Source organism: Budorcas taxicolor, chromosome 7, assembly GCF_023091745.1.
Source record: "Budorcas taxicolor isolate Tak-1 chromosome 7, Takin1.1, whole genome shotgun sequence".
Lineage (NCBI taxonomy): Eukaryota > Metazoa > Chordata > Mammalia > Artiodactyla > Bovidae > Budorcas > Budorcas taxicolor.
This window is the reverse complement of record NC_068916.1, coordinates 61,569,359-61,630,306: the sequence shown is the minus strand read 5'-3', so window position 1 is coordinate 61,630,306 and position 60,948 is coordinate 61,569,359. Positions and strand designations below refer to the sequence as shown.

At 52.9% G+C, this 60,948-nt stretch overlaps 1 protein-coding gene across 6 annotated transcripts; it reads right to left on the bottom strand.

Moving 5' to 3' along the window:
• Positions 1-1,020: 1,020 nt before the first annotated feature.
• SYNPO (synaptopodin) lies at positions 1,021-39,609 on the bottom strand. Of its 6 annotated transcripts, none has more exons than XM_052643423.1 (3): positions 39,198-39,609; positions 6,991-9,338; positions 1,021-1,747 (listed from the first exon to the last, which is right to left on the bottom strand). In XM_052643423.1, the coding sequence occupies exons 1-3, from the start codon at positions 39,592-39,594 to the stop codon at positions 1,121-1,123; spliced, it is 3,372 nt and encodes a 1,123-aa protein (XP_052499383.1). In that variant the 5' UTR covers positions 39,595-39,609; the 3' UTR covers positions 1,021-1,120. The 6 variants fall into 6 exon arrangements, 1 of the variants encoding a protein (XP_052499383.1); XR_008199702.1 differs by lacking the exons at positions 1,021-1,747; positions 39,198-39,609 and adding exons at positions 11,370-11,637; positions 28,483-28,553 and having other exon boundaries at positions 9,200-9,338; XR_008199701.1 differs by lacking the exons at positions 1,021-1,747; positions 39,198-39,609 and adding an exon at positions 30,902-31,057 and having other exon boundaries at positions 9,199-9,338.
• Positions 39,610-60,948: the final 21,339 nt, after the last annotated feature.

Sequence of the window (60,948 nt, the reverse complement as noted above, 5' to 3'; positions counted from 1 at the left end):
GCACAGGCAGACTCTGGTCTAACCCCTAGCTCACCTACCCAAACTCATCTGCCCAGCCAGTCCCCCACTACTACTCACTCTCCCTTCCTTCCTAATACTATGGAAAGCGTTTCAGGACTGGAAGAGCCCTCAGAGGTCGTCTGGGCCAATTCATTCCCTACTTGCATCTTTGCCATGGCTTGCGTACTGCCCATAACAGCTCTTTGCTTCCCTCTTTCCAAGTGGGCAACCTCAAACTCAGGGCTATCAAGTAAAGCCAAAGGATAACAGATAGCTCCAGGTCAAACTGTTTTCTCTCTAGCTGAGCTCTGAGCCCAGAGTCTGCCATGAAAGGGCCCAGAAGGGACAGATGAGTTGCAGACACCTATAGCATTCCTGGAGGCCCAAGTCCTGGGCCTGGGGGAAATATTGCCTTACAACTCTCTTCTCTGGCTACAGATGTCCCAGGCAGTCTGAACTGGGATGGAGAAAACATGAGAGGGATCTGAGAGGAGGAATCTTCCTGCTTCTTCTCTCCAGAGAGGCCAGCCGGACACCTTGAGCTGGCCTGGGAGACCCTATCTAAAGGTCATCATGGTAAAAATAGAGCCTGTCTGGGAAGAGATGGAAAACAGCTGCTCCCTGGGACTTGATGCCAGGGAGGCGGATGGTCAAGCCAGGACTTGGACAGGCAACTCGGGCATAGGATCCTCGGAACACACCCCCTCATTTGCTAGGCTCTAGAGATCAGAGCCAGAAAGGTGGGAGCGGAGTATGGAATCCTGCAGTGCAGCAAGTTCAGGGGCCACACATACAATGCCCTGCCTGTGTGTACTAATAGAAGGGGGAATTTAGAGGCTTGAGATTGCCTTGGCCAAAGCTCTGTTAAACAGACGGAAAAGCTGAAGAGCATTGGAAAGGTCTTTCCACAATGACTGGATGATAGAGCAAGGGCTAGAACCCAAACTTGGATCATCACCCCACCCCCAAGCCCAGAGCTCTCTCCCGCTGACCCCTGATCTCTGGGGCTGTCAAAGTAGCCAGACCTCTTGGGGACATGGTGCTGGGATCTCCCAAGCCCGATGACACTTTTGCCCGCTCGGCCCTCCCAGGGCAGGGATGGGGTGCGGGCGGGGAAGGCTTAGGTGGTGCAGGAGGCCTCGGTGGGGAGGCTGCCACGCTTGAGCCTCAGGCTGCCGTTCCACCCGCGGGGACAGATGTTGTAGCCGAGGATGCCGGGTGATTTAGCCCCGGAGTCCTCGGAGTCGAGGGACACATCGGAGTCCGTGGGCGAGCGGCGGTAGGGGAAGGGCCTAGGTGGTGCAGGCAACGGGCTCCGCGGGATGGGAGCGAACGTGGCCCCGGGGGCCGCGGCTGGACCCGCACGGGCAGGCTGCGGCGAGCGCATGCGTGGCGGCGGCGGCGGCGGCGGCGCCCTCGGTGGGGAGAAGGGCCGGAGGCTCTCAGCGCCCGCTGGCCGCGGGGAGGCGCTCTTGCGCCGGGCCGCGTTGATGATGTTTCGAGCCAGAAGCGCCTGCAGCTGGCGGCTGGGGGGCCGCACCTCCGTCTCAGATCGCAGCGGGGATACCGAGCGCTCGCTCCACGAGGGGGACATGGGCGGCGGCGGCGGCAGCGGCGGGGGGCTGCTCATGCTGCCCCCACGGCCCGGCTCCCAGGGCCCCGGGCTCACCCAGCCGTCCAGACTGCTGGGGGGCCGGGATGCGCCGGGCGTCCAGGGTGGGGAGGTGGGCAGGCTCTCCCGGCGGTCCTGGGGAGAGAGCAGAGAGGTTGGGGGCAGGTGTTAGTGCTGGCCTCCTCTATACCGGGGTTTTGGACTGAAGTTAGTAGTGTCTGCAGTAAAATGCAGGTGCCTCAACTTTCATCTTTCAGATGCTTGAAAGAGCCCATGCTGCTTGCCCCTGTGCGTCACAGAGAGCCGGGTGGTTTAAGATCGCTCACTTTGGAGATAGACCCCTTTGTTTAATGAATGAACTGCGTCAAATTGCTCCAGCAACAGAAGCAACTGGAAGCCTCTGGGCTTCAGTTTCCTCCTCTGTGAAATGGGAGTATAATGTCAGCCTGTACCCTAGAGGGTTGTTGTGAGCAGTAAATGGGATAACTTATGTAAAAGAATATCACAGTATGAGAAGATTTGCTTGAACAGGTTAAGTGTGCAACAGATGTTAGTTACCATAAAGACACACTGAAAGGATATACATGAAACTAACCAGAGTGGGTCTCTGTTGGGAAGTAGGGTGAACTGGGCAGGGTACACAGTCACAGGGGTGGGAATAAGACTTTTAATGTATTGCTTTTTATATAAGTTTAAGGTTTTGAACCATATGGATATACTATCTATTAAAAAAATTAAAACCAAAAGTATTGATCATTATTACTAAGACTGGACTTGGGGAAAGGCCTTCTCACTCCCAATCCCCCTGTTGTGTTGGCATGGTCACCTCCTAGTAGCTCCTTGGATCCTTGATCATGTACGTTCCCGCTGACAGATAAAACATAAAAGGAAGTTGGGTCTTTGCTCCGTTCCTTGGACCTCTTGCCAGCATGGGGTAGGGGAGAGTGGATTTGGTGAGGCCAAGTTGGTGGCCCTCTTTGAAGTTATAAAGCGCTGGTCTGCTCTGCACAATCATCCCTGCTTCCTACCTCCTTAGGGACTTTCCAGTCTACAAAGTTTGTTCTCATCCTTCCTCTCTCATCAGATCCTCACAACAGCCTGGTGAGGTAGCCAGTGTTATCACAAGCCATTTTACAGCGATGAAAATGAAGTTCAGAGGTGTAAATAGCTATCTGGTATGTTCTGCCCCACCAGGAAATGTATGTGTGACTGACTGCTGCTCAAAGGCTGCAGGCAGGCTTAAGTAGTTTGAACTGGTTTGAGAGTACAGATCTTGGGGACCCATGTCCAGCATGTATCTGCTAAATTAGGGGTCCCTGACCTCCGAGTCATGGACTGGTACTGGTCTGTGGCCTGTTAGGAAGTAGGCCACACAGCAGATGAGTGGCCAGCGAGCCAGTCTCATCTGTATTTACAGTCACCCCCTGCCCCCCACTGCTTGCATTACCCCCTGAGATCTGCCTCCTGTCAGATCAGCAGAAGCATTAGATTCTCATAAGAGCATGAACCCTACTGCCCTTGAATCATCACAAAGCCATATCCCACTCCCACCCCTTCCCACCTGGTGGAAAAATTGTCAACCATAAAACCAGTCCTTGGTATCAAAAAGGTTGAGGATTACTGTACTAAACCATCCATCTGTTTAGCAAATCAGATTCCAGCAAAAGTCAGTCCAATCAGTCTGCAATCCAATCCAAATTAACCAGCAGTCATCTCTGAGTCCAGAACTAGCTGGTCTGTTCAGTGTCTCCTGCCCAATCAAAATCTAGAACCACTCATAAGCTCCATTCTCTCATCCAATCAGTAAACTTTCACAGCCTAACCAGTCAACCTCTCATCTAGTCAGAATCTCATTTCTCTCAATCAAAAAGAAGTGATAAATTATTTGTCTTCTCCAAACAATGCAGCAGCTACTAGATGGGCCCAGACTCAGAAATGGAGACTTTTAACCTAAAGAGGAATGTATCACAGTCTAAAGAGTTTTCATGGGATTGGTAATGTTAGGGACCTCCTGGGGACATCCAAGGCTCCAATCATCAAGTAGGAAAATTAAAGCTCAGCATGGGCTCCACCCTTTACTCCAGGGTCACAGTTGTGTATATATGAGCCAGAAACGGAGCGAGCTGCTGTCTGTGAGCCATCTCAGGAATCTTTCAATCAGCTGGGCTGTGGGAAGTGGGGCCAAGAGTTCATGATCCAAGCCTATCAACAAGCACTAAGGCAGAGGAACCAGGGCTTTCAGCCAGGAGAAGAGCAGGCTGAGGCAGGAGGAGCTATGATAACTGTCTGACATCTCTAAGGACTGCCTTTGCCTTTGGTGGCTTCAAGGGAAAGGCTAGGGCCAGTAAGTGGAAGGAGTAACAGAACTTACTTCTTAGAATATGTGGGTTGGAATGCTGGGGGCAGTGGCGAGCAACTTCTCATCTTTTGGCATTGGGCCAAGGCCTGACCGCATCAGAACTGCCCTGTCCTGGGTACTGATTGTGTGTCTGTGTGTGTGTGTGTGTCTGTGTGTGTGTGTCTGTGTCTGTGTGTCCCCATGTGCACCCTGGATGGGGGGAGTGCATAATACAGAGATGCTGCAGGGAATCAGAATTATTCACTTTCTGAAAAAGATCTCAATTCATCATATACCTCAGAGCTTCCTGGAAATGCACATGGGTGAAAATTCAGAAAGGAGCACCCACTTAACCCAGCACCAGCCCCAAAGCAGGGCATGTGTGTGAGGTGGGCATGAGTGGAGCAAAGAGGACTATCAGAGACCAAAGACAGCCAGCTAGCCCACAGCTTCTGTAATCCTCTCCTTGTGTGGAAGGGGAGCCTGGAGCCTGGGGGTCACACAAGGAGTCAGGTGCAGATCTGAGGCTGGAACCCATTTTTTCTGACTCCCGATGGCAGTTTGTTCAGCTCCATGAGGGGAAGAAACTTATTGTATGCAGTGATGACTGGGAAGCTCCCAGATTTAGATAATGGGAGAGTGGGATGCTGAGGGAAACTAAGGGGGAAAAAAGTGTATATGCTGTGGCTAAAGGCACTTATAAAGAATTCAAATAAATCTGGACCATAAGGGGCGTGGGTTTTTCCCATCTACAGACTTTTTGGCCAAACTCCAAAGGAAGGAGAAAACAGAATGTGTCTTCCAAGGGATTCTGGTTCCCTGAGTGCTGACCCGGGGAAGAGAGAAGGCAGCCCTTACTTCCACGCCAGCACACATCTGTACCCACAGCAGATCCAGACACTCAGCAGACGCAGGCAGCACGCGGACTCTCACCACAGGCTCACACACAGTAACTGGACAGTCCCACCCCACTTCCCAGGCCAGAATCGGGGAGGAGGGTGGGGGCCCAGACCACCAGCCAGTGAGCGTGGAAGAAAAGAAGAAGCGAGACAGATTTGAGGCAGAGTGTATTGAGAACAGGAGAGGAAACAAAGTTGAGGGCAGAGCTCAGACAGCCTGGCCGAAGGAACTGCAGGATGGAGGATGGGCTCTTCCTTTGCTGGCCCTTGGGGGTCGAAGGGAGCAGGGGTCCGGAGCATGGCCTTCACTCTGTCCTGGGAGGGGCTTGGCATGAAGGAGCTGAGCTCACTCCTGACTCCCCCACGCATGCCCCCATGTTCCGGGCAGAATGAACTCACTGGGAAGGCACCCCCGGTTCCCATGGAGACGAGCCGAGAGCTCACGAAAACTGCAGGCTCAGCCCAGCACAGGCACCGCCTCCACCACCCCTTGATCCGCTGGGGAGCCCAGAAATAGGGCTAGGAAAGAGAGGGTGGGTGGTGCTCAGCCCCCGGTCTTGGGAGGCTTCCATCTGAATTCTGCCTCTTGCGTCTATATTCTCTCGCCCCCACAGAATGTGGTTTTGGGGGGCTGCAGCACATCAAAGGTGTCAGAGATGGGAAGGATCTCAGGCTACCTGACTCAAAACCTTCACAGTATGAAGGCGGAAACCGAGACCCAAAGATACACATGGAGGCCATACTTTAGAATCCAGATCTCCTAAGTCCCAGCCTTTTCCTCCAGACTTCAAGGTCTCCTCTGTCCCCTCCCCGGGCTGCCGTGCTCCTGCCCCAGTCCTTGCTGTGCTCCCACGGTCTGTCTCCAGGCAATCCTGAACCTGAGCCTGAACTTCCGATTTCCTGGCCTCTCCAGCCACACCCTCCTCGGACGCTCTTACAGACATCTACTTCCCATCTGTCCTAGGACACCTTTGTGCTAATTTCCTTCCCCTCTCTTCCCAGGGGACTCTCTTGTCACTTACAGGACCTTTCTCCCAAAGTACCAGCCTGTCCTGTCCTCTCATTCCTCACAGACTGTCATCGTGTTTATGAGAAAGCTGAGGCCCAGGAAGGGAAAGGGATTTAACCAAAGTCACACAGCAAATGGGGGGCTGAGATGCCTCTCTCCTTGAGGCCCCTTTCTGTGGCACGTAGATGGTTTCTTTCAGCCATGCAGATCTGGGCTGAGGGTGAAACCAAAACAGCCAATGGATCTATTTCTAGGAACCTATCTCCCAGCTGCACACCCACCTCTGCAAAGCCTTCTCCTGGGCTCGCTCTCGGGGATCCCCGGGGACCTCCCACACCCCAGAACAGTGAGGGCAAGCCAGGTGGAACCAGGACTGAGGTCTGGGATGAACTGCATAAGCTGTCTAGAAAGCAGAGCCAGATGTTTGAAAAGGGCATGAAGGCAGCTGAGCAGAGGGGCAGGAAGAAAAGCATCAGCCAGCAGTGGTGGGCTGAGTCCTCATCCAGCAGAACCCGGGAGAGGAGATAGTGTGGAGGCCGAGGCAGAGGTCTCTGAAGCAGCGGAGAGCAAACAGTGTCCGGAAGGCAGAGGTGGAAGAGACAGACCCGTGCAGGTGAGAATCCAGCAACAGCCAGAAAGAGGCCGAAGCCAGGCCCATGGTGAGGACAGCCCCCTGGGGCGGCAGGCCCTGGGCTGGACAGTCCCACCACAGGGGCAAGCTCTGTGTGCTGCAGAAGCCCCTGTTAGGGCCCCTCTAGGCCTTTCCTCAGCAAGACGCTGGCAGCCCTACAGCTCACAAAGGCCAGGTGAAGAAGCCCCCAGTCTCACTGGGGCCGGCCAAGTGGTCCTCTCTCTGTGACCCTTCTCCCCACTGGTAGCAGACTTCAGATCTCTCAGACGTGGAGTCCAGCCACCTTGTGGGAGGGAAGGGGCAGTGATAGCTCGGAGAGGGGAGGTGACTTGCCCAAACGGCACAAACCTAGCTGGTGGCAGTGTCAGCCCTGAGTCCCCGTACTCCTGACTCAGCCCTGTGCCACTTTCTGCTCTCCGTCCGGTCCCCGGACAGGGGCTCGGACAGGCAGTGGGATCCCTGCGGGGTCCATTACTTGAAGCAGAAGGATGGCTTCCACACCTGAGCCTCGATCCCCACATTCCGGGTGGAGAAGGAGGGCCTGGGGGCTTGCTTGGCTCGGGGAGACCATGCCCTGGAGGGTGACACAGGCGAGATATCACTGCTGTAGGTGGGGCTCACTGTGGTGGGCTGGAGGCCATCCTGGCCAGTGGTGGTGTAGGAGCGGGAGGGCCGAGGCAGGGCAGGTGACGGTGGGAGAGCCGCCTTGGGCAGGCTGGGCACCAGGTCCAGGGAGCTGGGCTTGGCGGGCGAGGCGGCTCTAGGCGAGGCCTTGGCAGGTTCTTTGATGGGTGAGAGGACGAAAAGGGAGGGCCGCAGTTGGTAGGGCGGCTGCTTGGTGGGCTCTGGACGCAGGACCCCATTCTCAGGCAGGTATCCATGGAAGAGCGAGGCAGGCGGGGTCCGAGCCGGGCTCCGGGAGGCCACTCGGAAGGTGCCGCCAGGTGCATTGGTGGAGTACTTCCAGGAAGAAGGCAGGGACATGGTGGGTGACGGGCAGCGGGCTAGCTCAGTGTGGCCCGAAGACTCGATGACGTACTTCTCCATCCGGGACTGGCGGCGGGCGTAGAGCTCAGCCCCCTTCCCCGAGGCCTCCGAGAGGTTCTGGTTGGGTTTGGGCTTCGGCTTGGCCTGGATGCGCGGTGACTTGAGGCAGGAGGCCCACTCGGGGACGGTCTCCTCAGCATCGGCGGGGCTGGCCCTGTCCCGGGGTGCGGGCTCCTGCTGGAAGTTGGAGGCCTCGGCCCCAAGGGCGAAGGGCTCCTCCTCCAGGCCCGCCTCCCCCTGGTCCCTCTGCCTGCGCTTCTCATCAGCCGTCTGTACCAGGTCCAGCAGATCTGGATTCGGGGTCACCTTGGGCTTCTCCACGAAGGTGAACATGGATTTCCGGCTGCCCCTGCGGGCCATCGATTCCTCCAAAATGCCCGTCTTGCTGGCAGGGACTGCCTGGCCCTTTAGATGAGAAGGCTTGGGGTCAGAGCTGGGGTACAGGGCAGAATAAGATGGGGGAGACCTAACCCCGGAAGTCAGGGGGGCTGTGGACAAGGTCTCAGCATAGGTCGGTGGTGGGGTAAAGTTTCCCAGGGGTCGTCTCTCCAAGGCGGGGCTTCGCTGTGCCACGGGCCTCCTCTCCAGCATGGGGCTGTGGGACATTACGTGTCTCTGTGGCCGGGGGCTCCTGTCTGCCACACTGGGGGGCTGGGGGACGGGGGCCTTCTCCCCACGATGTCGTCTCTCTACCATGGGGCTTCGCTCCATCTGACCGGTGCTGCCCGGCGCCTGGATCCCAAAGGGCCTGGCCGTCCTATTGACCACGGATGGAGGCTTGGCCAGTGTGAGGTGGACCTCGCTGTACAGTTTGGTGGGCGTGGTGGTGGTTGTCCGCCCAGACATCTCTTGCTCTGTGGACACCACTGGGGCTCCAAGCTGGACATCAATGAGCAGGGAGCTGGACATGAAATCTGGGCCCAGGGGCCTGGAGCTGGAGATGGGAGTAACTTCTCTAGAGAAGGTGCTGGTGGTGGTAGGTGGAGCTGATACCTTATCAATTAGGAGCGTGCTGGATCTCACCTCCACGGCTGGCTCCTGGGGTTGCCCACCAGCACACGGGGTGCTGGGTTTGAAATCCGGCACCGCATCATTTGGAGGAAGCTGCACCTCGGAAGAATTCTGTTGGACGCTGGGGAGAGGCAGGCTCTGTGGCGTGATGGCTGCCGATAGGTTCTGATTGACATCTGTGGCTGGCAGGTTGTGGTTGCCATTAGAAGCTGGCGTGACAAGTGTGGTGCCGGCTGAGGGAAGGTTTTGGTTGGCATCTGTGGCCGGGCTGTGGACCTCCTCCGGAGGTGGGGTTGGGGGACTTTGCTGGGCTTCTCTGTTCTGGGACAGGTGGAGCCCGTTGGCCGTCAGCAGGGCTGCATTCTCCTTTAGATAGACCACCAGTGGCACCTCCTCCTCCTCGCTGGCCATCTTCTCCAGGTGCCGGAGCAGGCCGGCTTCCTCCGAGCAGCCCTCCATGCTGTGACTGGGGACCCCTGTGTCAGCGCTCTGGCAGGCGGGGTTTCTCGGAGGGCCTGGCTCCGGGAGCGAGGTGGGACTCAGGCGGAGCCCCGGGGCATGGCCTGTGGGGCTGGCGGGGGGCACTCTGAGGGGCTCCTGGCTAGACTTCGGCCCCCTCTGGCCGTGGCTCTCCAAGGTGAACTCGTTCACCCTCTGCCGCCGCCTGTTGAAGAGCTGGACCCCGCGGGAGTTGGAGCTGGGAGGGGTGGTCAGCTGGGCTGCGATCTGCTGGCTCCTTGCCTTGGCCTCGTTTAGATCCTTCTCGGTGAGGCTAGTACTCCGGCCCAGCGCTGCGGGAGAGACAGGGGGCCAGTTAGCACATGGGATTGCGGAGCCACAGCGGTACACAGACAGACAGATGGTCACCCGTGCTCCCCAACTACAGGTGACCTTTTCCTCTGGAATTTGATCTTTACTCACCGTTTCCTAGAACCTCCTCTCCTCATAAAGATCCCTGACCCAACCACCATGGCCCAACTCAAATGCCACCACCCGTGTAAAACCTTCCTGGATTACCCTTTCAGTATTCACCAACCCCTTGCTTGGATTCCCCCTGAAGGTTGTTGACAAGGCACTTTCCCAGACTCAGCAAGAACACCTCACCCCAGCAGTCACGGCCCTACTACATCCTGGACGCATCTTATGCCACCCTTCTCTCTCACTGGGCTCTGCCCAGGCTGACGTTCTGGTCCTTGAAAATGACAGGTTTGTTCCTGCCCAGGGCCTTTGCACTTGCAGTTCCCTCTACTTGGAATGATCTTTTCCCGGGGGGCATTCCGTGTTCCTTCTTATCACTCAGGACTCACCTCTCTGCGGGGGGGCGGAGGTCTCCCTCTATAATCAGCCTTACCCTTTCCTAACCCATCTCTTTGTTTTCTTCATAGCAATCAACACAATTCAGTATTATCTTCTTTATAAGTTTCCTTGTCTATTATCCATCTCCCTGCCTAGAACACAAGCGCTAAGGGGAAAATGACCTTTCTTGACTTGTTCATCCCTTAACCCTGGCCCCTAGAATAGTGCCTGGCAAAAAGTGAGCACTCAGTAAGCATTACTATCTGCATGAATGAACTGGCAGGACATCTCTGCATCTCTTAGGGCCCTTTATACTTTCAGAGTATAATCATCTGTTAATACTAATGTTTTCCCTTTTTAGAATAGGTGATATATTTACATGGACTAAAAAAACTTAAAAACATTAAAAAGTATATGGTGATAAAAAATTTCTTCTACCTCCGAGTGCTCCACATCACAAATCAGGTAGCAACCGTTAATGGTTTCTTCTAAGTCCTTGAAAATTTTCTTCCCATTTTCATTTAAACAGTCATTTAAAAATTCTCACACTTTAATGTTAAAAAAGTAATAAATTGAGCTAATTTCAGCAGTGACTATACTAGAACAGCACATTACCTCATCTTATCCTCACAAGAACCCTAGAAACCCCTATTTTACAGAAATGGAAAATGAGGTCCAGAGACTTGTAAGTAACTCACCCAAGATCACACAGCAAAGGGTGGCAAGGCTGGAGTCAGAACCAGCTCTATATGGGCCATAGCACACGCTCAAGCTGCCTGCTTGCCCCAGACGCCCCTTTTGGGAATTACAGGGGACAGAGTCGGTGGAAGTCAGGGTTCAGTCTGGGGCCTGAGGTCAGGGATCAGGTGGGGTCAGGCCCTATTAATCTGTAAATTCACCACAGGGCACCATTCCTCTTTCTATCGCCGGTGCCCAGCTGGCACACAGTCAATGTTCACTCTGTGTTTATTGAGTAAGGAATGAAGAAATGGACACATGAACAAATGGACCTGTGCACAGATGGATGGCACAGGCTGTGGCCAGGGCTAGCAGCTCAGTTGGCGGCTGGGAAAATTGCTCCCTTTGTCACCCCTCCCCACCGAGGAAGCTAATTAGTTCTTGAGGAATCTGATCTTGCCCTCCCTCCTACCTTGCCCTCATTAGCACTGGCCGTGACATGCTGAGTGGGTCTCCCGGGACAGTTTTCCTAGGCATCTTGCCAGCAAGGCGCAGAATTCATGGACTCTCAGAACTGGAAGGGCTCTTACAAAGGAGCTTTTTCACTATCACCCCCATTTTATAGATGAAGAAATCAAGGTCTGGAGATGACTCAAAGTGGAGCTCACACCAGGGGAGGCCCACACACAGCACAGTGACTGCCAACAGCCAATTCAAGGGGCCACAGGCTCTCTGGCCCCAACCTCCTCCTTCCCTCCTCCCATCACCACCTGGCTCCCCACCACACACACCTGTGCCCACCTGTGCAGAACAGCTACAACACAGCCTGCCCCATGTGCCCCTGATACCTGTTTTGCTCGTGGTAGGGCTCCTCTCCTGCCTGGATCATCCCATCGATAAAAGGTGACAGCTTTGAAGGTTGAGCCAGGCTGCTTCCCGGCGGGGAAATTAGGTAGGGGCAAGCCAGCCACACAGGAGGAGTTGCTCAGCTCACGCGATGTCCCTCTCCTTTGCTCTGCTTAGAAACCAGACCTCCCAGGCCAAATCCAGGCTCTGCTATTTGCTAGCTGTGTGACCTTAGCAAGTGACTGCTCCTCTCGGAGCCAGTTTCCTTAACTGAGAAGAAGGCAATAAAAGCACTGACATTAGGGTTTGGAGGCTACGATGAGGTCACAGATGCCAGGGGGGTCATTGTCTTTCAGCCCAAGTAGACAGGACAGAGGCCTCATGCTTCCCTGGAATGGAGCTGGCAGTTGGTGACCGCACGTGACTCCCTGGAAGGGGTCAGAGCTGCTTCTAGCAAAGGAGATTCATTCCACAGATCATAGTCCTGAGGGGATATGACTCTCTAGCGGTCACACAGCAGGGGATTCCAGAGTGATCAGCAGGCAGGGATCACTGCCCCAAGTCACAGAACCTCAGAATCTCAGGGATGGCTGTCACCGTGTCCAGCGCCCCACACAATTCCTGCACCCCTGCAACCACGTCCCTGAGTGTCTAAGCCTTACACACTCAACTGACAGGGTGCTCACTACCCTAAGGATGCGCCTTCTACTAATTAACATTCTTCAGCCCCAAAGTCACTCCTTATATTAACTCCCACCTCTTGGCATGACTCTGCCCCCCACCGCCACACAGATAAAGAGCTTTCTCTTTCCAACTTACAGCCCTGCAGAGACTTCAGCCACAAGTCCCATACCACAGGGCACGGTAAGGATAAACATCCCTGGGCCCACCAGCAGCTCTTATGACACAGCTGCAGCCATCAGAGCGCATACTGATTGGGCTCTTACTGTGTACCCAGACATGGACTTCACACATACTATCCTATTTAATTCCCAAAACAAATCTATGAAGCACAAATTACTATCGTTCACTTAAAAAACCAAAACATTTTATTTATTTGCTTTTGGCTGTGCTGGATCTTTGTTGCTGCGTGAGCTTCTCTCTAGCTGTGGGGAGTGGGGGCTGCTCTCTAGCTGTGGCATTTGGGCTCAGCAGCTGTGGCTCCCAGGCTCTAGAGCATAGACTTGGTGGTTGTAGCGCGTGTAGCTCCTCAGCATGTGGGATCTTCCCAGATCAGGGATCAAACCTATGTCTCCTACCCTGGCAGGCAGATTCTTTACCACTGAGCCACCAGGGAAGCCCTGTGATTCACTTTTTAGTGATGAGAAAACCAAGGCTAAGAGATAATGCCCAAGGTCACAGAGCCAGAAAGCAGGGGCGGGGCGGGCTCACCCCTGGCTCTTCAGGACTCCAGGGGGCACCAGTCTTTCCAGCCAGCAGCTTCCACAGTGCCAAGCTCCTAGACAGGGCCTCAGTGTGCGTATAATTCAGATCTTCCAAAGCCTCTGTGCTTCTGTTTTGTTTTTCTCTTCGCTTCTCTGTTTCAGTCCTATCCCAGGGCTGGTTCTCAGGGTCACAGGGCTAGAAAATGTTCCAGTGTCAGAGCATGAAGGGCCCTCAGGGATAAGCTGGCCTGGGAGGCTTTAGAGAGGGAGAGGGTCAAAGAGAAGGCCATGGGCCAGGACCTGGTCTGCTGACCTCCAGCCAGCCTGGGACCCTCCCCCACACTACTGTTCCCAGACCAGAGGAACCCAGCAGAAAAGGCCAGGGGGTGAGACAGCCCTGTCTCCGAGGGAGCTCCCGTACCCCCATCCCAGCCCGCAGTGACTCCATGGAAAAGGAATTTGGCAGGAGGCTTGGACCAGACCCAGCCAGCAATCCAGACAACTTTTGCCACCCTGCACAAACAAAGCTGAGAGAATGAGGGGCTGGGCCAACTATAAGCACCTCAGATCCCCCTAGTGCAGGGCATCAGGGGCGGCAGCTCCACCCCAAATTCCCCAGACTAGGGAACTGCCACCCCTGGTGATGCCCCAGCCAGCTGGGTTCAAGATTGTGGTCCCCAGTGTCAGAGACACAAGAGATGCCTGTGGCCCACAGGGGGCAGCCCCCTTGCTGAGCCCCCAATCTTCTTGCACCTGTAAAAGTCGTAACACCCCCCTCTTCTCCCAGCCTCTTCGGTGGTGGTCCTTGAAAGACCCACCCTGGACAATGGATAAGGGGGTTCTGAAGACAGGCCTTTAGGAGATGAAGGGATGAGGGCAGACTCAAGGAAGAGCTGCCCTGGGGTCTGGAGATCTGGGTCCAACAGGGTTGAATCCCTAAGTGGGGAAGGGGAATGAGAAGCCCTGAGTACACCCCTTAGAGTGAAGATCGCAGTGGCTGCTATAATTACTGAGCCCTCAACGGCCCACTATAACGTGCTGTGCCGTGCACTTTATACCCATCATCTCATTTGATCCTCCCAACAATCCCAAGGAATAAGTACTATTATTCTTCCCAGTTTGCAAATGAAACTAGAGCTCAGAGAAACCTGCCCAGGGTCATATGACTTGTACATAGCAGAGCTGGGATTCAAAACTCCCAAGCCCGGTTGCTGAATCTCATTTCTTAACCACCTTGCCTTCCGGACCCTGACTCTGGTGGGAGGAGTATGGATAGAGACTCTAGTGCTCCCCAGTGCTAATCTGCGGGCCCCTCTGTTCCCACAACTGGTAATCGGCACCCACCATGGTGTTCTCTCCTCTGCATATGCAGCTGCCTAGAGCGGCTGATGCTTTCTTCCCCTTCTTCCTCTCAGCAGAAGAGCTGATAAACTCATTGTTACTAAGGGGAAAATGACTGCTAGGACATAAAAACCTAGTGGAGTGGAAAGAGCACTGTGGGGAGTCAGGAGACCTGAACTCGAGTTGTGCCCAGGCGGCGATAAGCCCTTTCTCTCACCCCATCACTTCTGTTGGCAGCTGTCTGTTCTGCTGACCATCAGGCCTCTTGACCGAGGATCCAAAGGAGGGAGGCGGGGCAGGGGAACGGAGGCCAGAGCAGAAGGTCAGGACAGGGAGAGAATTCAAGGAAATGCTTCTTCACACGGCTGCCGTCAATGGGAGTGCCCGGGCCCCGAGCAGGGTGGAGAGGGTCGGGGAGCCAGAGGTAGGAAGAGAGACTGGCTGGAGACAGCCCATTGTGGCTGCCTGGAAGTCTTGGCAATGGGACAGGTAAACAGGCTGGGTAAACTGCCCCCCTGTGGGGTCAGGAAGGAACCAATGGCTGGCCGCTGCACAACTTCGGCCTCAGCTGGGGGCAGGAAGATGAACTGGGACTGAGTAATGGCCTGGCTACCTTGCCAGCCCCTGCCCCACATCCTCCCTACTGAAAGGAGGAAATGACACAGGCTCCTTTCCCTGGGGAGTTCTCCATCCATGCCAAAGTCCTGGTGAGCATAACCTGACTGAGTCCTGGCAGACTGCCAGGTCTCTTCTCAGAGGCGAATAATTCATACTAAGGTGAGAAGGACTGCCAGAACGGGAGATGATAGGAATGAAAGTGGAGAGCCCCAGACCTAGCTCCAGCCTTGCCATCAACAGGCTGCCAGAAGTCATTGCATGCCTCTCCCTTAATGCCCGGGGGGGACCTGAGACCAGAGAAGGGTGCCCTGTGCCCTGAGTCATACACCCCAAGCCACCGAGGCTCGCTGTACTCACTCTGGCAGGGTCCTCCCTGCTGCCCTGCGCCCCGCTGGATGCCGAGCCGGCCTCGATTCTGAAAGCCTCCTGGAAAGGCAGCCCATCGACTAGCTGACAAAGAGGAAAATCCTACATTGACGGCAACGCAGAGGAGCTGGATGTGACTTCTCTCCTCCACAGATGACTCAGCCTAGCTCTTTATCAGGAAAACCGATTTTGCAACAGCCTTTTAAATGGCCTCTCCGCCTCCAGTCTCTCCCCCGCCAATCTACCCGCCCCGTGCTGCCGGATTCATCTTTCTCCCTCCTGACTCCACTGTGTCGGGCCTCTCTCCTCCTCTCCAGGACATGGGGCATCAAGCACCCAGGCCTCATCCCGGCAGTCAGGGCTTGCCCAAGAGCTTGCTCACTGCTCCCTGCGTCCTCAGCAAGGGTCAGAGGGGATCCAAAGGCATGTGTTTCCCTCACCTGCCCTGTGAGTTCCAGCCTCTGCTATGGGTCTGCACAGACCCCTCCACCCAGAACACTGCTCTGTCTCCTGTCCTTTCTATAGGTTCAGTCCTCGGATCATCCAGGTTTTATCTGCACCACTTAACAACCTCATATTTTGCATATTATTCATTTGAGTGAGAGTTCTCCTCCAGGGCATGCTCACCACATGCCCCATGCTAGGCCTTTCCTTCATTTACAGCGGCCAGGAGGACAGTGGTCCCCTCAGCTCTGCATTAGAGAAGAAATGGACTCAGGAGTGAAGTGACTTGCTCAAGGTGGCATGGTTAGTCAGAGGCAGAGGTGGGATTTGAACCTAGGGTTGCCCAGCACCCAGCCCAGGACCCATCACATGGGCCATGCTGCCTCTTCCCAATGTCTTGCTTTGCAGCAGTCAGGGTCTGGGTCTGATTTCCCCCAGAGAGAGCAAGAGCCTAGGGGCAAGGGTCTCAGCTGCTTCTGCCTTGTCCCTCGCACATTTCTTGGGGGCTTGTAGAAATGATGAAGTCGATGAGGATGCCATAGCCAAGTGAGTTGCTCCAAACGCTGCCAAGCCAAAGGTGTAGCATGTGTGCTCTCATTGAATCCTCACGGCAACTCATAAAGGAGGCCCCCTTACAGCTGTTTTAGGGATGAGAAAAACAAGACCAGAGAATCGGCGAACTCACCCCAGGTCTCCCATCCAGCCAGGGACAGGCAGAGTGGAGCTGGAGCCGGGAGTCTGACTGATTCCACACCCAGGCCCCTCCTTCTGAAGAGCTCTGCCCACAAAGCACACTCTCCCCACCTACTGTCCCAGGCCCAGCCCAACTGCTGCTTCCTCCAGGAAGTTCCCATCAATCCATCCAGACTCCTAGATCAATGCTCCTGCCCTGCTCCACCTGGCCCAGGGCCCTCCAAGAGAAGGGGGTTTAGAGGAAACAAACAGACTGAGAAAGCCAAGGAACCAAGGCCCAAAGAGAAAGAGGCTGGGACTGGTCCAACTCCTGTATCTCCTGCTGGCAGGGGGTTGGGATCAGGCAGCACAGGATGAGTGGGCCAAGTCGAGGGCCCCCAGGTCAGATTGGCATGGGCCTTGGTGAGCAGCTAACCCGGTAGGCCACAGGCGCTGATCACTGCTGGCTGACGCTGTGTGGTTCTCCTCTGCTGAAGGCCAGGAGCCACCACCTTCCTCCACCTACTCTACTAGCTAGTAGAGGCAAGCTCAGCCCCAGATGCACAGCAAACTGGAAAGGGTTGGTTCCCAGGGGGCCAAGCTCAGACCCAGGCTGCCCCTCCCATTCGAGCCCTGCTGAGCCAGGTCTGCCCCCACCCCCAAGCCCTCTCCTTGCAGCAGCCTCCATCTTCCCAGCTCAGAAAGCCTTGAGTGTACAGAAAGGACTACCACACCCTACCCTTCAAGAGAAAACATTTGATCCAGGAGACAAAAAAGTGGTGAGCGAGGGCAGAGGAGAGAGAACTCCCCCCCAACCTGTGCCTCTCCCACGAGTAGAGCGGGGTCTAGTCTATCTCAGGGTCCCCAGCACCCAGCCCCGGTGTACCAAGTTGCTTCAGTGTGTCCAACTCTGTGTGGCCCCATGTACTGAAGCCCTCCAGGCTCCTCTGTCCATGGATTCTCCAGGCAAGAATACTGGAGTGGGTTGCCATGCCCTCTTTCAAGGGATCTTCCCAACCCAGGGATCGAACCCACATCTCTTGCATCTGCCTGCATTGGCAGGAGGGTTCTTTACCACTTATGCCACCTGGAAAGCCCAGATATAGCCTTTTCTCTTGGTTCTGTGGCAGCCTGCGGCCAGAGCTGTTCCCATCCTCTCCAGACTCAGCAGAGGTCATCACCCAGGAGGGCTCCCACGATCCAAATCCACCTCCCATTTTACTCCACCAGGCTAATCCCAGGAGATGAATTCTAGATTTGTCTAGGACTCAGATTCCTTGAGATCCTAGATCCCAGATCTAGAGAGTGGTTTCTGGAGGAAGCAGGGAAAGGAAAGAGGGAGGTAGTAACAAGCCTGTGGGTAAAAAGGGAGATGAAACTCAAATGGCAGTATTAGATCCAAGAGGCAAAATATTCCATTGAGTGCCAGGAGAATATAGAATCTAAAAGACGAATGAGGATGAAGCAACCTGGGAAGTCTTCCTGGAGGAGGTGGCATATGCCCTATTTCTGAAAAGATTGAGTTGTGGAAGCATTCCAAGCAATGGGGCAGCCTCGTGGAGGCTGGAAAGCTCAAGACAATCCCTACCTGACTTCCCCTCTACTCATAACCCCAGTCAAGACAGCTGGAGAGGAAAGCACCTCTGACAAGGGGATACACCCAACTCATTAGGCTTGCCCAGAGGCTGATGGTGACTGGGATGGTCCAGGTTGAGTTCCAGGGAGCTATGTACATGAGCAGGCTCATGCTCGGAGCCCAGAAGCACCATGGTATCTTCCCTGGGCCTCCGGGTGGGTTACATAACCGCCCCACTGCTGGGGCCACAGATTCAGCCGGGACCCTCCTCCGCCTCCACCTCCCCAGCCATCTGTCTGTGCTGCTTCCCTCTCATACAGGAGGCCACCGCACTGCCGAAAGCAAGGCCAGCGCCCTGTGGTAAATTCCCCACATTCCTTCCTCACAGAAAAATAAATAACGAGAAGAAAAAACTCTGGAGGAATGATAATGACGGCCCCAGCATGCAGCAGTCCCAGCTCGCTGCCCTGCCCGCCCTGTAGAGCAGAGCCCATCCTGGGGATGAGGGTGGGCACGCTGCTGCTTCTCCCTAGGAGGCATCCTCACTGCAGGCCCTGGGATAGACAGCTCACCTGCCTGCAGCTCCCCTAGCCCTGTCAACTCACTTTGGTCTCAGATTCACTCATATCTGCTGAGGAAGGTGCTAAGAATCTTAAGTGGTCTACCCTCTCACTGCTGTATCTATCCAGCCTGCCCGCCCTCCCTTAGACAGCCCTCCTTTACCAAATCCAACCAGAGGTGCAGCCTGTTCCCTTCCCATGTCCTGCTCAACAGAGCATCCTGTGAGGGTTGCCTTTAGTACGTCACTTCAGCTCTGGGTCTCAGCTTCCTTATCAGGAAACTACAGCTGATTATATCTGCTTTGCAGAGTCACTGCTGAGCAATTGAAATGCAGAAATTATTTCTATAACATGAAAACACTGTACACACCTGAGGGAGATTTAAATTTAGCCTTTGCACAAACCTGCTGCTGCTGCTGCTAAGTCGCTTCAGTCGTGTCCGACTTTGTGGACCCCATAGACGGCAGCCCACCAGGCTCCCCCGTCCCTGAGGGGGATCTAAATTCAGCCTTTGCACAAACCTACCTCTGTATAACTCTCCCAGGCTAGGCTGCTGTGTCTCCTTCCCCCTTCCGGCTGTCTCTGGGTCTGGTCTCCCTCTTCTGTTCACCATCAGGCACAGTGCAACATTTCCCTCCCCCGGACACCCCTCCCACTCCAGCATCTTCTCAGCAAGGGTGCTCTAGTGTCAACCTCTAGCTAACATGCTGTGGCAGGGGAGAATCAGGTTTGAATCCCAGGTCTGTTTCTTGCTGGATTTGGGTGCCCAGGCCCCCTGAGAGTGGCCCCCAGACCCAAGATTCCTGGGAGGGAAGGTGTGGCCGAGGCTCCCACCACTCAGTATGTAGTCCTGCAGCCCTGAGTGGGCAGAAGGCCACCAGTACCTCCCATGCCATTCGCCAGTTACTGGGCGTACCCGGCTCCCCTCCAGCCAGAGGAGAGGCTGAACCATCCAGCCCCACCCTCCCCTTGTCCCTCACACTGCAAAAGGAAAGCAGACTGGAGATCAGAAAATTTGGTTCTAGTGTCTGTTCCGTCACAGTATGGACGAGATGTTGGACTAGTTCCTGATCCTCTTTGAGCTTCATTTTGTTCATGCATTTCAGAGAAGACATCAGACTTCTCTGATTCCCGATTCCCGGTGAAGTTACCCCCTTCACTGGGAAAGCAGTGATCCCCAGAGTGTGGTACCTCCATACCTTGAGTGGGAGCCCTGATACTCAACATCTTACTAGTTATGCAAATTTCACACGTGTATTGGAAAAGGAGTATAATAAACACATCAAAGGTATATTACTGCTTAGGCGGAGGTAAAAGTGGATATCTCAGTAACAAAAGTTAGACAACTTAAAGGAAACAAGTAAGTACAGGTGGTGCATGAACTCATTCATTCAACTGATACTTATTGCTCACCAGCTAAGGGTCAGGCACTGTTCATAGCTATGAAGAGAAACAGACAAATCCCTGCTTGCATTCTAGCAGGGGAGCCAAATAATAAACGTATGAGTAACTGTACAACTAAGTCACATGTTAAATTCTATAGAGAAGAATAAGGCAGGGGAGGGAGATACACAGATGGCATGGGGTGGAGAGTGCTGTGCAAAGGTACGTAAGGTAATCGAAGTAGACGTCACTGGAAGTCACGTCTGAGCGAAGTAGCGAAGAAGGTGAGGGAACGAGGCTTGTGCATGTCGGGGGAGAACAGGCAGAGGGAACTGCTGGGGCTAAGGTCCAGACGCAGGCTCACACCCTGCAGGTTTGAGGATGGTGCACGAAACGTGGAGGTGGAACATGAATAAGGAAACCATTTTCTCAAGTGGCCTTTCTACCTCTGCCCTGCAGGGTCTCGGGGACCCCCCTGCATTGCAACTATTTGTGTGCACACACACACCCCGCAACACTCACGCTCTCAGTGCCTCCTTGATGCTGGCGAGAGCCTAGCCGGCAACAGCATATCCTCCTCCACACACACGCATGCACCCACAGAGGTGGCAGAGCCTACACACCAGTGTGTGCACACAGAACAACCACACGCATGCACGTGGAGACACACAGGCACTCAGGAGACACAGACACAACAGGTACACCTTGTGGGCAGACACACGTGTCTCCCTCTTGCCAGCCTGCCCTGTCTCCAGGTAACCAAGTCACCAGACCACCCTTGCCTGGAGGGCACATGACCTGATGTGTGGTTTCAAATTCCCTTCTCTGCATCTCTGCACCTCAGTCACGGTTTCCCATTTCCAGGTCAACATTAAAATCGGCCACATGATGCTCAAATGTCCTAAGGGATCGTGTTGCTGTGGAAAATGTCCCCCTTTCTATCCCTTCAGCAATTAAATGGAAAAGCCATGTAAAATGCCTAGCACAGCACTGTAAACGGTATCAGCACCTCTGGCATCATTGCTCATCAAAGTCATCTGCATCCCTGGCTTCATCCCTTTAAGGTGCTCAGGGGCAGCTGATGAGTAGGAGGATAGGGCCAGACCAGGAACTTCAGGCCTCAGTTTTAGTCTCAATCTGGTCTCCAATTCACTGTAAAGCCTCAGGCAAGTCCTTTCACCTCTCTGGCCCAGATCAGAAACCTACATGTGCTGCAGAATTTCTTGGGGTGGGGGGTGTATGTGTCCAAAATGCCGATTCCTGGGCTGTGCCCCAGAGCCAGGACCACAGACTATTCATGCCAACAGTCTCCCTGAGGGGTTCTGAAGTACTGCCAGGTTGGGGACTCAATGGACTTTAGAGCTAATGATTTTATCTTATTTTTTAATTAAAGAAACATTTTGGCTATAGCATGAGGGATCTTAATTCCCCAATCAGGGACTGAACCCGAACCCCCTTCAGTGGAAGTATGAAGTCTTAATTACTGGACCACCAGGGAAGTCCCTAGAGCTCATGATTTTATAAAAATGTTTATAAGTAAATTAACAAATAGGAAAATGCTTGGAACAGAGTCTGGCAAATAGACCCCATGTCAACAGAAAATACATTTAAGAAAATATATTTATATAAATAATTCTATGTAGTAATTATCGTTTAACCTGCACACACTTTTATAGCTTTCCTAGCAGCTTCACATCAGCAGAGAAAGAAGTAGAGCAGAGATTGTGATGCTGTTTTACAGACCAGAAAACTGAGGCAGAGAAAGTTTGGAATCTCACAGAACACAGGTCTTTGGCTCCCAGCCAGTGTCCTTGTCACCTCATCCCATAAGGAGTTGCATTCCAGCCCACAGTGGGCATTGTGTACACAGCAAACACAGTCCTTCCACCCCAGGTGCTTCTCCAGTCACTCAGGATTCACTGACAATGGGACAACCTCAGCCAGTTAATCTCCTTCCAGCTGAAACACCCTTCTCACCAGGTAGTGCAGGGGTTTCCCAAAGCCCTAATGCTCTGTGCTACCATTTGATCTGGAATGGTGTTTCTGCTCCAGCCAACCTGAGTTCAGATCCCAGCCGAGCAACCACTAGCTGGTATATGCTAAGCCTCAGTTTCCTCCTCGGTGTAGGGGTCTCCTAATTCCTATCCTGCCGGATGATTGGGAGGGTAAGGTCTTCCATGCGAAGTTTGCAGCATCTGGCCTGGCACACAGGCTCTTGCGATGACAAAGCACCATTAACTCGCAGGCTAAGTGTGAGCTCCTGGAAGGCAGGAACCCACGCCTACCACGTGCCGTATGCTCGGTTAATATGCACCGAATGGGTGAGAAATGAGATGATATCGCTAACTTCTTTCTGTTTCCCAGCTCGCCGTTGTCTTTCATGACCCACTGCCCAGTGTGGGAGCTGGAGGCATGGAGCAGGGATGGTCAGGGCCAGAGTGGGAGGGGCCCTGGGTCCTGGGTCCTGGGAAGGCAGTGATGAAGGCTGCCGGGAGGGCCGTGTTCTGGGAGACCTGCATGCAATCCTGTTGACTCAGAGGCATAAACAATGCACCAGCATGTTCTCTCCTCACCATCCTGTCATGCTAAGAATAGCACCAGCTACCCTTTCAGGGATTTCTCAGGGAACAGAGTAGGACACCAAGATGGGGACAAGCGGAGAAGGCATTGCTAGACTGTGGACTGTCAAGCGTCCTTTCTTCAAGCCCACTTATCCAAACCAATAAGTCTGAAGACCCTGGAGGTCAGAGCTGAAAGAGCTCCTAGGGGCACCTGGTCATGAGTGGCCTGGGCAGTCAGGCACCACCCACCGTCTCCCACCAGAATTGCTTCTCTTCCTCCTCCCTTCTGATGCCGTCTCAATAAAGCCCGTGCCCCAGGCCTAGCCCCACACGATCCCCCCCTCATTCATGTGATGAATAAGTACAGAGTGGGTGGTTCCCCTCTTGTGTAGTTCATCTATAAGACTTTGGAGAGGGAGGAAGACCCTGTAGCTTTTAATTACAACATTTTTTAAGTTTAAAAATGACTGACTTAGAACAGTGATTCTCATGCTTTACTGTGCACAGTGATTACTCAGGGATGTGGTTAAGCTGCAGGTTCTAATTCACGAGGTCTGGAGTGCGGCCTCAGAGTCTGCATCTCTAAGAAGCTTCTGGGTGATGCTGGCATTGCATCCGTGATGGCCACACAAAGAGTGCAGGAAAGCTCAAGTATTTCCCTATAAAATATATGGAGAAACCAGTGTCCAGAAATGAATACAGATATGCCCGAAAGCGTACAGCAGAGCTCAGCTCACAATGCAGGCCTCCTAACTCCTCCTAGGGCTGGGGCTTAGTGGGGCTTTGGGGTTGAATGGGCGTGCCTGGAGTGGAATGGGGGACAGGCCACAGTTTCAGGCAGTGGGCTTCGGTCCAGGGGCAGGCCTTCATTCAGCCAAAAGCTGAACCTCCTGGTCCACAGGCTCCCACCTGAACAGAGGCATTCAGCTAGAAAGACAGTAGCCTCCAGCCCAAGATCTGGCCCTCATCAGCTTGCATTCAAGGCCTCAGGGACTGGAACCCTCCTGGGAGGCAGGATGAAACTGCAGGCTATTAGAATGCAAACAAGATCCAGGCAGAGGAAGGTCAGGTGTGAGCACTCTGCATTGTCATCCTGTGAAGTGGTTGGGGGAGCGTGGGGGGCGGGGGCGTGGGGGTGGGGGGTGGGGTGGGGTCTGCTGCGCAGTCAGGATGGGAATGGGAGGGAAAACAGAAAAGAAAGGAGGCAAGACCAGCCTCTAAGACCAGCACTAGGAACAGCTCCTCCCTTCTAGGGAGGCTCCAGGCCCTGCAAGACGAGCCTCACTGCCCCTCCAGGCTGCACTGCAGCTCCCCTCTTGGTGTCTGCCCTCCCTACACTCCAGCCATGCTGGCCTTCCTTCGAGCACTTTGCACCTCGGGGCCTTCGCACTAGCTGCCACTCCTCCCTAGAACCCTTTCTCCCAATGCCCCTCAGTTGTCCTTTTCTGGTTATACATCTCCTTGAGGTCTGTTGACAGGTCTCAGGGAGGACGCACCTGCCCTGGGAGGTCACATTCCTCCCACAGCACCTTCTACCTCTCCTCCAAATTCTCATGAGATTTGTAATTCCATCAATATTTGTTTTAATGTCAGTCTGTCCTGCCCCATGGTCAGGAGCCCCTTCAGGGCAGGGGCCTCTACTGTCATTTCTCTGCTGTATCCCTGCCCCCATGCCTAGGCCATTTTTTGTTGTTATTTAGTCACTAAGTCGTGTTCCACTCTTTGTGACCCCATGGACTGCAGCACGCCAGGCTTCCTTGACCTTCCCTGACCTATTGCCCAGAGTTTGCTCAAACTCATGTCCATGGAGTTGGTGATGCCATCCAACCAACTCATCCTCCGTTACCCACTGCTCCTCCTGCCCTCAATCCTTCCCAGCATCAGGGTCTTTTCCAGTGAGTCGGCTCATTGCATCAGGTGGCCAAAGTATTGGAGCTTCCGCATCAGTCCTACAAGTAAATATTCAGGGTTGATTTCCTTTAGGATTAACTGGTTTGATCTCCTTGCTGTCCAAGGGACTCTCAAGAGTCTTCTTCAGCACCACAGTTTGAAAGCATCAGTTCTTCAGTGCTCAGCCTTCTTTATGTACAACTCTCGCATCTGTATGTGACTACTGAGAAAACCATAGCTTTGATTATGCGGACTTTGGTTGGCAAAGTGATGTCTCTGCTTTTTAACATGCTGTCTAGGTTTGTCATAGCTTTTCTTCCAAGGAGCAAATGTCTCTTAATTTCATGGCTGCAGTCACCGTCTACAGTGATTTTGGAGCCCAAGAAGATAAAATCTGTCACTGTTTCCTCTTTCCCTCCATCTATTTGCCATGCAGTGATGGGACCAGATACCATGATATGAGCTTTTGAATGCTGAGTTTTAAACCAGCTTTTTCACTCTCCTCTTTCACCCTCATGAAGAGTCTCTTTAATTTCTCTTTGCTTTCTGCTATTAGAGTGGTATCATCTGCCTATCTGAAGTAATTAATATTTCTTCCAAAAATCTTGATTCCAGCTTGCGCTTCATCCAGTCCAACATTTTGCATGATGTACTCTGCATATAAGTTAAATAAACAGGGTGACAACATACAGTCTTGACGTGCTCCTTTCCCAATTTTAAGCCTGTCCATTGTTCTACGTCTGGTTCTAACTGTTGTTTTTGACCCACACACAGGTTTCTCAGGAGGTAGGTAAGGTGGCCTGCCATTCCCATCTCTTTAAGAATTTTCCACAGTTTGTTGTGATCCACACAGTCAAAGGCTTTAACATAGGCAATGAAACAGAAGTAGGTATATTTTTTGGAATTACATTGCTTTTTCTATGATCCAGTGGATGCTGGCAATTTGGTCTCTAGTTCTTCTGCCTCTTCTAAATCCAGCTTGTCCATCTGGAAGTTCTTGGTTCACGTACTGCTGAAGCCTAGCTTGAGGGATTTTGAGCATTACCTTGCTAGCATGTGAAATGAGTGCAATTGTACAGTGGTTTGAATATTCTTTGGCATTGCCTTTTTGAGATTGGAATGAAAATGGACCTTTTCCAGTCTTTTGGCCTAGGCCATAGTTGGGCTGAATAAACATTTGCTGACTGAATGAGGGAATAAATGAATAAAAACTGCGCTCACAGCTACCTCCGTGGCTCTCAACGCCTTTTCTTACCCTGGAGAAGCTGTAAGGGACTAGGATTGGAAGATGATGTGGTTCTAACCCTCTGCCCTGCTACACTCCAGCTGAGTGGGCTTCACAGGGCACATCACCTCTCTAAACGAGGAGCGCTGGTGGTCAGGCCTAAACGAGCAGGGGAATCTGAGAAAAGGCTCTGGAAGCAGGAAAGAGCTTTAGCTGGTAACACTGCTCCTCCGTGTTTGAGGCCAGAGTGGCAAAGGGCCGCATTCAAGGCCACACAGCCAGTGTGTCGGGATGCCAGACTCCCACCCCCCTACCCCTGCACAGCTTAAAGCCAACAGGCCCACCCAGGCCCAGTGAGGGCACCATCCACCTGGAGGTGGAGGAGGAGAGGCGAGGTGGCTGGGAGCATCCAGCCTCAGGCCTAGAGCCAGTGCTGGGGTAGGCGGGGCCTCCTGGAGGAGCCCTGAGTGGGGCCTGGCAGCCGGGTGTTGGGAGCCAACTGGCGAGAGCTGGGCGGTGGCAGGCCTGTTCCTCATGCGCGTGACAGTCTATTTTTTAATCAGCACCCTCCCCCTCCCCCAACTTCATGTGCCATCCTCAAAGGCGCCATGTCAGGAATCACATCCTGGCTGAGACCAGGGGCCACCTTGGCCATCGGTGGGAGGGTCCCCAAGTCCCACATCCTCATGAAGCCCACGAGTCCTGAGCAGCCTGGAAAGCATGAGAGGAGACTCGGGCCTGGGGCCTGTCCCTGGACTCTCCGACCTCAGTTTCTGCCATCCATCCAGTGATGGAGTCGTGCCAGACTCCGTGGGGGGCGTGTATTACAGCTCCAGCTTTGGGATCCACTCAGGTGTCACGACCGACACTAAGGACGCCTGCTCATCAGGCCCTGGCAGAGCCTCCCGTGTCCACAGCACTCCCAGTGCCCTTGATCCTCCCCAACCTGCTCCCAGAGGAGGGAGAGCGGGGAAGACAAGAGGCTGAGTTGGCTCAAGGGTGCACCTCAGAACCCCAGACCCAGGGAGGCTCCTCCTTCCAGCACCTAGGGGGCAGGGATGATGAGGGTCAGAGGGGAATGAGGTATGTTCTCAAGCACGTGGCTTGGCCCCTCTGAGCCTCTGGCACTCCATAAGGCAGGAGAGAGCATGCTGTACAGGAGTTAAACACACAGGCTTTGGGGCCAAAGGCCTGGGTTTGAACGTGGCCGGTCACCAGCTGTGTGACCTTGGGAAGCTCACTTAACCTCTCTGTGCCTCTGTTTCACATCTGTAAACTGTTGATAATAATAGTACTTATACTAGTACTTACTTCATAGAGTTGCTGACATGTAAAGAATTTAAAACACTCTGGCACACAGTAACCCTAAAAGATAACTATTTCCCAAGAACTTTGGCTTTTATCTGTCAAACACTTAGTCTCCAAGAGATTTTATTCCAGAGGATTACATGCAGTCTCATGTAATTCAGTCTCACGTCAGCCCCCTCTCCTATCTCTGGGGTGCATCTAACCTGTCCCCTCCTCCCCCACCCTGGGGGCTGCCCCTCCTGCCAGCCTAGTGGTTTTCGTGTCTGTCGAGCTCTTTCCCACTCACAATCCCCTTCCTTCCTTCCTCGTCCATTCCATAGTAGCTCAGATTCGAAGCCTGAGCCCCCGAGGGAGCAAATGATTTGTCCAAGATCACCAGCCTGTTAGCTGAGGCAGGGGGTTCAAGGATCTATTCCTGAAGCTCAATCCAGGCCCTATCCACTATACTGTGCCCATCCTCCCACTATCAAAACCTGTTCCTGGCTAAACGTCAAAAAGTAACATACACTGAGACACGAGTCTTGAGCGAGTGTCCGTCTTCTCCAGGGCTTGCTATTTTAACAGAGATCAAAACATGGTAATACTATTTAAGAGGTAATAGTTATTTTCATCTTCGCATTACATTTTTAGAACAACAGTACAGGATAGGGTCTGCTATCGTTTCTGAGGTAATAGACAAGGAAACATTAGCCGAGAGAGGTTATATAACATGCTCAAGATCTCCCAGAAAGCCAGAGAGAGTCCAGGGGTCCAGCCCCAGGGTCTGTATATCAGGCATGCAGAAAGCGGCTCACACAGGAGTAGGCAGAATTTTGCCTCACCTGCAGCAGCCCTAGAGGGCTGGGTAGGGTAGGGTCGGGGCAACACACCCCTATACTACACTGCCTCACTGAGTGGAAAAGATGAAGCTAGGATGGTGGAATTTCAGGCAGCAGCCAGTTGGTGAAGGTTTCATTCCGGAGAGAGGGATTTTGTGCACCTCTGGAGTTACAGGGCTTGGAGGCTGTCCCCATGCTGACTCCTCCTCTGGCCGCACTGGGTAGCAATTGAGCCACAGTGTCCAATGACAGTTCACAAAAGACTCTGAGCTCACACTCACAGGCCTAACTCAGCAGAGCCCAGCCACCCCATGACCCTCACGGGCCTGGGTTCCTTTGGGTTCACAGCCTGAAGCACTGAGGGATGAAGGCATTTTCATAACCCACAGCCCATGCCCACCCAACTCTGCACCCCCAGCTCTTCGTTTAGAGTATTTACCATTCTCTGAAACATCTTTCCTCCCAACCAAATTCTTACCATTCTTCTAGACCCAAGTTCTGGACAAGCCAACTCCACAAAGCCTGCCATGACCACACCTTCAAATACCATTCAGGTTTCCGCTCAGGTGTCCCCTCCGGTGAGAGGCCTTCCCTACCCACCAGCATGAAGAAGCCCCTCTAAGTGCTCGTCAAATTTGCAATATGGCTTTTTGTTGTTTTTCATACGACTTTTATCTATCTAAAACTGCCCTGCTGATTTCTTTGCTTTCCTTTTTCTTCTCTCTCTCTCTCTCCAGTTAAAATGCAATTTGAGGGCAGGGACTTGTCTATCATCACTATTGTAACCCCAGTGCCTAAGGACCCTGCACCCCCTAATTAGACAGGGACCCTGAGGTCCATACAGAGATTCACCCAAGGTCATGTCGCAGGCAAGTAGCAGAGGTCAGCCTAGCGCCTGCACCTCTGCACTGGGGGCCCCGCAGCACAAAGCCCGCCCCCATCCCCACCCCAGCTAACCCTCTGCTGACCTGTCTTTTCCTTGCCTTCACACTACAGTGGGGCCAGAGCCTGCCAGGCCTGGACCGCTGTGCCTCTCCACTGCCCCAGGGGCCTTCAGTGCCCCAGTCTGGGCAGTGTGGCCTGCTTCCCCCTCAGTCCCTCCCTTCCTGGCACCAGCAGCTCCGATGAGCTCATGTCTGGGAGCCTGGGAGCTGCCCTGAAGGAGAAGGTGCCTCCCAGGCCAGGCCCCTAGGCCGGGAGGTGTGTTCAGCCTGGCCCACGGATGTCCTGGCAGGTGGAGAAAGTGGGCTGACCCCTGCCCAGCCCAGTGCCCAGGGATGTGGGGTGGGCTCAGGGAAACGAGTGTCACCCAGGGAGATGAGGCTTGACTAGGGCTGGAGAGGAGACGTGGAGGGGGCTCTTCTTGCACTTCTCCCATCTCTCCAGAGGCTCCTTGGCCACACTGGCCCTCCTGCTTGTCAAGGAGCTGCTCTGTCCCAAGGAAAGGGGGCTCTGCTGCCTTCTCCTCACAGAACCCCCCGAGCCAATCTCTTCCGCTCCCTGGTCTCAGTCTCCCCAGCTCTAAAATGGAGAGATTAGATAAAATGCTGACTGAAGAGGCTAGGGATTAGTTGGGATTAGGCCAGGCTAGAAATGCCACAGGGTTTTTTGTCTTTATTTATTGTGTTTTCTTTTTTTTCTCACCTTAGGGGAAAAGTAACAGATAACAAGGGAAGGAAGGAGTTAAAGGCCTTATTTTAACCATGTAAATCCTGATTTCAACCACAGTGTCATTTCGGTACTAGACTGGAGAGAAGGGGGGTGGTCCCAAGGGCCAGCCTGCAAAGTGGCGATTGGGAGCCAAGGTTGGCAGAGCAGCAAACAATTCACTTTTGGGAAGTTCTCTGAATATCTAGGGTGATCTGAGTCCACTGCCCTCATTGTACAGATAAGGAAGAGAGGAGGAACCAGTGCAAGATCCCACCAGGAGACAGAGGCAGGGATTCCCGCCCCACGCAGACACAGTGTTTTCATCTCCCTCAAGGTGCCGCCCCACTGTCTGACATAACACAACAGGTCTGGGAGGAGGAAGAGGGCATCAGTCTGTCTGTGGTGCTGTTCCCCAAGACAGGATGGGGCCCAGGCCTGGGGTTGGGGACAGGCAGGCTGGCGCCTGCAAGGCTTCCAATCCCTTACCTAGCCTACTCTAGTCCCTCTGAGCAGCATCCTATCTCATCCTAATCCTTGCACCATGACAAGTGTGGGGTAACCTCTGACTGCCCCTAAAGCCTCTACCAGTGGCTGCTGTCTTCAATGCAGGTAGCCCCTCAGAGGCCACCCGCCCATCCTCTCTCTGGAAGTCAGAGAGGGCAGGGTGCTTGCCCCAAGATCAAAGAGCAAAATGCTGTATTCCTGTGCCACCTGCCACTCAGGGTAGGGTGGGGACCGGTTTGCATGATGCTTCCCCGCTGGCTCTTGTCCTTTGTGAACAACCCAGACCCACAGAACACAGGAAGTCCTGTCCCCGTCCATAATTAGCTTATAACCTGGAGTGGAGGTGGGGAGGGAGGGAGAAGTTCTCCTCTGAGTTCTCAGAAAGGTCCTGTCAGGGCTCTGGACGGAGCCCGGAGCCCGCTGAGGCGGCGGTGCAGTGGTGAAGTTAGATAGGAGCCCCACCCTTCAGCTGTCCGGCCTCAGCAATCACCTTGGCACACAGGGCGAATTGTGAGAATGTGATGTAGAGCCTGGAGGGCAGTTCCACCTCGCCCCCGTAGGCACTCAGGAGAGGCCTCAATTTCCCCAGGTGGGGCTTGCGCAGGTCCCCCGCCCCTCCGCCCCCCTGCACGGTTTGCGGGGCCCAGATCCTGCGTGCCTAGCCAGCACAGCGCGGTGGGCGCCCCGCCCGCGGGAAGAGGGGGGGCACGGGCCCAGCACACGCCGTTCCCTCTGCCCCACAGGCGCCCATGTTGGTCAACCCAGCAAGGAGCCCAGCCCAACCCGCCGCTTTCAGCTTTCGCGAGTCCAGCCGTTCCCCCCTTCCCCAGAACTGGTATGGGTGCGCACACCTCCGGCTGTCGCCCACCTGCGAGCCCGGGGCTGTTCCAGCCGTGATCTGCTGGCGGACTGGGGCTCAAGGGCTGGATCTCCCACGCAGCCTCGGGGAGTAGGTGCCCGGCGTCGGGGGTGTTCCCCCGCGACCGCCTCCTCCATCGCTGAGCTGCTTCGAGGCTTCGAGATTTCCCCAGCCCCCCTCCTCTGCCGCCCCACTGTACAGGTGCGGAAACTGAGGCCCAGCATGTAGCAGCCACTTGGCCAAGGTCACCCTGCCTGTGGGGACTGGAGCCCAGATTGCACCTCCACCTGGGCGGCGCCCGGACCGACACAGGTGGGAAGGGGAGAGGCTTGCTGGGCGCCGGCACCCCTGCCCGGCCGGCGCCCCTCACTCACCTCCAGCCTCGGCGCCTGGTCCCAGATCTCACCAGCGCCGCCACCTCCGCGCACCTGGCCGCGTCCATCAGCGCGCCCCACCCTGAGCGAGACCCCCCGCCGCCGCCCCCACCCCACGCCGGTTGGCCCCTCGGAGCCTCCGCCACGGCCCCCTCCACCACCGCCTAGCGGGCTGCGGGGACCCGGAGCCGGGAGGGCTGGGCTGGCTGGCGAGCCGAGCTCCAGCCGCCCGCTCCCCGGGGCCCTAGCGCCGCCCCGCGCGCCCCGCCCAGCCCTCGGAGGTGCGATTCCCTCCCACTGGGGCTCAGCCTGCAGCCTCCCCGTTGGGTCTCCTCCCCTCTTTCCTCTCCCTGGCCTCACTCTCTGCTGCTTGAGTGTCTCTCTGTTTCCTCAATTTCTTTCTCTCTTGGTCTGTCCCTAAATTCTGCCGCTATTTCGCTCAGTTTCTTCTTGTCTCTCGCATCTATTCACCCCCACCCAATTTCCTCTGTCCTTCCCATTAACTCCATTTTAAATCTGTCTTTGTGATCCTGTCCCCCATAACTGACAGCACCTCCAATCTCACCAGCCAGTTTCCTTTCAGACTCATATGCCTACCCTCTCAGGCCCATCCCCTCGCTCCTCAGCAGCAGTAACTGCAATAACCGTTCAGGACTGCGCAAGGACTTAGGCAAAGGGGGGTTGAGGAAGACTGTCACCTCCCAGGCTGTCTGGGGCCATCCCCTGACTTAACTGGCAGGCCAGCAACAACAGAGGCAGTGATGCTCAGAGGCCCATGGCAGGGGTCATTGTGCATCAGAATCAAACAGGGACGCTGTGGAAAGTTGAGATTTCCACCATCAGGTGCCTCCTCCCAGTGGTGGAAAGGCTGGCAGTGGGCTTGGAATAATGAGCACTCTTCATTCCCCCAGCAATTCTGAAACAAAACCACACTTGGAAAAACGCTGTCCTGGGTTTTCACCAAAGTTTCCCTGGGTTCCAAGTGCCCCACCCCCCTAACCAGGATGATTCCACTTGCATGGTTTTTCTATCAGGGTTCTGTGTTTCGAGTTCTGCTAGAGGAAGTTGGAAATGTGCTGACGTAAGCCCACCCACCTGAGGTTCTGTGAAAGGAAGAGCCGCAAGTGGCCTGGTTTGAGATGTCCCCTTTCCTCCGCAGATGGACTTGGAGTACATGGGGTCAGTTCACAGACAGGACAAGCCCTCCCCATCTTCTCCTGATCCTCTGCTTGGCTTCTTGGCCACAGAGAGTTCCTCTGACCCAGTGGCTGCTCTTGTGCCAGGGCTGCCCCAGTTGGCATGGTGGGGGAGCGGGCCCTGAAGGGGCTGGGGGATTGGCATCAGGCAGCATATTGCCTGCTCTGTGAGTGCATACGTTATAGCCCAGCCTGTGAGAAAGCAGGAAACAAACTGTGTGGGAGACAGAGAGAGAGAGGGAGGGAGGCTAGGATTACTGCGTGGGTGGGTATGAAAGTGAAAAAGATGGAGAAAAGGAAGGACAGAAAGCGGTTCGGTCTGTATGTGGGCGTGTGACAGTGGGTGTGCAGAGTGGATATGCCTGCAGAAAAAACGTGTGTGCCTGCAAGAGAGATTGCACAGTGTAGGTGTGTGAGCACAGGAAAATGGAGAGAAGAACATGCTTTTAACCTCTATCTAAGGGAAGGAATGTGTGTGGTTGTATGTTTACTGATGGGACTGCTATGTATACAAATTTGATGGATGTGCCCACATGTGAAAGTTAGACCTGCATGAGTGAGGCAGAGGTCTGTGGGAGGGTATGTGGCCAATGCCTACCCTATGCACGGGTGTGTTGGTGTCTGAGAGCATGTACGTGTATGCGCATGTGTGCAGATGTGAATATATACCCATGAGTATATGCGTAAGAACATGGTGTGGCTCAGACGATAAAGCGTCTGTCTACAATGTGGGAGACCTGGGTTTGATCCCTGGGTCAGGAAGATCCCCTGGAGAAGGAAATGGCAATCCACTCCAGCACTATTGCCTGGAAAATCCCATGGACAGAGGAGCCTGGTAGGCTACAGTCCATGGGGTCGCAAAGAGTCAGACACGACTGAGCGACTTCACTTTCACTTTCATGGTGTGTAGACATCATTTGCTTGTACCTATGCTTGCAGGGGGTGTGAGCGTGTATGTGTGGGTGTGAGCGTGTATGTGTGGGTACATGCGTGAAGTATATGTGAACCTGTGAGCCCTGCCTCGATACCATCACCCCCTATTATGGTCACCTTGGTGAAGGGAGGGAAGGGGAGTAGGTGGGACCTTGCCTCTGGCCTCTCTTCCATGGGCCTGAGGAGCAGGGGCCTTGTCCCTGGCCCAGTGACCACTGTCAGCTCTCACCATGGACCCTGACTCCTCTACCTCAACGGGATAGATGTGGCCAGGGGCAGGGCTACCCTGACAACCCAGATCCATACCCCCATCTCCACCCCAGAGGCTCGGAGCTATGTCCAGTAGAGTTGGAAGGGTCTCCAAATCCTCCTGATACCCCAGGCCCCCAAAAACAATGGCCTGGAGAGGAGGGAAGGTGGGTCTCCCAAAGCCCTGGGCAGAGAAGGCGTTGGACTGGCAGTGGATCCCTGGTCTCCCTGGGAGGAGAGGATATGGCTTGGCAGAATCCCCCACCATCCCTCAGAGCCCAACCTTCCCCAGCCCCGTGGGTGGAAAACACAGCCTGCTGCCTTGTCTCCATGGAGACAACGCAGCACAGAGGGTGGCTGAAAGCATGGGCCAGACCTCCCGGGGTTCAAATGTCAGCTCCTCCGCCCACCAGCCTAAGACTTCAACTTGTCACTTAAACTTGATATGCCTTAGTTTCCTCATCTGTGAAACAGTTAAGAAAAGCGTGCACTTCGTAGGGTTGTTTAGAGGATGAGACGAAATAGCCCACACAAAGCATTAAGCCCAGGGCCTGGCAGCTGAGCTGGGAGGTAGAAACCCTGGGTTCCCGCTCTGGCTTTGCCACCAGCTTACTGTGTGACCTTGGACAAGCTACTTGCCATCTCTGGACTTTAGAATCCCCACAAGATTAACCATAGGATAATTTCAGCAAGCCCTGCCAGTTATGATCAGCTGAGACTCTGTGGAAAGGACAGCGGGGGCTCTCTGGTGAGCTATAGACTGACTAGCACTTATGAGGAGCCCTAGGTAACTTTCCTTCCCACGTTTATTCTCTCAAGTTGGCAGCAGTTGATGGCAAGAAAGTTGAGCTGCAGTCTGCTGCCCACTTCATCTCTTTGCATCCCCTGACCCTCCAGCCTGCTAAGGACCCCATTCGACCCTGCTCAGTCGGTACCCAGGCCTTAGAGAAATGGCACTGGATCCCACCTACCCCAAGTGCTGAATGCCCAATGCAGAAGATGCCTTGGCCCATGCTTAAAACTTTCAGGGAACACTCAAGAGAGGCAGGTATAATTGTGGAAGGATGGATGTAATTGTCTGAAGATGCTTATAATCCTTTGGCGGTAATGGGAGGAAGCTTTAAAAGGAAGCCCTAACCCACTAATAACCTGGCAGCTCCACAGGCCTCTTCCCTCTGGATCTCCAGGCAGAGAGAAGAGACTGTGGCCACTCCCTTTCCCAAGGGAGCAGAAAGGCTAGTGTAGGCTCTGACCCAAGACCACCCAGGTTTCTGCTCTCTTGCAAGACCCAGCTTCCTCTCTGCCTCTACTTCTGAGAAGTCTTCCCTGCCCACTCCATCCTCCTGAGGTCACTCCTGCCTCTTCTGTCCTAGGAAATGTTCGGGACATAACTAGATAACAATCTGGCTAGATGTTAAAGAGAAGAATGAACCAGACTGTGAGCAAGAAGAAAAAGATCATAGTCTCAGCTCCAGTGCTGACTAGGACCTTGGGCTTAAGTCTCTGAGCCTCAATTACCTCACCTGTACAATGGGGATAATAAAACCTACCTTGAAAGGCCAGAGTAAGATCAACAAGAATGAGATACTATGAAATGAACCAGCTCTGTGTGAGAAGCTAACAGAACCCATTAATGGTTGTCTCTGCATACACTGTCTCTTCCCCTCCAAGGTGTCAGCAGACAACTCTCTGCCCAGCACTCTCCCATATAGATCCAGAACACAGTGGTAGCCAAGAGCAAAGCCCACATGCAAACACTGTGACTGAATTATGGCCTTGGAGCTTGCTAGCTGGGAGTCTTGGACGAGTTACTTATAGTCTCTGGGCCTCAGTCTTCTTGTCTGTATAATGGAGATGGTAACAGTATGTCCCTTAGGGAATTGTTTAATGATTAAATGAAATGATATGTGTGAAGCTCTTAGCACAGTGGAACTGGCACATCAGTTCAGTTCAGTTCAGTCGCTCAGTCGTGTCCGACTCTTCGCGACCCCATGAATCGCAGTACGCCAGGCCTCTCTGTCCATCACCATCTCCCGGATTTCACTCAGACTCACATCGATCGAGTCCGTGATGCCATCCAGCCATCTCATCCTGGGTCGTCCCCTTCTCCTCCTGCCCCCAATCTCTCCCAGCATCAGAGTCTTTTCCAATGAGTCAACTCTTCGCATGAGGTGGCCAAAGTACTGGAGCTTCAGCTTCAGCATCATTCCTTCCAAAGAAATCCCAGGGCTGATCTCCTTCAGAATGGACTGGCTGGATCTCCTTGCAGTCCAAGGGACTCTCAAGAGTCTTCTCCAACACCACAGTTCAAACGCATCAATTCTTCGGCGCTCAGCCTTCTTCACAGTCCAACTCTCACATCCATACATGACCACTGGAAAAGCCATAGCCTTGACTAGACGGACCTTAGTCGGCAAAGTAATGTCTCTGCTTTTGAATATGCTATCTAGGTTGGTCATAACTCTTCTTCCAAGGAGTATGCATCTTTTAATTTCATGGCTGCAATCACCATCTGCAGTGATTTTGGAGCCCCCCAAAATAAAGTCTGACACTGTTTCCACTGTTTCCCCATCTATTTGCCATGAAGTGATGTGACCGGGTGCCATGATCTTCATTTTCTGAATGTTGAGCTTTAAGCCAACTTTTTCACTCTCCTCTTTCACTTTCATCAAGAGGCTTTTTACCTCTTCACTTTCTGCCATAAGGGTGGTGTCATCTGCATATCTGAGGTTATTGATATTTCTCCCGGCAATCTTGATTCCAGCTAGTGTTTCTTCCAGCCCAGAGTTTCTCATGATGTACTCTGCATAGAAGATAAATAAGCAGGGTGACAATATACAGCCTTGACGTACTCCTTTTCCTATTTGGAACCAGTCTGTTGTTCCATGTCCAGTTCTAACTGTTGCTTCCTGACCTGCATACAGATTTCTCAAGAGGCAGATCATGTGGTCTGGTATTCCCATCTCTCTCAGAATTTTCCAGTTTATTGTGATCCACACAGTCAAAGGCTTTGGCATAGTCAACAAAGCAGAAATAGATGTTTTTCTGGAACTCTCTTGCTTTTTCGATGATCCAGCAGATGTTGGCAATTTAATCTCTGGTTCCTCTGCCTTTTCTAAAACCAGCTTGAACATCAGGGAGTTCACGGTTCACTTATTGCTGAAGCCTGGCTTGGAGAATTTTGAGCATTACTTTACTAGCATGTGAGATGAGTGCAATTGTGTGGTAGTTTGAGCATTCTTTGGCATTGCCTTTCTTTGGGATTGGAATGAAAACTGACCTTTTCCAGTCCTGTGGCCACTGCTGAGTTTTCCAAATTTGCTGGCATATTGAGTGCAGCACTTTCACAGCGTCATCTTTCAGGATTTGAAACAGCTCCACTGGAATTCCATCACCTCCACTAGCTTTGTTCGTAGTGATGCTTTCTAAGGCCCACTTGACTTCACATTCTAAGATGTCTGGCTCTAGATTAGTGATCACATCATCATGATTATCTGGGTCGTGAAGCTCTTTTTTGTACAGTTCTTCTGTGTATTCTTGCCACCTCTTAATATCTTCTTCTTCTGTTAGGTCCATACCATTTCTGTCCTTTATCGAGCCCATCTTTGCATGAAATGTTCCCTTGGTATCTCTAATTTTCTTGAAGAGATCTCTAGTCTTTCCCATTCTGTTGTTTTCCTCTATTTCTTTCCATTGATCGCTGAAGAAGGCTTTCTTATCTCTTCTTGCTGTTCTCAGGAACTCTGCATTCAGAAGCTTATATCTTTCCTTTTCTCGTTTGCTTTTCACCTCTCTTCTTTTCACAGCTATTTTTAAGGCCTCCCCAGACAGCCATTTTGCTTTTTTGCGTTTCTTTTCCATGGGGATGGTCTTGATCCCTGTCTCCTGTACAATGTCACGAACCTCAGTCCATAGTTCATCAGGCACTCTGTCTATCAGATCTAGTCCCTTAAATCTATTTCTCACTTCCACTGTATAATCATAAGGGATTTGATTTAGGTCATACCTGAATGGTCTAGTGGTTTTCCCTACTTTCTTCAATTTAAGTCTGAATTTGGCAATAAGGAGTTCATGATCTGAGCCACAGTCAACTCCTGGTCTTGTTTTTGTTGACTGTATAGAGCTTCTCCATCTTTGGTTGCAAAGAATATAATCAATCTGATTTTGGTGTTTACCATCTGGTGATGTCCACGTGTAGAGTCTTCTCTTGTGTTGTTGGAAGAGGGTGTTTGCTATGACCAGTGCATTTTCTTGGCAAAACTCTATTAGTCTTTGCCCTGCTTCATTCCGTATTTCAAGGCCAAATTTGCCTGTTACTCCAGGTGTTTCTTGACTTCCTACTTTTGCATTCCAGTCCCCTATAATGAAAAGGACATCTTTTTTGGGTGTTAGTTCTAAAAGGTCTTGTAGGTCTTCATAAAACCGTTCAACTTCAGTTTCTTCAGCATTACTGGTTGGGGTAGGACTCAACAAATAATAGCTCTTGTGTTGTTGAGCTGATGATGATCATTTTAGTTGCTATCAGCATCCCTTACATGCTTATCTAAATTAGCCTGCAAACTCATGATAGTTCTGTGAGGTAGATAGAGCTCATGTTCTTATTTTCATGGATGAAGAAACTGGGAAAGGATTTGAGGGGATCCAGAACTGCCACCCATGTCTCCTGACCCTGGCCATGGTCTATGAGAGGGGAGGGAGCAGATCCTGGGGCTCCCAGCTCTAGGGGACCTGGAGGTCTGTCTCCAAGTTCAAGGCTGCTGGATCCTCCTGGGACCCTCCGCCCTTCCTGAGCTAGGTGCATCAAAGTCTTCTCCTTGGTTGTACGTCCCCTCCTCCCTGCTCCCTGTTGTAAGGGAATAGGAAACGGTGGCCGTGGGGGTTGGTCAGACCCTGGGGAGAATTATTTCAGAAAAGAGAGTGGGCGGGAGGCTGGTGAGATGCCAGGTTGGATGTCAGCAACGCCTGCACAGAAATGAAGTGCTCCTTCAGTTTCCTGACGCACGAGCCCTCCCAGGCCTGGGTCCCCCACATGCCCTGTGCCCCGGGATCTGCTGGCAGCATCTCATGCCTGAGTGAGCCTGGTCCGGCTCATGTCCTCCCCATCTGGACCCACTTCAGCGTTTCCATGGGCCTGGCAGTGGAGGTGATTCAGTGTGGGTTTCCCTTTCCCGCCCTGCTCAGCTGTCTCCTGCCACCATAGGAAATTGATCATCCTTCCTTCCTTCCTTCATGCCACATTCACCAAGCTCTCCCCTACACGCAGTCATTGGGCCCTCACTGCAGTCCCGGTGACGTACCTCTGTCACCTCTAACAGATGGAAAACTGAGGCCTGGATGAGGAATATGGGCTCACCTCAACCACCCACAGGCTGACCAGGAGCTGTCTCTTCCTCACTTTGGGCCTCAGTTTCCCACCTGTAAAATCAGGAGGTCTGTTTAGATCAGAGGCTCAGTCTCTACTTCAAAAGCTCCATGAGGGCAGGGACCACATCTGTGTGGCCCAGTACTGCGTCCCCAGCACCCTCAGCTAGCTGCCCTCAGTGCGTTCAGCGAGATGGTCCCACCCCATCAGTTGTTCCCACTCCAAGGTCATTTGTTACCAGGAAAGATTAACAGGCAGACAAGAGAGAGTGATGGGCTTTTTTAACCAAGCATGATAACATGGCTTTCTCTCACTGCCTTCTCACGTGCCATCTTTGGCAGAGCCAAGAGTGCACTTAGATGTGGTCCAGCTGGAATGACATGGATGGCACAGCCTCCCCTGTGTCTCCATGACTGTTAGTCTGTGCAGGCCCATGAGACTCAGATGGACTCTTGTGTACCATGGGAAAATATGGCCAGAGGTGTGTGTACATGTTGAGCCCTTATGGGGTCCTCCATGACTCTGGCAGTTCAGGGGAAAAGGGCCATGAGCTTACCTGGTTTCTGGGCAATCCTGGGCCCCAGGCTGGGGCTAAGGCTGGCTGTCATCACCTGCCGGAACTTCATGGTGTCCCCAGCCTGATTGGCTCTGTTGTCAAGCTGGGGAACCCCTCGTGCCTCCCTGGAGCAACTGGGTGGCCGGGTGCCCAGGGCTCTGGGAAGCTGTGGTGGCCCTTGGGTGGCTCTGCAGGCCTTGTCCCCACTCCTGCTGGCCACTCGGTCTTCCTCCAAGTCTGTGAGCCCTGCCTCTCCCTGCAGGCCCTCCTCACCGCCACTCTCCTCGGCTTCCAAGGCCAGACACCTGTAGCTGCCATCAGGGATCCCAAAGGCGCAGGGTATAGACGTGCCTTTGCTGGGTGCCGGTGGTAGGGATGGGAGGTGGGGGCCCAGCATGGTTCAGCCTCTCCTCACGGACACAAAGAAGCTGGCGCCCGCACTGGGGCTGGGGCCAGAGACGCTTGCGTGATTGTTGGTCTCTGCTCTTCCTGGGGCCTTCTCTGGCTCCTGGCTGCCCTTCCTTCCTCAGCCAATTCACAGAGCTGGAAGGGGGTCCAACTGCAAGCCTTCCTGGCTGGGGGCGTGGTGGTGGACCCCCAAGGCTTCCTTCTTAACCTGTCTCTTGTCTGTGGGGTCTCCCCTTCAAGACGATCTATCTGCAAAGGGAGAAAAGAAACTGCGTGAGATGGTTCACTGGGTGTTACAGGCAGAATTTCTGAGTCCACTTTAGGGGGACCCTGAGAACTGACTGGGATTTGGGTCTCACGTGTCTGCAGGAAAGTCCCAAGCTTTAGTCATTCGACATCCCCAATTTCTGCTATACCCTTATGCCACCTGACACTTTATTTGCTTTTCATCTTCCCATAAATCAACTTTAAATAACTTCTATTATATTAGACTTATCTTAAGCAGTAATTGCAGAAAACCACAATTATGTTGTACTAAGTCATTTCCCCCCCTTAATACGCATTAAGTAAATATCTAGTTATTTAAAAATATTTATTTGGGCACCTCCTAGACAAAATTCTCTCATGTGGCCCAAAGGTACCTGTGCCACAGGAATCACAGGAATGCTGGTGCAGAGGGTACAAACAAGGGGCACAACCCCCTGAGGAGGCTCTGCACCAAGGATGTGGTGCCCAGGCTTTGAGCTAGAATCCCACCTGTGTGGTGGGCAACAAGCCACATGACCTTGTGAACCTCAGCATCCACATCTGTAAAACAGGAACTGTAATATTTCCATCTCAGTGTTGCAATGAGGATTAAGTGAGGAAATGTGTTGCAGAGGGTTTAAGACTGTTTCAGAGTCATAACTTAATAGATATCAACTATTCTTTTTATTCCACACACACAAAAATTTGAGCTCCTATTTACATTTTAGACACCATAAAAAGTCCTGGTGACCCAATGGGGATAAAGAAGATATAGTACTCTGACTCATGAAGCTGTGGATGGGGGAGCTGTGGATGACAACAGGGCCAATAATAATAACAGTATGATCATTTAGAAATGTTAAAAATGAGAATAATCCAGGAGAGAGGGGATGGAGGCTTCCTATAGGGATGCAAGGAGGAGAGATGGGAGAGAAACTTGGGCGGAAGAATTGGCTGGGCTGGGAGGCAGATGGAGAGTGGGTGTGGAGGAAGAGGGAGGAGGCTAGGATGCAGCCCAGTTCGTCACTCTGGTGACAGCGTGATTTCGTTAATAGAGATCAGGAATAAATGGGAAGGAGCAGGTGTTCAGGGGAGCAGGGAATTCAGTTTGGGATTTCCGGGGGAGATGCACACAGTCAGCTCCACAGAGGCCTGAAGAGCTGGGGATAGTTCCAGTTTGGAGACAAGAATTTGAAAATCACTTGTGAAGGCCCCAGGCAGGGATGGGCCGGATGGCCCAGGACAGGCAGGTAGAGCTTACGACAGGGTCGATGACCAGTTGCATTGGGAGGAAACCTTGAAGTTTACAGATATTGGCTACCAGATCTCGTATTCCACTACTGCTTAGCTGTGTGAACTTGGGAGAACCTGAACTCTCTATAACTCTTACCCTACTGCAAAACAGGGAGGAGAGAATCCTTGCAGCCCCATGGATGGTGAGAATCCTGAGAATCATGAAAGACCATGGACATTGGCAACCTCAGAGCCTGGGCTGACCTCTGCTGCTGCAGTGCCTGGAGGCCACACCTTTGTCCACAGGCAGGGCCAGGCATCCTCCACCTCAGCAGGCTGGGTCAAGGCCTTGGCTTCTGGCTGGAGCTGTGCTGGCAGAGTGTGGTAGACCAGAGGAAAGATAAGCATGTTCCCAGGTGCCACAGCACATCAGTGCCAACCAGGGGGAGGCCAACAGGCACCTCGGTCAGAAAGATAAGAGACACCTGTTACAGCAGCCTCAGTGGCAGGGAAATCAGTACAGAGAAGCCAGCCTTCTGCTTGGAGGAGAATGGGCAGTCATGATATTAAACACCTATCCTACGCTGGGTTATTCACTTAGGTTATCGAAAGAGATCCTCAGAGCCACCCTGTGAGGGAGGTACTGTTTTTATTATCCCATTTCAGAGGTGAGGAAATTGAGGATCAGAGAGGCCAAGTGACTTCCAGCCTAAGTCACACAGCTAGCAACTAGTAAGGCTGATCTCTGAACCTAGATCTGGCACCTTGACTGTGATGGACCTAGAGAATAGAGGTTCCAGAGTCTCATTCGTCTCCAAATTCCTTCTCACTCACCAGCTGCTGCCAGATTTATGCCACTACAGTTTCAAAGAATCTAGAATCTCATGCAGGGCCAGGAGAATTCTGAGACCTAACTGGCTGTGTGACCTTGGGCAGGTGCTTTCTGCCCTCTGGAGTCATTTTGCCCAAAGGCACTATGGCAGGCTTAAGCCAGATGATGCTGGAGAGTCCATCCAACCCTGGCATCATGGGATTCCATGATTCTAAGCCTTTGGCTCTCCCCACCAGCACTGCCACCGCCCCACCAGAGAGAGAGCCAGATGGCAGGAGGCGGGAGTGGGTGTGGGGGGGCAGGGCTCCCTCTGACGCCCCACGGGGCCTCGCCTCACTCTATGCCTGCTTCTGTTTTGCTCTATTTGACGGTGGCCACGGTTTCCAGGAAAGAAAAGAGAGGCGGAAAAGTTAACTTTCCGCCACCCACACAAATATTTTTGGCCGGCGTTGTCTTCACACTGCCAAGCCGGGGGGGAGGAATTGGCAGGAGCGCTCCAATTCAAATCTCCCTCCCAAGGAGGGAGGACTCCCAACCCAGCTGGGGGGTCTGGGCAGGCCCCGTGTGGGCCCAAGCCCTGGAACACCCACCCTACTCGGGAGCCTGGGGCCAAGGCAGGATGTCGGGACCCAGAACAATCATGGCAGCCACCACTTACTGAGCATCTGCTGGTGCTCGGCCAGGGCTTTGACCTGACACTCCTGTGGGTCAGCCGCGTGAGTGCTGTCTACAGAGGGGGAAACTGAGGCACGTAGAGGTACCTTCAGCATCCAGAGTCACAGGGCGGTGAGTGGCAGAGCTGCTGGGCCCCTGTCTTCTTACTCACATATTCTGACTCATTTGCAACACCCCACAGGGCCCCTGAGGCTGCACTCAGGCATAGTACACCGTCGGTATGGGCTCCACCATGGGCAGGAGAGAGCCCGCTCCAGTCTCAGCAGACACAAGAGGAGGCCCTCTAATATCAGCTTCCCTAAAAGCCACAGCCCTGCTCTGGATGCAGGCCGAGATTCTAGGCCATCCAGCCTTAGCACAGAGCCGACAGTCCAGCATACCCACAGTGCTTACCTCGGAGAGGGGGGCTCTGAGCCCAGAACAGGGAAGGGATCACCCAGGTCGTAGAGAAAGTTTAGATGCAGGCTTGGTGCTAGAGCCCAAGTGTCAAGTCACCTGCTTTCAGCCCCTCACATAACCCCTGCTGCCTCCTGAGTGGTCCCATCCTCCTTCCCCTGACCTCTCATGAGTGCAAGCAGGGCCCCCAGGACCGGAAGCCTAGCTGAGCATCAGATCTCTACAGCCCCTGTCCGAGGCTGTAGAGGGTCTGCTGCTGGGATCTCCCCGGGCTCCTTCTGTGGGTGGCTTCTGCCATGAGTGGGCCCAGGGAACATGGTCTTGGAGCCTCATAGTCCCTTCTGCTGTTCCTTGTGTTGTGGGGGAAGGGCGCTGGCTTTGGAATCAGATCTGGGTTTGAATTCTGTCTCCTCCATTTGTTGGCTGCCCGACTCTTTGTGAGCTTTGGTTTCCCCTTTTGTAAAACAGATTAAAACACAGCCAGCCTCCCAGGGTTGTTGAGGGAAATACAGGCTCCTTCTTCACTCAGCAGTGGATGAGGGACCAGGGCTGTGTGCTGCTCACCTGTGGGGCTCTAGGGATACCTGGCTCACAGGCTGGGTGAATGGAAAGCCCAGTCTGGCCTCCCCTGACTCTCCATCATCTGCAGGGCCCCCAGCCTGCTTTTGCAGCTGCAGAGGAAGTAAACGGAGTGAGGGGATGCAGAGGGTCAGGGCTTAAGTGGATGCATTGCAGGCTCAGGCCTGGGGTTCTACTTTTGGCTTTTCCTCTGACTTACTGAGTCAATGCTGTGGAAATCACAGGATCTGGTTTTGTAAGGAAGAGGCTAGAGTAGGCAGAAAGGGGAGAAGGAGTCTAGGAAGATTAAACTCTTATTCCTCTGAAAGACCATCCCTGGCCTCCCCATCTGCAAACTCTCTCTGTCTCCATCCATCCTCTGTAGGATCTGGTCCATTCTTCTAAAGTGCATCTCTGAGTGTGCTGCTCACCCGCTCAGGAACCTCCTGTGGCTCCCCATTGATCATGGGATAAAGAAAAGTTGCAAACAAAGGGAAATGCAGATTCAAAGGCAGATCTCGTGATTCTTGGCTGAAGGGAAGGAAGGAGGGCTTCCTGGGGATGAAGGATGATGTTTCAGTTGAATTTGATGGACTGTGGCAGGAAGTGCTTGGTGTTCTGATGAGTGGAGAGTACTCCATCCATCAAGACCCAGTGAAGGCCAGAAAGCAGGACCATTTGAGGATGAACCTGGAGAACTGCAAGGGCCTGGATAGGTACAGGCTAAGGCATGTGTGGCAGGGCCAAGAGAAGTGAGAGAACATGGTCAAACTGTGACAGACTTCAGTTGCCTGGACTCTCTCCTGCTGTTTTGAGAGGTGATGGAGACGGTAGCCCTGTTGGGCTGGGGGAGCCAGTGCAAGGCCCTGTTCTGGGGGTGGAACTGGAGGCAGCAAGGCCAGAGCAGAAGGTGGAGGCTGGAACTAGAGCTGGCGTGCAGGCATCCCTGTGAGAGCAGCATTTTGGAAGAACTTCCTCTGCACCTGGCACAGGGCCAGGCACATAATAACAATGACAAGGATGATAGCTGCAGTTTATGAAGTGTTTACTACGTCAGGTGCTATTCCAGACACTTAGTGTGCGTTAACTCATGTTACCCTCATCACAGCCCTGTGAGGAAGATGCTATTATTATCCCCATTTTGCAGATAAGGAAATTGAACTTACGTGACTGGCCAAGCTCACACAGCTAGTGAGTGACTGAGTCAGGGGTCATATCCTGATAGTCTAGCTCCAAATATCACTCATATCCATAGAATGTGCTGCTTTAATGGTTAAAGTAATTACTAAACAAATGGATGAATGAGAAGGAAGGATGGGAGGATGGAAGGGGGAGAAGGGAAAGACTATCTCTAATGCCTGGTACATAGCCTGGTACACCGGAATCACTCAATAAATATTTATCAAGTGTGGTAATGAGTGTGACTGAGGTACTAACTGTACAGCCTAGGGATGAAAATGGAGTCACCTGGGGAAAGGGTTAATCCAGTACTGATCCAGACGGCTCAGGGTGCACCTACCTGCCCCGCCCATCTGGCAGCACCTCACATTAGGGCTGAGGTGGGGGTTACTGTCTGGACTGTCCAGAGCTGAGTTCTCTCTGCCACTGGGAGGAGAGCTGTTGTGGGACGCAGGTGTCTGAGCTGAGAGTATGTTCCTGCCTTAGTGCTTCTCTCTCCAGGAGGGGGTGGGAGCCAAGGTTGGAGTGGGATCTCTTCCCCACTGACTCCAAAGGGAGAATCTTAAACCCCTCCAACCTCCAGAACTGGTGAGGTTGAGGAAGCCCGCAAATTGAAGTTATCTTGCTCTGTGTTCTGGAAGGGTAACTTCCTTTCAATGAGCCTCAGTGTTCCCAACAGAAAAAGGCAGAGTGGTTGGTGGGGATGGTAGTATGCAAGGTTGAAGGCGTCCCCAAATCCTCACTGGGTGTGCCCTCTCCAGGCATCTTCCAATGGGCAGAGTCAGTCCCCAAGAGATGTGCAAATGTGACCCCACGTTACTGACCCGTCCCTCCAGACCTGTGGGACAGACTGACCAATCACGGACTCCTTTCTTCCTGTCTTGACCTGCAGCCCTCACCACTCTGGCTGCCCAGCCTGCTCTGACTGCTCTTCCTTCCTCCCCATTTCCCTCCTCCCGGGGTTCCCCTCCTACTCCTGGGACACGAGGAGCCAGTGTTGGTCGAGCATCCTGTGGGAGAGCTCCAGAAGCATCAGGAAACCGTCCCTTAACAAGAGGTGGCTGTGAGAGGCTGGGAAGAACTCCTGAGCCAGATGCACTGGCTGGTTTCAGGAGAGAGGAGTGTCAGCCAGGCCCCAGTGAAGCCTCATGATAGCTGGGTAATTGGGGGCCAGCCACTCTGAACTGGAACTGAATTCCAGTTGCCCTCTTGTAGGATGGAGATGCACACAGTTGCTTACTCATTCATTCTTTTGACACATATTTACTGAACGCCTGCTCTGCGCCATCCACTATTTCAAGTCCTGGCAGCACACAGTGAGCAAGAGAGAGAGAGAGAGAGAAAAGCACCCTGCCCACGCGAAGCTCACATGTTAGTTGGGATTGAAGAAAAATAAATAAATATGTCAGAGGGTGATAAGTGTGATGGAAAAATAATTAAGCAGAAAAGGGAACTGGAGAGTGTATGTATCATTAGGACAGAAAAAACAGTGGCATTAATATGACGCTATCTTGGAACGTCCCTGGAGGCCCAGTGGTCAAGACTCTGCGGTTCCCTTGCAGAGCGCATGGCTTCGATCCCTAGTTGGGAAACTAAGATCCCACATACTGTGGCGGTGTGGCAAAAGCATATATATGTAGTGCTATCATAATATGTATATACACACACACAAACACGTGTAGTGCTGTCTTCTGTTTATATGGCATATGTATTTCAAGTTTACTATGTTTTGAACTGGACTGCCAGGGAAGTCCCTCAAGTTCCCTATTATGTTGAATTCTCACATGCAATTAAAAATATATAAAATCCATATTAGATGGAAAACTCAGGAACACAAATCCTGCAAGCCCCTGAGATATGTCTTATGCTAACATTCTGATTTATTCAATCATTCATCACTTTAGAACCTTCATGTCCCACTAAGAACCTGTTTTACCATTTAGGATTGAGTATTTTTATGGTCCAGTATATAAAAATGCGATTTTACATATTAGCTTTATTTCTTTGAGAAAATTCTTTCCCAACTTCATTAAGTGGATAGAGGGTCTCATGTATGTGAAACACATGTTATTCCATGATTCTGAGGATAATAATAAGGATATCTTATGGCTGTGGTGAGGACTGAATAAGGGAACATGAGTAGATGCTTTTGAAGAGGCAGCTGCTGTCATTATAATTGTTAAGTTTGTTAAGGGGTGACTGAGGATATAATTAGAACAAGGGCCATATTTAACTGAACACTGTGTGCTGGGCACCATCCAGGTATGTGATATCAAGTATGCTCTTGTTTATTTCCTACAACAACTTTATAAAATAGGTACCTACTACTATTCCCATTTAACAGATGGGGGAACAGAGGCTGAGAGAGGGTAATCTCTTTTCATGGTCCCAGAGCAGAAAAAAACCCAAGCTGGCCCCTGAAAGTTACCTGGTATGGTCATTGATGGGGGAAGGTCCCCCAGGGTTCGAGGAGAGCCATTTTGCACAAAGCAAAAATCTCTTCATAATGGGCCTGGTTCTGCCATGCCCTCTGTACCCCAGACACATTCTTCACTGCTGGGTTTCAGTGACCCCCAGCCACACACACACAGGGCTGGGCATGGCGTCTCCAAGTGCCCTTCCAGCTCTGGATTGCCCATGCGTCCTGGTACCCAGGATACTGGGGGCTTGAGTCCATTCCATCGGACACACCAAATCCAGCCTGCTCACCAAGTCAGCCAAGTTCTCTGTGCGTCACGTCTATTTCTGCCCTGCTGGGTTTCTAAATATGTGGCCTGGGAACTAGCTTCAGTGGAACTGGAGAGCCTGAAGTCATGGCTATAAATACAGGGCAAGGCTGGCTGGGGTTGGGCAGGGGGTGTGGCAGAGCCGATGCCAGCCTGGAAAGCCACACCCCAGGGGTCCTGTGGGCAGTCCAGACTCCTCCTGGACACACAAGAAGATGGAGGCCCAGAGGGGCAAGGACGTGCCCATGGCCACACGGACAGTGAGGTCAGCAGTGGGCCTGGCCCACGAGGCTCCTGATTCTGAGAAGAAGCTGCTCTTTACCCCTTCTACTCTGCCCAGGATCACAAGTCCTCACCCTGCCCTGGGGCTCATCTAGTTTAACAAGAGCAAGATATTATCATTTAAGTTCATAAAATGAATCTCTACTTTTGATAACATATGCTTTTTATGTGTTGGAAATGTTGGGGCTTTCAAATGTTTCATTTGAGGAAGTGTTCCATGACTAACAATTCAGCACATTACTACCATGTCTGCCTCCCACTCAGCAGGACTCCCGTTTCACCATGCGCCCGGGCCCGGCCGTGTGCTGGAACCCAGTACTGACACAAAGGCCAGCTGTGTGAAGCACTTCCCAGCTCTGTGCTCAGCGACATCGCTTCGGTAGCTTGAGGTGAGCTGTGGTGGGAGTCATTACTCCATGGATGTAGGCAAATGCTACGAATCAGGGCTTTTCCCCTCCAGAGTAGCTGTTGTTCAGTCTCTAAGTTGTGTCCCATGGACTTAGACACCATGGACTGCAGCACGCCCGGCTTCCTCGTCCTTCACTATCTCCCTGGGTTTGATCAAACTCATGCCCGTTGGGGTGGTGATGCCATCCAACCACCTCATCCTCTGTCGCCCCTTCTCCTGCTGCCCTCCATCTTTCCCAGCATCAGGGTCTTTTCCAGCAAGTTGGCTCTTCACATCAGGTGGCCAAAGTATTGGAGCTTCAGCCTCAGTCCTTCCAATGAGTATTCAGGGTTAATTTCCCTTAGGATTGACTGGATTGATCTCCTTGCTGTCCAAGAGACTCTCAAGAGTCTCTTCCAACACCATAGTTCAAAAGCATCAGTTTTTCAGCGCTCAGCCTTCTTTATGGTCCAACTCTCTCATCCATACATGACTACTGGAAAAATCATAGTTTTGACTATACAGACCTTTGTAAGCAAAGTAATGTCTCTGCTTTTTAATACACTGTCTAGGTTTGTCATAACTTTTCTTTCAAGGAGGCAAGTGTCTTTTAGTTTTGTGGCTGCAGTCACTGTCCACATAATTTTGTTAAACATTTAACTGCACACCACTGGCTAAGACCATTGCCAGTAAACCCCTACTTATGCCTGTTTGCTGGCTGTCTGTACTTGGGCTGGTTATTTTACCTCTGTGAGCCTCTTTCCACCTGTAAAGTGGGAACTATAACCACGCCTGCACCCTAGCTACTGCGAGAATTAGATGAGCTTGTGCCCCAAAGGGTTAGCACAGTTTCCAAACTTGTCTGCCTGATACATCAGGCAGATAGGATCTTTTACACATCCCAGAGCCCTGGCCACACCCTAGGCCAATTTGATGATAACCTTTGAGGCTTGGTAGGTTTTGAAATTTAGGTTTGGGAACCACTCTGCCTGTACTCAGCAACTATCCAGGGACCTCAGAGGAATGGGGACCGTGCTGACCCCTTATCCTTGTTCCAATTAACTCATGGGGTCTCATGGAAAAAAAACTTTAAAAATGGTGGGAATTTGTTTGTTTGTTCTGTGTAGAGGCCTAGTCTGCCTAAGATACACAGGAGGTGCTACAGCAGGTGTGGTCCTTCCAAGGACCCCAGAAGGAGGGGCCTTCACACTCTCCCTTCCAGATGTGAGCCTGGCCACCCCACACACCACAGCAGAGGGACCACAGGCTTACAAACCCCAAGAAAGCCTCACTTCATGTGGTTCTCAGCTGGGGAGATGGGAGACCTAAGCCTGGATCTTCCCTCCCATCCTAGAGTGAATGAGGCTGGTTCTTCTCGACCTACAGGCCAAGGGCTCACACAGCTTGGCTTAGCCTGGGAGACATCAAGCTGCTGGCTGGAAGGACTCACATTAAGAATAGAAACATCAGTGCTTATGCCAAGGGCTTGGGGCCTCACCCCAGCTTCCCCCTGGACCATCACCAACAACAACCAATGATAAAAATAATCATCATAGTGCGTGACATTTATTGGCTGCTTCCTGTGCTCTAGGATATAGCACAGCAAGCACCTTGAAAGGCAGTCTAGTATTCGACTGTGAGGTCCAATATGGTGGCCGCTAGGCACAAGGGCGGCTTAGCTTTTGAAATGTGATGAGTTCAAATTAAGCTGTACTCTAGTATTCACCAAATTTGCAAGACTTAGAACCCAAAGAAGAACATAAAGTGTCTCATGGATGACTTTTTTAGATTTATTACATGTTAAAATGATACTATTTTGGATTCAAGCGGGTGCATTATTAAGATAAATTTCTCAGGTTCCTTTCTCCCCACCTGTTTCTTTTTACTTTTTTAGTGTGGCTTTTAGAAAATGTAACGTTACGTATGTGCTTGCATTTATTTCAATGGACAGCACTGGTATCAGGTTGGGAGGGCAGGCTCTCTAGGGCCACACTCCTGGGCTTTGAATTATACTCTGTGTTCCACCACTTACCAACCATGAGAACTTGGGCAAGTTATACAACTCTCCATGCCTCGGTTTCCTCATCTGTCAAACTAGGATAATAATAGTACCCACCTCTTGTGGATTTAATGTGCCTGGCACAGAGAAAATACTCAGTAGAAATGAGCTTTCAGAGGACTACCTGACCCTGGGCTAAGTGATACCCTTGGGTCATCTCTTACCTCATAGGTGCTGAGCTCCCTGTCACTGGTGGTAAACAAGCAGAGCCTGGAAACTCCTTGGCAGGCTGCTCTTGAGGGAGTCCCCAAGCTGAATGTGGGTAGGAGAGACACTGGTGGAAAGATCTTTGAAGATGATTCCCAGCATTGACACCGCATCATGCTGCTGTCTGCCCCTTGCTTCCCTGGAGGAGGAAATGGCAACCCACTCCAGTATGCTTGCCTGCGAAATCTCATGGACAGAGGAGCCTGGCAGGCTACAGAGTCGCAAAGAGTTGGAGGCGACTGAGCGCACACTCATGCCCCTTGCTTGATGCTCTCTGTTCACCCTCTCTTACTCACTATGTCTTCCTTTCCTTTCACAAATCTTCACTCAACCCAACTGAATGTACTAAATGCTTTTATGTGCCATGAAAAGCCAGCCCTGTGCAGGACACTGGGGATATCAGAGGAAGAGCAAATGTGGTTCCTGCCACTCAGAAGTCTAGCGTGGGCAGAAGGGCATGAGATGGGGGCGTGAACAGCTATAATACAAGGTGGCAGGTGACAAGGGTCATGAGGGCCTCAATCTCTCTGAGCCTCAGTTTCCCCATCTGTAAAATGGGACCAATGATAGCACGACCTTCTAGGCACTGTTGTAAGGATGAAATGAGATGATGCAGGAGAAGCACTTTGCCCTGTGCCTGGCACATGGACAGGCTCGGGAAGTGTTGGTTGTTACTCTGGCTCCACAGGGGCTGGCATCATGTGAGTTTTGCTCCCCATTCATTTATTCAGGAAGCAGGGTTTTTTGTTTTTTAATTGGCTGCTCCACAAGGCATAGGGAATCCTAGTTCCCTGACCAGGGATCGAACTCGCTCCCCCTGAATAGAATTGCAGAGTCCTAAGCACTGGGACTGACAAGGAAGCCCCTGGCAAGCAGTTTTAAACACACCCTATGAGCCTGGACTGCTGTTAAATCTTGGGAGTACAGTGGGGGCTTGGATAGGTTGAGAGCAGGGCAGGGTGGCACAGGGAAGACAGACAGTAAGCCATCAGATGAATAAATAAACCAGTATTTTCAAAAATGAGAAGTGATCTGTAGATGACAGAGGGAGAAAGTTCACCCCTGCTCTAGCGCAGCTGCTATCGCACGCCTAGGTGCCAGTGTAACGCCTGCACCTAGGGATGCTCAATAAATGCACATTGAGCAGACCTCAAGTGAGAGGCGCTGTGGAGTGAGGGGAGAGTGGACTGATTCTGCTTGGGGGCCTTCCGGGGGAGAACCAGACTGTCGGTCCACCAGTGACCTCGCAGGCTGGGGAGGCAGCAACCAGGGCTGGAGGTCTGGGTTCAAGCTGGGGTTATGATCTGCTGCCTTGTCTAAGCCACTGACTTCGGGCAAACCCTTTCTCCTCCATTGCCTCCATTCACCCACCCCTCCTTAAAGGGTGCTGCCCAGGGGTTCCTCCCTCCCTGTGGATCACCCTGTCTGAGACTCTGTCCTCGTCCTGGTGGGCCATGGAGCGGAGGCTCTGGAGAGACCAAGGGAGCGGGTGTGCTCAGGACTCCCTGGGGACCCCTTCCCTTCAGCACAACCTACTGAAAGAGCTGGAGTCAGGAGACACTGATCTTGGCCTCTTTCACTCAGGCCTCCAACTTTGGCCTGTACATCTTCAGTGTCAGAGGCCTCACTTTCTAGAGGGGCAGCTCATTCATTCCATCTTAGTGTCCCTTTTCCAGAGGGGTGAAATCTCCCCGCACTCTATCCTACTGAGCTTAACCCCATCCTCTGAGTATTTTCTATTCTCTCCCTCAGGCTAAAATTCAGTCCCTTCAACTATTTCATACAGGAAAGAATTTCTCACCCCTTCCATCCTGTTGACCCTCCTCTACTGTCAGCCTATTTGTCAGATTCCCAGAACTAACATGATAAACCAGAAAATCAAACCAGCACAGATTACGGCAAGACCATCACCTCCTTCACTCTGGGCATTTTATCTTTATTGATGCCTAACAGGAGAAAGGAGCGGTAGAGGATGAGATGGTTAGAGAGCATCACTGACTCTATGGACGTGAATTTGAGCAGACTCCAAGAGATACTGAAGGACAGAGGAGTCTGGCAGGCTATAGTTCATAGGGTCGCAGAGCCAGACATAACTTGGCAACCGAACAACATCAGATTAACTTCCCCCCCTCGACAGCTATATCTCTGCTGGATTATATTGTCCATACGGTTCACAAAGACATCACTATGCTGCTGCTATTTTTCTGCCACATCTCCCGTACCCTGGACCTGTGCAGTTGGCATTTTGAGCCCAGTGGAGGACTCTGATATATATATATATTTTATTTTAGTTCTCGACTGAAAGAATTCTCAGTGAGTGGTGGAGCCAAGGTGAAAGAAAATAATAAGTCCCCCATCACGCACACACCCCCCCACACACACACACGAAAAATGAAATAAAATAATGGAATGTTTTGTCAACAGGCATCTAGAGCTATCATTAAGAAGTTCAGGACACACTTGTTGAGGCAGTGACTGGCTGGCTGAACCATGTGAGGGTGAGAGACGTGGGATGGTAAGATCTAGGAGCAGACTGAGTCTCAGGGGTCAGGCAGGTGACTGGATGGAGCTGTGGCAGAGATGCTGGAAGAAGAGGCCTGAGGGCATGGAGCCTGAGTGTAGTGTGAGAGTCTGTGTTGCCACGACTCCCTGCCTCTCCTCTCCGCTAACCCTTGCTCAGCACACACAGACATCCAGCCCCGAGCCTCCACTCTCCTGTGCCCTCTCTTCCTGGGGCCTGAGAAAAGGGCAGCAGCATGTTGTCAGTCACGTGGTGTGGACCGGGGGGGTGAGTGCTGGTCTCAGGGCCTGGCACAGAGCCAGGGCTTTAGTGCCCTCAGAGTCAGTAAGGGGCACCATGTTCCGGGCCCTGCTGCTCCGAGACCACTTTCCCATCTACACACCAGGGCTAATTACAGTGCCCGCCTTGTGGAGTGGCTGTGAGGCTTAAACAAGTTTATCCAAGTAAGGAGCTTAGAGCTCAGGGTAAGTGCATGGGAGGTGTTACTGTAATTGCAGCGAGGGGCTGAGCTGTGTGTGTTGTGGGGTGAGAGGAGCGAGGTGGTTAAGCTGGAAGATGCTATGGAAACCCTCTGTCCCCAGCACCCACCCTCACCCTCAGACCTTCTGTGCCCTGTATCTGTGCATGGGTCTATGGGCCTTGTGTGTGTGTTTGTGAATATGTGTGTGTGACTGTGTCTGTATGTATGAGTGTGTATGTGTGTCTGTACACACAAACATGTCTGTGTATGTGTGTGTCTATATACCTGTATATCTGTATCTGTGTATGTGTGTGTTTGTGCATGAGTGTACACACACCCCGTGTGGCGGGGGTTGTTGGAGTCTGTCTGCAGAATGGCTGGGAGTGGCCCAGGAGGTGGCTCCGCCAGACCAAACAACCCCAGCGCTCGGAGCTCCAGGCTTTTTTCTGAGTCTGTTTGCTTTCTTTCTCTCTTTTCCGGTTCTCCTTCAACCGGTTCCCGCTTCCAGGGAGCAGAGCTGGAAGGAGGCCCTGGCAGGGTCGGCACGGGGCCTCCCCACCTCCCTCTCCCCGCAGGGTTTCCGCCCTCTCGCCTCCACCCCTCCGGTCCCTGCCTTGGCCCTACTTGGACCCCACACAGGCCCCTTTCCCTCTCGAAGCCTCACTTTTCCATTTCCTCCTTTCTCTCGAGACCCTTCAGGTAGGAAGCCTGCCCCACAGGCCTGCTGGCAGGGACAGGAGCCCTGTTGCTGCCCACCCTCTGCCCGGGGACAGGTCAGAGCTCCAGGAGGCGGTGTGTGTGGCAGGTTCTGAAACCAGTCTAGGGGGATGCCCTCCCTGGACTGTGGAGCCTCTGTCCACCTGGCCTTCCTACTCCCGGCGCCTTGGCCCTGACCAGGCATGAGTGGGACAATTTGAAGCGAAGATTTTGAGGGGCCTGGCCCCTGGGGTCAGCCCAGGACCTGGCCTCAGGCCTCCAGGTGCCTACTCAGCTAGAGCAGTGCTCTCTGGGCACCTGCTACTCACTAGAAGTTCTAGGTTGGCCTGTTTAATCGCCACAGCTGTCCCACGAGGTTGGTAGGTGTTATCCCTGGCCCAGTTTTACAGAGAGTGAAGGAAGGTGCTGGAAGGTGCAAAGCCAGGGAGCCAGGCCTGGGGGAGCCCGTGCTCCTCCCTCGTCTCACTGCTCACGCCCCATGTCCCTTGCCCTCCGTGAAGTGGCAGTGCCATGCCCTCTCTAGGTCAGACCTGATACCTTGGAGATGCCATTTATTGAGTGCTGGATACAGTGTGTGCCAGGCCTTCTGTGCCATCACCTCCTGACTCTTCGTGACAGCCCATTTTACAGATCAGGAAAGTCAAGCTGAGAGAGATGCAGGGACCTGGCAAGGTCCCACTGCTGTGGTAGAAGAAGAGCTCAGGGTCACCTGATCCCTTTCTTTTTTCCTAACCCAAGAACAAACTTCAGCTTTCTTTTGCCTCCTGTCAATATTATCAGTAGATCTGGGTTTGACTGCTTTGTCACTGCTTCATACCCTGTGTGCAGCAAACCCAGGAAAAACAAGATGAAATCTAAGGAAGCAGAGCTCTTGGGGATCCCTATGGGTAGATAAGCTACAACAAGTTTAACTACAATCCTCTCCCTCCATTCGAATCCATGGCTGAGTCCACCATGGGAGTATGTCTAAGCACACAGTGGTCATATGAACAGTTTCATTTTCCAGATGAGAATGTTTCCTTAGGAAGAAGTTGCTCTTTAAGCCCATGTCCTCCCTGCTAATCAGGGCCACCTCCCACTCCCAGGCTGGGCTGATCTCTCTGTAATGATGCCCATAAAACTGTCCAGGTTTCCGTTTGCCCTTGGTCTTGGGCGTAGCTGCTGGTCATTCTCAAGGCCACTGAAAGTCACTTAGAATGTGATAAGGTCTGCAAGCAGGAACTTTGGCCATGACCCCGGCCAGGTGCTTCCCCAGGGTTTGAGATAGCTAGTCCAGCCCCCAAGGGAACCTGGGCCCAAGGAGTGTGGATGACTACATGTGGTCCATCCTTGCTCAGGGAGCTCTTCACCAAACTCACATGGTTTGTCCCCCACCTTCCCTGGGAAAGCACTTTTGTAGAGGAACAAGAGGGCTTCTTCAGTGGCTCAGCAGTAAAGAATCCACCTGCAGTGCAGGAGTCACAGGGGATGTGGCTTCAGTCCCTGGGTTGGGAAGATCCCCTGGAAGAGGGCATGGTAACCCACTCCAGTATTCTTGCCTAGAAAAATCCCGTGGACAGAGGAGCCTGGTGGGCTATAGCCCACGGGGTGGCAGAGAGTCAGACGTTCCTGAAGTGCCTGAGCACGCACACACGCAGGCATGCACACAGAGGAGCAAGAACCGTCTAGAGGTAGATGGGTGTTGGTCCATCCCAGGGCAGAACTAGAAAATTCCTTCAGCCTCTTGAGGTCAGTAGGAACACTAAGGCCCCAGATGGTCAGGGCGCTTGCCCTGGGCTCCTTCCTCCGCACCTGCTGCCTCCCCAAGAAGAGGCCATGCATTCATCCCCACAAGGATGCCATCCACATCCGCGAGCCCTCTGAATGCCCTCCTCCCACTGCAGGATGACACACAACAGGCAGTCTGGGGAGGTGAGCTTCCTGCATCAGGGTGTTGTGTGCTAGCCTAGAGGGCTGTGATGAGACAGATCACCAGTGGAAATCCATGGAAAAGGAGGCATCATCATGAGCAACAATAGCAGCAACAGGGAGCCTTCCGGGGGCTGGGGGGTGGAGATGAGGGAGTACATCCTCAGCGATGCCAGCCCAGCCTGGAGAGGTGGCGGCACCCTGCCACGGAAGGGGCTGCCCACACCCCCACACCCCCCAGGGCACCTCTCCTGGGCCAGCCCTGGGTGGCCACATAAAATGCAGCCAAATGGCCAGGGAGCTGGGGCTGAATGGCAGGAAAGGCTGAAGCTAGGGCGGCCCCTTGCCTACCCACCCATCCTGATGATTCAATGCAAGGCTGAGGCCAGACAAAGCACTTGAAAATGTCAGTCAGGGAACAATCTCTTTCCCCAACTCCCTGCCTCTGACCTTGGGCACACAGCCTCAACCTCAGATGGGCTGATCTTTTCTCCAGATCTTCCAATTCCATTTGCGGTCCCTTTCTACACAACACAACACAACACAACACAACACAACACAAACACAATCTCTCTCCTCCCCACCCTGCCACCCCCTGCAAGGTGACACCTGAGCTTTTTACTCCAATCACAGAATTTCAGGGCTGCTAATTTGTGGAGGCCAAAAAATGATCTACTTGGCAGACCACATTTTAGATCCTGGATAACCAGAACCCACAGTCCCGTGAGTGTTAAAAATGGTAGAAACATAAAGAGAGCCTGTTGCCAAAATGGACAGGACCCCAGGGATCTCCCAGCAATCCTCAGTCTTCATTCATTTGGGTGGTTTATATTTTTCTTTAAATCCACTCCCTGGTTTGGATTTTATATATTTTCCCCTAATGTGGGGGGGTGGGGGGGCGGGTATAAATAACACACAACCTTTGTTAACATGAAAACTGGCAGTCCCCATGGCACCATCTCCAAGTGGCCAATGCTGTGCACACCACACTCTGGGAAATACTATTTTGGTCTACACTTGCTACTGGGGGGATGGGGCAACTGAAGCCCAGAGTTAGGAGGAAGCCCATGTAACATCCAGAGCAAGGCAGTGGCAGGGTCACCCCCAGAACCCAGAGCCCAGCTCCCACCAAGGCTTGCTTTTTTGGAAGAGAAGATTCAGGTCACAGGGCCCCTGGCAGAGGGTTGCCCCTATTTGCCACAGAATCTGGGTGCAGCTGTTCTCCAAGGAACCCTTGTCCCAGTTATCCCCTGACCCCTGCAGGTTGGGGCAGCCCCATTCTGTCCTCCTGGTGCCATGAGCAAGCTCTCCCTATCTTGGGCTTGGTTTCCTCACTTCCCAGGGCTACAGTGAAGATGACAAGTTCCTGGAGGCAAGCACTCTGAAAAAGATGAAGGTGGACGAGGGAGACGAGACTGTTGTCAGTCCCTTGCTCTATGCCTCAGCCTTTCTCCCTGGGAAATGGGCAGAGATGGTGCAGGTATGAGGGGACTGAGCTGGGCTGGAGGCAAAAGGAAGGAGGATGGTGGCTACAGAGTACAGTGGAGAAGGGCCACCACCAGCTTGGCCAGGGTGTCTCCTCATCCCCTGAGGACCCTCCTGGGGGGCAGCCAGCAGGGTCCCAGGCACTGAGTGTTAGGTAGGAGTCTGCCCAGGACTCAGGCCACAGGAGGCCACGGGGGAGACTCATTTGGTCCTGCGAGCAGACACCCCACCAACCTGCAGACATGCTTACACATACACACGCACACACACACGCACACACACACACACACACACGCACACCCCGCCCACTCACCCATGCAACGTGAACACACACACAACTCATGCATCGCGCACACTCTTGTACACATGCAAATGACCCCAAACCTCCCTACTCCCAGCCATCCCTGGGCACACAGTGGGGGCCAGCCTGCATCTCTCCTCCTCCCAGTCCCCAGCCCTAGGCCTGGCGGCTTCTCTGTCCCGCTGCCTGGGAGACACATGTGGTTTCAGTTAGCAGCAGAGCGGGCATTTCCGTCCCAGACATCAGGGCCCTGCCAGGCCCTGGCCCCAAGGGCGCCCACAAGAGGGGCCACCTTGGCCTCCATCCCTCCACTGGCCATCCCAGCAGCCCCAGAGGCCCCTCTCCCCAGGAAGACCCTGCTCTCGTCCTCCATGGTCTCCACCTCACCTGGAGCCGAATCCGCACCCTCTCTCGTGGGGACCGCTGTGCCCAGGCTCCAGCCACGGCTGCCCGCCTGCCTCCTCACTCCCGCTCTGTCTCGAGCAGGCTGAGCGGGATGGGAGGAGGGCAGGGTGTCAGGGGGGCGGGCGGGAGGGAGGGGAGGGGGCGTGTGGAAATGAAACTTTAATAACAGAGCCCCTTTTGTTTCCGAGCATATGGGATATTTCATACATACTGAAGACATTAGCCGTCTATATTTTTAAGGGCTCGGGCTAAAGGATGAATAAATACAGCCCATATTCTGCTCGGCAAACACGCACAAGAAGAGCGCTGACTTCTGGAGCATTTCAAAACCCAAAGAAAAAACCCCCGGTGACACCAGACACTTAAAAGTAAATATGTTTCCCAAACCCCAGGCTCGCCTTGCCCCCTCTCACAGTCACCTGGGGGCCTCCCACTGCCCTCCTTCCACCGTCCACTCTGCAGCAAGAAGAGCAAGACCCTGGGGTCCGGCTCCCATCTCAAGTCTCTTTCCCAGCCTGCCCCTTTAGCCCCCAGCAGGAACCCAGAGTGTCAGAGTCCCCACAGAGCTTTGAAATCTTTGCCCTCCTCATGGCCCCCAGAAAAGGGCAGGGACTTGCCTGAGGTCACACAGCAAATCAGGAGCTTGAGCCAAGGGGCAGTGCCTTCTTCTTTCATCAGGAGGGATCCCCCACTTCCCCACGTCGGACTGGGGGTGGGGAGACCCCAGAGGAAGGGCTGAGGTGTGGGCTGGGAGAATGCCCGCCTGCCTTTTCCACTAGAGAGCTGTTCTGGGCACCCATCCAGGGGAGACGTCAGTTGGGCTGGAAACTGGGCCGGCCCCAGGAAATCCCCTTCAGGCTGGCAGATCCCAACAGGCCTGGAGACCTCAGGTGAGGGAGCCTCCCTCCCTGACAGCTTGGCTCCCAGCTCCCTTGTGCCTTCCATCTGTCCCCTTTGAGAAAAAAAACAGGCCCAGAGAGGGTCAGTCCCTGACCAAGGTCACACAGCAAGATGACGACAGAGTGAGAAATTGAACCTGTGTCTTCAAACTCTGTCCTCAGCTCCCTCCAGACAGGGCCCCGTCCTCCTGGTCTGCACTTTCCCCCACTGATGTGTATTCACCCCCTAGCCCCCACCATTCTTCTTAGAGTCCAGTCTCTTCTTACCAACTATCTAACCATCCATTTAGTTGAGTAATTAATGTAATGCTTGACACAGGAAAAAAATTCCCATGGTAAATGTGAACAATTTATTAGGATGGTATTGACTGCATTTCTACCCTGCCCTAAGCCCCATGCCAGGCACAAGGGACAAGCCCATACCCTCCCAGGGCTCATGGAAGAGAAAGAGCCTCCTTTACAGACATCTTCTCCCCAGTTGGGAGAAAGTGAGACTCAGTGAGGTTCAGATGCTTCCCCAGGCCACGCTGGTGGTAGGTAACGGGGCTGGGCCTCCAACCAGGATTTCCTGACTCCAGAATCAATTCTTGTTACCCTCTAGGGGCTCACTCATCACTTGCCGTGTCCTGGTCCCAAGACTGTCCATCATTGTGTTATTATTAAATATCTCTATAGGTAATAGGAGCAGGCAGGCAGAGCACCCCCAAAACTTCCATAAAAGAGGAGCATTGATGCCGGAGCTGGAGCACTAGGTTCCTGGCCTTGCCCTGCCATTAGTAGCTGTGTGAGGTCCCATTGCTAAGGACATGGTTTCTCTCCTCTGTAAAGTAGGAGGGAAGATGAATCATGAAAATCATGTGATATAAAGGATGTGAGAGGGGATTTACCATGTACATGGTGATTTCCCTGTCTGGAATTTTACATCATGGATGGATCCTGGCATTCAGTCCTGTCTAGGTTCCAACATGCCCCGACTGGCCTCCTTACCAGTAGGTACCCCTTGCTGGAACCCACATCAGCCCCCAGAATCAGCCTCCTGAAGAAGCCCCTTCATCTTGTCACCCCCACAGTGACCCCACAGCAGTCAATGAGTTAAAGGGGCAATCATGACCTCTAGGAACCTGGTCCGAATCTGAGCTTCCCTTCTCCTTCCCAACCCAGACACTCTACCCACATCGGCTTGGCATCCTTGGGCCTCCAGAAAGCTTTCCCTTCTCCAAGTGATCAGCACCCCCATCACCTGCTCATCATTCCTGCTTCTATCATCAGTTTACTGATGTGAAGGTCCATGAACTTCAGGGTACAAGCTGGCTACTCTTTACTGGTGACAGCTCAGAGGTGTTTTTAGAAGGGGAGCTTCCAACGAGTTCTTGGCTGTGTTCTTTTAGGTAGGAAGATTTCCAGGCAAGTGCGAGGTGGTTGCCTCGATGCTCATTATTTCATAAGATGGACAATAAAATAACTTTTGTATTTCATGGGGAACTTACTCTGTGCCAGGTACTCGCTAGCGTTTCAGACGCATTATCTGCTCGCTCCTGACACCCTAACAATGGCAAGAGGAAGGTAGAGAGGCTAACCTGTTGGCCTGAAGCCTTCTGCCTGCACGGGGCATAGTCGTACTCATGCAGGGCCTGCTGGCGCCGGCCTGGGCTCCTCACTGCCTTTGGGTTAGTGTTTTCCATCCCACTGATAGTGTGGGCCTCCAGAGGAGTGAGATTTGGCCTCAGCCTCTTCAGCCTCCCTGCATTAGCATTGAGCTCAGCGCTTTGCTCTTAACCAGTGTGAGTCAACTGGCTGGGCTGATGCTGTTGATTTTCTGATGGAAGGAGGTGGCGTGTCTGTGCATATGTGCCCTGCTTCTCCGGC

Excerpts from the sequence above, each read along its gene's own strand:
- SYNPO (XM_052643423.1), bottom strand. The coding sequence starts at position 39,594 with ATGCTGGGCCCCCACCTCCCATCCCTACCACCGGCACCCAGCAAAGGC. Across the intron at positions 9,339-39,197 it reads CAGGATTGCCCAGAAACCAG|CGCTGGGCCGGAGTACTAGC; the intron begins GTAAGCTCATGG and ends TCTCTCCCGCAG. Across the intron at positions 1,748-6,990 it reads ATGTGGGGATCGAGGCTCAG|GACCGCCGGGAGAGCCTGCC; the intron begins GTGTGGAAGCCA and ends CTCTCTCCCCAG.